A 71,933-nucleotide genomic window follows, 5' to 3' on the forward strand; every position below is an offset into this window, starting at 1 on the left:
GGCAGCTAGGCTGCTCTGGCAGGAAGTAGGATAGGAGAAGCTGGGACTTCCAAACAGTGCAATCTGTGTAGAGGAGGGCATGATCAAATGGGCTGCACTGCCCACAAAGCTCTAGTCACACACACACATACACACACACACACACACACACACACACACACACGTGTGTGCGCGCACACACACACATCTTCCTCTCTCCTGCCAGCTGTGGAGCCAAGATAAATCCTTTCTACCATCAATTAGCTTGGTTTTTCAAGGCAATGCAAACCCAACGCTGCAGAACATAAAAATCTTCACCCATAGACACATAAAGGGCTCCCTTGTCTGTTGAGTTCTGTGTAGATGACGTGGGAAGAGATGGGAAGCCACACGTGTGCAAGCCCTAAAGCAACCGAGAGATTTCAAAACCGGTGGGCTGTGTCTGGGAAGCTGCCTCAGTTGGTAAAATGCTCGCCATGCAATTGCAAGGGCCCTAGTTTGCCACCTAGAACTCACTCAGAAAGCTACACACAGCGCTGCATACTTGTAATCCCAGCACAGGGACAGAAGAGAGGAGAATCCCTCCAAGCTCCTGGCCATTGAAAAACCCCCATGCCATAAAACAAGCTAGAAAATTCCTGAAGAATGAAACCCGAGACCCCTCTGGTCTTCACAAACACACGGACACATTTGCACCTGCGCGCACCCGAACACATGCACAAAAAAATAAAACACAAAACAAAGCAAAAAAAAAAAAAAAAAAAAAAAAAAAAAAAAAAGAGGAGGAAGAGGAGCATGTGATCCCCACCGCTGATTGGACAGAGGAAGAGGATGGTGCTATCAGAACCAGAAGCAATAGCTGGACAAGAGCTTGAACCGTAGCTTTCCAGGAGAATCTGAACTGAAAGAGAAAACACTATTACAGTTGACAGTGTTGCTCAAAGCAGGGGAAGAAAACAGACATCTTGCTCTTCCCCTGTGCCCACCCTTACCCTCCATCAGCCTCTCTAAACAGGAAGCCAGTTGGCGAGTGCTCCTAGGAAACACAGTTTGCAAAGGAGAGAAGCTGTGTAAGACTCTTACTCTGAAGGATGAGTCAGGGGTAAGTAGATAAAAAGGAAGGTAGGGTTGGGAGTTCATGGTGGAGTGTGCTGGAAAACAAGGAACTGGGAATGATATTGACCAGTCACATTATTCTCCACGGAGCATCCTTTGGTGTCTCCTCATTGCATAATGAAGAAAACCTCTGTAATCCTCAGCCTCAGCTCTGCCTCCAGCACCCGTGACACTCCAGACACCTAGCTCACCTCCCTGTGCACTGAGAGCTCACGGTCTTCCCTCAGTGCTTTAACACAAGCCAAGTCCTTCTCCTTCATAACTGGCAGGATTTAGCTTTGGCTCTAACTGCAGCTGATCTGTAAATTTTCTGGCTTTCCGAGACAGATGACAAAGCCTGCCTTCCTCTGAAGTCTAGTCCTCCCACCGTACACTTAGACTCATGCATTTGTTCCTACAGCCGGCTGCATCAAGGAACCATAACAGCGCCCATCACTGGCACACCGTCTCCACATGCCGGAACTGTACCCTGAGTGCCCCTAAGGTTCCTGGCACAAAGCAGGCGCTCAGAATATCTGGGAGGGAGGCAGAGGTGTGGTTCAGTTCGTAGCACACTTGTCTAGCATGCACTGACCCCTAAATTCAACTCCCAGAACCCCGTAAACTAGAAGCAGCGACACGTGCCTGTGATTCTGGCATCGGGGATATAGAAGCAGGAGAATCAGAAGTTCAAGGTTTGGGTCAGTGAGATGGCTCAGTGAGTAAAGGTGCTTGCTGCCTGGCAAGATGGGCTCAATCTGCCACACCTATGTGTGTGTGTGGGGGGGGGGGGACACCAACTCCCCCCTGTGTGTCCACATAAAAAATGTGATGCCTGTGTGGACAGAGAGAGAGAGAGAGAGAGAGAGAGAGAGAGAGAGAGAGAGAGGAGAGGAAGAGAGAGAGAGAGAAAGTTTTAAAGGTCAGGCATGGTAGTACATGTCTTTAATCCCGCCATTCTGAAGCAGAGGCAGGTGGTTCTCTGTCAGTTCAAAGCCAGTCTGGTCTACATATCAAGTTCTAAGCAAGTCAGGGTTACGAAAGTAACCAGTAGGACCCTGACTCAAAAGACATAAAGGAAGAAAGGAAGGAAGGAAGGGAGGGAGGAAGGGATGGAGGGAGGGAGGGAGGGGGAGGGAGGGAGGGGGAGGACTTCAAGGTCACTCTCAACCACACAGTGAGTGAGCCCAGGATCAGCCTGAGATAAATGAGACCCAAACCAGGAGACAGACGAGAAAGAGGGCCACCGCAGGGACGAGAAAGAGGGCCACCGCAGGGACGAGAAAGAGGGCCACCGCAGGGACGAGAAAGAGGGCCACCGCAGGGACGAGAAAGAGGGCCACCGCAGGGACGAGAAAGAGGGCCACCGCAGGGACGAGAAAGAGGGCCACCGCAGGGACGAGAAAGAGGGCCACCGCAGGGACTCTCTCCCATACTTGGCGCTGGGAGGACTCTGTAAGGCCATCCTACAAATGGGAATAAAGAGCCTTCTTACAGCAACACTTGTACTTTATCGGCTTGTTTCAGAATCCCCCCGTGAAGACCCTGTCGTCAGGAGGGTGACTCTTTCCATGTCCAGGGGGCTCCCAGCAGCCACCAGCCCAGCTGGGGCACTGCACAGCACAGGAGCCCTTTTTTATGCCTAGCTTCTGCTTGTTTGTTATTATCATAAAATACTCAGGTTAGCTTTCAAGGTTACATCCAAATCTACGACAAAGAGCAGGGGCAGGGCCTTCCTGACTAATAATCTCTACACATCCAGTCCCAGCTGCCATGGACCACATTCTCCTCACAGTTGTTCGTCAGTGGCCTAAATGTCACCCCCTCCTACCCCTTTCCATCTCCGCCACCCCCCACACAAGGGCCTCAGCCAAATGAAGCATGAGCAGCCGCACCAGCTAACCCCTGGCAAGCATCAACGCAGATGCTGAAGGTACATGCCCGCTGACACCGGAGAGTGCCTCTGACATGTTGTTTTACATTGATAAACACGTGTCGTGTTAATGCGGACAGGAGTCTGGAAATCTAGAAACCAAAACGATATTGTTTGAGCCCTGGACCCCACAAGATGGAGAGAACCAACTTCTACAAATTGTCCTCTGACCTCCTCATGGGTACCACGGTATGCGTGTGTCCCTCACTCCCAAATCCATACGGTTATAGTAAGCAAATACTTTCAAATTCAAACCTGATTGTAAAGAATTGCCAATAAAAGCCATCATGCACTGAACTTAACCAGACCCACAGTCTAGACATCTCAGCGAACTTCTCCACAGAGGAGCCATCCCCAGACCCACAGTCTAGACATCTCAGCGAACTTCTCCACAGAGGAGCCATCCCCAGACCCACAGTCTAGACATCTCAGTGAACTTCTCCACAGAGGGGCCATCCCCAGACCCACAGTCTAGACATCTCAGTGAACTTCTCCACAGAGGAGCCATACCCAGACCCACAGTCTAGACATCTCAGTGAACTTCTCCACAGAGGAGCCATCCCCAGACCCACAGTCTAGACATCTCAGTGAACTTCTCCACAGAGGGGCCATCCCCAGACCCACAGTCTAGACATCTCAGCGAACTTCTCCACAGAGGAGCCATCCCCAGACCCACAGTCTAGACATCTCAGCGAACTTCTCCACAGAGGGGCCATCCCCAGACCCACAGTCTAGACATCTCAGTGAACTTCTCCACAGAGGGGCCATCCCCAGACCCACAGTCTAGACATCTCAGTGAACTTCTCCACAGAGGAGCCATACCCAGACCCACAGTCTAGACATCTCAGTGAACTTCTCCACAGAGGGGCCATCCCCAGACCCACAGTCTAGACATCTCAGCGAACTTCTCCACAGAGGAGCCATCCCCAGACCCACAGTCTAGACATCTCAGCGAACTTCTCCACAGAGGAGCCATCCCCAGACCCACAGTCTAGACATCTCAGTGAACTTCTCCACAGAGGGGCCATTCTGAAGCCGCAGAGCCTCAGGCTGGATCTTATGCTTTAACTATTGAGTCCATTCTTTTGTACTTTTACCACCCCAAACTGAGAAATCCATGAAAGAGTTAGAACTAGCCAAACAGTTTCGTATTCTCTTTCATGACTTGAGTGTCCTGCGTGTAACCCTTCCTCATTCCCTGGCAGTCAGTCTTTCTTGATCCTCACTTCTGCTCAGTATGCTGTGCCCACGTGTGTGTGTGTGCATTTGTGTGTACACATTGTAGACTATGCTTTGCATACAATCCCCCTGTGATTGTGTGAACTCAACATTATACATTCTGAGTCTAAATAAGTACTTTAAAAGGTGATGAGCTAGACATGGTAGAACAGACATATAATCCCCAGAGACAAGAGGGTCCTTAGTTCCTCTGCTATGTAGTAAATTCAAGGCTAACCTGTGCTACATGAGGTGCTATCTCAAAGCAAGAAAAAAACGGACAGAAAAAGAGGTGTGGACAATGGTCTGAAGGAAGAGCTCAGGTTGCTGTGAAAACATTTGTGGGGAGCCAGGTTTGATGAGAAACGTCACGATCTGGAGGGCCCATGTGGCAGGTGGGGGTGGGGGGAGCACTGTTCTCATGCACGGAAGAAATGGCTAATAAAAAAAGGCTAACAAACCCAGCTACCGAAAATAGGGATACTTGCTAAGAGACCAGGAGAGCACCCAAGGGGGGGGGGAGGTGCAGGGCGCTAGACAGGGCTTGAGATTCCATCCAACTGCAAGGGATTTGTGCAAGAGAAAGAAGACACCATGCTCACCCTCGGGGGACTTGCTATGGTGTAATCCGATTAGAAGCTCCAAAAACTTTAATTAGGCTTAGGAAAAGTGATGAGGACACAGGAATCACAGCAGTCCTTGTCTAGAGGGCTTGGGAAGATATAATCGCATTGACATCAACTCCTGTGGGAATTTCACGCTCTACTCCGGCTGTTACTTTCCCCAGAGAAGATAAAGCGAGGACAGGTTAAGAGATATTTATGTTCTGGTGGCTATGGAAGCAGAATAAATAAAACATGAAACAAGGAGCCAGAGAGACGACGACTCAGCAGTCAAAAGCATGCAGGGCGCCAGAGTTCAATCCCCAGCACCCAGGTCAGATGGCCCAAAGCTACCGGTAACTCCAGCTCCAAGTGACCAGGTGCTCTCTTCTGGTCTCTGCAGGGACCTGCACTCATGTGTACACACCCAACACACAGACACACATAAACATACCCATAATTAAAACTAAAAGTAAAGCCATAAACACACACACACACAGGTCAAAGGCAGGAAGAATCTCTCAACTTTAAATGGACACGGTTGTTTCTTTGTGTGTGTACCGCCCACTTTTGTATGTGTGGGGTCCTTAGAGTTCCAAAGTGTTCAGATCTCTAGACGCAGCATTCTTCCTTAAGTCTATCCCCAAGTTGCCGAACTGTGTCACGATCCAGAAGCCTACCTCAGCCCTCAGATGTGTGGAAACGGAATTCAGGCTCAATTACATTCAACTTGGTCTCTGTCTGGAGCTTGTCATGGTCTCATTGCTATTGCCACGATGAAATATCATGACAAAAACAGCTTTAAGGGAGAAAGGGCTGATTCGCCTTATAATTCCAATTTACAGTCTTCCATTGCAGGGCATGAAGGCAGGAATTCAAGCAACTATTCACACCACATGCACAGCAGAGAGGGTAAATATACCCTTACTGTCTTGCTTGCTGTCCTGTGCCCCAGCTTACACTGTTCGGGGGCCACTATCTAGAGAATGGTGCCATCCCCAACAGGCTGGATCTTCCCACATCAACTAGAAATCAAGGCATGCCCACGGATCACCCGGGATTCAGGCTGTTTCCAGTAAGACCCTCCTTTCAGATAACTCCAGGGAGTGTCAAATTGTCAACCCACCCCTAGAGCCACCGGAGGGAGTCTGCTGGTAGCTCTCAGCCTCTTATGGGAAGCGGCTGAGAACTTATTGTCCCCTGTAGGCTTTGGTACCTGCTTCTTTGTCACAGGGTCCCTGATGTCTATACAGAGACCCATTGAGCTCTGCTCACCCTCTATCTTCCCAGAAGGCTGCTCAGAAAGTGTCATGCTTGGCCCTACCCTCCAGGTCCCACCAGTACTCTGGGGCTTGGGAGCCTCTCCGGAGTGTGGCTGTACCTTTCTGGAACCTTCCAAACACTCTACTCTCTCCCACTCCTCTCCACCTGTGGGAATCCCTAGTTGTGATGGCAGTGCTTAAAGGCACCGTAATGTTTACATCTAACATCTCCCGGGTGAGTGTGGGCTTCCGCCAGATGCCAGCAGAAGTGACCGAGGCTATTCATGTAGGCTCCTTTACCTTCTCCGATGGGTGGGTATGGTGTGTGTGTGGTGTGTGTGGTGTGTGTGTGTGTGTGTGTGTGTGTGTGTGTGTGTGTGTCTGCCTACACATCAGGATGCAGAACTCCCAGCTCCTTCTCCAGCACTGTCTGCCTGCATGCCGCCAGTGTTCCCTGCCGCCGCCGTGATAACTAGCCTCTGAAACTGTAAGCAAGATCCCAGTTAAGTTCTTTCCCTTAAGAACTGCCCTGGCCTTGGCGTCCCCTCGCAGCAGCAACACAACAGTGGCTGACAAATCGCCCAGGGAAGTCCAGCAGGTACTCAAGTGGGGCAGAGGCAGGAACCACAGAGCAAAGGTTCTCAGCAGCCTGCCCCAGACTCACACTCATCATCTCATCATCGCGTGGAACCCAGGACCACCTGCCCAGGCGTGGCACCACCACGGCAGGCTGCGCCCTCCCCCACCAATCAGGCCAGTCTGGTGGAGGCTTTTCTCCCTCCTCCCACGTAAGTTCGGCTTGTGCGAAGTTGACAACTGGCAAGGGAGTAAATGGGAAATGTGTGGCATAAAACCAGAAGAAGGTGTCAAGGGGAAGGAGGGAGGGGTCGGCGGGATGGTGCAGGGAGGACACTGCAGAGGGAGGAGGAGTAAGAAGCTATAAAGACATACTACTACCAAACGCCGTAATGACACTCACGATTTTACATGCTACGCTTAAGAATGATCAACACCCCGAGCCTGCCTTGAAGGAAACCACACCCTGAAGCTTCCCCTCCTCCACCCATGGGGACCCTGGAGGGAGTGCGCTCTGCAGAGAAAGGGTCTCCCTCGGGCCCTGCTCTGGGTCAGGCGTGCTCAGAGGACTGCTGAAGTGCTTTCTTAGGAGACGGCGTTTTGTTACAACTGTGGGATGCAATTATACAGAATTATTTTCAACGGTAGTGGGAATGGAACAGGAGATAATTCTCCCCTCGTGAAAATAGAAGTGGAATTCTTAGTTCCAGCGTTAGCGAGGTGCTTAATTTAAGACCTTGCTCATCCAGTAAACGAGGACGATCCGAGGGCTTTAGGAATTCCTGTGGGTAGGTGGCGCCACCTGCTGGTCGTTTCTGCTTACTGTGGGTGATTGCTCTTTGAGATAAGGCCTTTGTAATTAATTCTTACATTAATTTCTTCAACCACAACTTTTGTTTTGTTTTGTTTTTCTCCTTTGTTTTTCAAGACAGGATCTATGCTACTATGTAGCCCAAGCTATATTTGATCCCATAGTTTTCCCGCTTCAGCCTCTCTAATTCAGAATATTCAGTAAAAATCCCAACCTGCTAGTGTGTGTGAATGTGTGAGTGTGTGTGAATGTGTGAGTGTGTGTGAATGTGTGAGTGTGTGTGAATGTGTGAATGTGTGAGTGTGTGTGAATGTGTGAGTGTGTGAATGTGTGAGTGTGAATGAATACTCGTAGGCACACACACACACACACACCTGCAGTAAAGGTATCTTCACCACTTGACGGCAGCTGTGTCTGGGGTCTTCCCAGCTGCCTCCTGCTTCGTATGAGATTAGCCCCGCCCTTTAATTCCTTAACTGGCAGTGAAGGCAAGCCCAGTCCAGGCCCCTGAATAGTAAATCAGGGACACACACTAGCAGGTCCCTGTAGCTGAGATTACTCGAATAACTCAGTTGAGAACACCATGAGCTGAAGGTCCCTGGGGGTGGATTCTGTAGGGATGGCCAGCCAGCCAGAAATCTTTAGTCCCGTGAGGAACAGGTGTGCAGGCTGTGGGGTGAGAACAGCTGGGTAGAAACCACTATGTGTCCATGAAGGTAACTAGCATACAACAGAGACGTCCTGGAAGCCCATATAAGTCACTTAGACCAATTACATACAGCTCTGAGAAGCCAGCCCAGGACCTTTCGGGTGCCACTGGGCTGACCTTGAGTCCATACGGGCATCTCTCAGGCTCCCTGTAGGCCTACCCAGGTGTGGAGCTGACACAAACTATTTGCAAATTTAACCTTGGAGCCTGGGCATCCCTGACTCTCCTGGGAGAAGCTGCAGAGCTTAGAAGAAGTATAAACATCATGTCCTACAGGAGGGTACACGGTACTCGGGGAGCTGCCTCCTTGTTGCGGTTGAGGGACTAGAACGGATGTGGGCTACGTTCTGCGGTAATGGTGTGCAAAGCCCACTGCTGCCCCTGAGTCCTCCCACTTCAAACAGCAGGAGCCCATTGTCCCCACCCCCAAGCCCTGGAGCCTCTGTCACTTTTCAGGGGCACGCTGTCAGTGAGTGCAACAGTTGTCTGAGCATTGCTCTCCAATGGAAGGCACAGATAAGGCCCCCTGGACAGTAAAACAGAACCCTGTGGGTGGTTGGCTGCCAGGCTGTCTTATAAACAAGGAAGTCACTGCACACCCCCTTATGAGTTACCTTTTTTCATTGCAGTGACCAAACTACTTGACCAGAAGTAATGCAAGTAGGAGAGGCCTTGTTTTATCTCAAAATCCAAGGACACAATCATCCTGGTGGGAGACTATGGCAGCAGGGGCCTGAGGTTTGATTTCTCCCTTAATTAAAACAGTCTAGAAACTTCCTCACAGACATGTTTAGAGGTTGTCTCCTTCGTGATTATGGACCCTGCCGAGTTGGCAATATTTACCACTGTAACAGGACTCCTGAGAGCCCTTACTGTCTCTCTGGGGTGGGGGTCGGGGTGCTTCCCTGCCTGTTTCTCCCCATTCTGCTTCTGAGTCCAGGTTTCCTGTTGGTAAGATTTTTTTTTTCTCTTTCCTTCCCTTGAGTTCCCTGGGCAAAAGTTACCTACCTGTGTGAAGTGTGGCACTGAGTCCCAGGTCTCACCTTCCCTTCCATGGCAGGAATGACTCTCTCCAATCTCAGAACGATGAAGAAAGACCCACAATTTAAGACAAGCAACTTGGCTGGATGCTCCAGGAAGGGTTTCCGAAGGTGGGGATTGTGTTTACGGCGAATGAGTGGTCCTAGGCCACTGCCTGCTACCTGCAATTTTCAAAGTGCCCGTGCTCAGTCAAAGTGTTAAGTTTCCTCCACGGTTGCCCAGTTTTCTGGGCGCCGGTCAATGTCGCAAGTTTGTGTTCTTCACCCCGGAGTCATTCGATAAAAACCCTTTAGGTTAAGCCAACACTGGGGCTGACCCTGAAGAACTAGAGATCTGAGAGCCACATTCAAGGCTGCGAATGATGCTGACAAACATCAACGCCTGGCCTCACTTAAGGCAGCCTCCAAATATCTGAGTAGCAGGATGCTCCTTTATTCCTTCCCTGTCTTCCCTCTCTCTCTCCAGCAAAACTGTTCCTTCAGGGCCAGTGAGAGTTCAGTGGGACCCACATAGTTTAAGGAGAGAACTGAGTCCCAAAAGTTGTATGTGTACACACATGCACACAGGCACACATGCGTACACACACGTACACACACACTCATGCACACAGGCACCCACACCCACATGCACACACACACTCACACACACAGGCACACACACACACACAGTCACGTGCTCACTCTGGAACCAGCCAGGGACAGAGCTGTCTGTTGGGTTGGAAAGGGCTAATAGCTGGTGCATTACCTGCTGGTTTTGCCTTTAGCAATCTTTCTTCTTTCCTCTAAGAAGCGGGGACTTGACAATTCCACACTGAAGGTTTGAGTTACTAATGTACTTGAGTGGAGGTGTTTGTGCTGTTAGGGTTTCTATTGACATGAAGAGACATCACAGCCATGGCAACTCTTATAAAGGTGAACATTTAATTGTGGTGACTTGTTACAAGAAGTTTTTCCTGCCAGCCTGGTCTTACAGCCGCGCCAGCCCCAAATAACACACATAGACACTGTATTTGATATAATGCTGTTAGCCAGTTACTAGTTTCTTATCGGCTAGCTCTGTCTTAATCATTAACCCATTTCTATTAATCTAAGTATTTCCACGTGGTCTCATCTTACCGGAGGGCCTGACCCTCTGTTCTCTCAAGTCTCTCCATGCTGACTCCTCCCTACTACTTCCTGCATCCTCCTTCTCTCCTAGTCCCGCCTATCTTGCATCCCTATTGGCCAACAGTGCTTTACTCATTAACCAATAAGAGAAACACATTTACAGAATGACAGCTCCCATCAGTGACTCATTAACAATTTACAGGTCGAGTCCATTGTCCTCACATCAGGAGGCAAGGCAGCACACAGGCAGGCTGGTGCTGGAGCTGAGTCTTACATCTTGGTCCAAAGGCAACAGGAAGTGAACTGTCTCACCTGGCATGGCTTGAGCATATGTGGGACCTCAAAGCCCGCCTCCACAGTGACACACTTCCTCCAACAAAGCCACACCTCCTCAGAGTGCCCCTCCCTTTGGGGGCCATTTTCTTTCAAACTACTACAGTGTCCTTGAATGTGTTATTAAACTCTTTGTCCTTTCTATATACTGGGAAGGCTGGTGCTCACGGATGCCTCTGGAGCAAACCCTCTACTAGCTGGTCCCTGGCTAGCTGTGTGCTGAGACCCATCAGATGGGGCTCCCTGCCTCTCTACGGAAGAGGAAGGCTGGGGAGTAGTGTTCATGGACTGCGGTTTAGCTTGCTTGCTCTTTAGTTTCCTGATATTTCAAATATTATTCTTCCACATACGTCTTTCCCACTGAGCTCACCAGCTGGGCTGTCCCCCCAAATGCCTGTTCTCCAGGCTTTGGACCAGTGACAGATGTAGAGCACAAGTCATTGTCTTCTTGGATCTCCATCCAAGTGTAGCTTGGCCAGCCAGTGAGCTGAACTGGGGTTTCTCACATGAACATGGATAACAAGCCCCTCAGAGAAACAGACGATTTACCAGTGCCTATGCTACTGAAAAAAAAAAATCTGTTTCCCTGTCTCTGTCTCTCCCAGCAAATGGTTAACTAACTAAATCCTTAGGAAAGGCAGGGACCCACACCCACAAATGGACCTAATTTTGTGCTGGTTTCCTGTGGCCAATCACAGCTACTGAGAGTTCAAATGTGTGACTCTCCTGCCACACCGAGGACAATGTTCCACAACACCGTCCCTCCCCCCACTCTTTGTCCTGGGGAAATATAAATGGAGAAGGCAGCTTTGGATTTCAGGAACCAGGACACTGTGAAGTGGGTGAGGATAATCCAAAGGGTCCCCGGTGCCTGGAGTGCCCATCACTCTCTCCAGGTGCTTTTGCAAAGGACTGGGGACTCCAGGAGGGAGGCGGGCATGGAGACTTTGCTAGTTCAGAGATGGAGAACCAGGAGAGGAAGAAGAACCATCTAGGAAGAGTAGGGGGAACCTCTTGGGGACCAAGTCTACTGCTCAAAGCAGTAACCGGGAAAGTTGTTGCCTAGTATAACAAGGACTCCGGAGCTGTCAAACTTGGGTATCAGAGTCCACATCTGGTTGCTAAGCATGATCTCCTGGGCTACGTTTGGTGTGTGTGTGTGTGTGTGTGTGTGTGTGTGTGTGTGTGAATTAATTACTTTTCTTATAACTCCAACAAAATCCTTGACAAAGACAACTTAAAGGAGGTCGGCTTTATTTTAGCTCACAGTTCCAGGGTGTAGTCCATCACGGCAGCAGAGGGTGAAGCAGGAAGTCAGTCCCATTACCTCCCCAGCCAAGAAGCAAAGAGGTGAAGGGGATACTCAGCTCAGCCTCTCTCCTTTCGCACAGTGCAGGACCCCAGCCGTGGAATATTCCGCTTCCACTCGGGATAGCTTTTTCCACCAGTTGTCAACTTGGCTACATGGAATCAACTAAAATCCAAGCTGCTGGACACTCCTGCGAGGAATTTTCTTAATCGAATTATTTGAAGCAGGAAGACCCACCCTAAACCTGGGCCGTCCCTTCTGGTGGCAGCCAAGATGGAAGGTCGTGAGGGGAGGAAGCTTCTCCTTCTTTCCTGCTTGCCCTCACTTTCACTGACACGCTGTTGCTGAAGCTGGTATTAAACGCAACTTCTTCAGCATCCCACAGCTGCTCTCCCAGAATCCCCCAGGGACTCGGGACTGCTGGGACATCAGGTCTCATGCACTGAACAACTACCATATTATCAGCCTGAGACAGCCACGTTAGGCTACTGGACCACGGCCTGCAAACCAGCCTAATGAGTCCCCTTTCATTACTGTACACACACACACACACACACACACACACACACACACACACACACACGTTCATTCTATCGGTTTAGCTCTTTTATAGAATCCTGGCTAATACACCACCTCAATTACTCTAATCTAGGTAATCCCTCACAGCAATGCCCACAGGCTTGTCTCTTTGGCGATTCCAGCTCCTATCAAGTTGACAATCAAGATTAAGCGTGACAGGGGATTAGCATTCTCTGATCTCTTCTGATTAATCCTAATCTCTTCTGACTGGCCTCATTAAGCATGTCTTTGGGGTTCACTTCAGGTCTCCTTTCTTCTGGAAGCTTCCTGGGTTGTGCTGGGTGGGGGGAAATGCATTCCCTCGTGCTCTGACCACCCCCACGGCCCTTCAGAGTAAATCAGTTCCCCAGATCTTCCTTGGAGCCATAGTAGGTGCATGGTCCTTACCTGCCCATACGCTCACGGGATCAACAAATGGGCCTCGTGACTTCTCTGTGAATGCTTTTTTAAAATGTATTTTTGTTTTTTGTCTTTGAACACACGTTTGGGTGTAGGCACACTTGTACACGTGTGCGGAGGGTGATATCATGCTGGACGTTTACGTGGGTGCTGGAGGTTAACTTTGGATCCTCATGTTTAAATATTTTATGGTGTGAGCCATCTCCACAGACCCCTGCATGGTTTTTGACTCTCTCTCTCCCTGTGAATCTCGTATAGTTGAGCTTTTTCTTCCTGTGACTAAACAAATCAAAAGAGCACTTTTGTTTTGCTCATGTGTCCTGGCTCTCGGTTTTGGAGGAGCTTTCGGTTTACATTGATTTTGACCAGAGGTGAGGTAGCTGTGGTGCGTGACCCAAGCTCGATGCTTCATGGAAACTAGGAAGCAAAGGGGGGGGAGGGGGTAAGAGAAAGCAACGAGAGGGTGGTACAACAGAACCCATCAGAGTCACTCAAGTCACCGTTTCCTTCAACTAGGGCCTGCGCCCTTCCTCGCCTTCAGGATGGTGTTGACTCTCGATAGCACGTCCAGGTAGGGACCGAGATGCCAGCACATCAACCTTTCTGGGGATGTTTATTCCCCGAGCCATCAGGCCGTTTCCCCTTCTTCCTCATCGTTTCAGGGCAATCTACCTGGATTATTAAGAACAGGACCAAATACTCAGGACCAGGACCAGAGAGATGGCTCAGTAGGTAAAGACTCCTATCGCGGTAAATAAGGATCAGGATAAACAAATAGGCCGAATAGATGTTTATTCAGGGAGAAATAACTTACAACCTAGACAGATGAACACCAGGAAATTCAACCCGATCCTCTCCGAGTCACGCCAGAAAGAGAGCGCCTTTCCTGGCCCCCTCCGACTTCCTTCCACAGGTCACTTCCGCCCATGGCTCCACCCCCCAAGGGCGTGGTCAGTGTCACAGAAGGACTATCTCACTACAGACTCCTGCCACCAAGCCTGATGATCTGAACTGATGATCAGGATGCTCTTGGTGGAAGGAGAGAAATGACTCCAAAAGTTGTTCTTTGACCTCCACAACAGTGTTACCACACACACACACACACACACACACACACACACACACACACACACACACACCCCTAAGTAAATAAACGTTTAAAACATTTCTTAAAGAGTTCAAGGCCAGCTTGGGATATATAGTGAGTTTGAGGTAAGACTGAAATACGGGAGACCCTGTATCAAAAACAGACAACAACAGAAGCCCCCACAAACAAACAAACAAATACAAGGGTCCCAAGAAGGTGGATCAGAGAGCTTGGGAGCCGGCTCAGCTGGTTCAGTACTTGCCGTGTGAAGATCTGAGTTCAGATCCCCAGACCCGGGTTTACAAAAAGAAAAAGGCAGGCAAGACCGTGCACATCTGTAATCCCGGAAGTGGGGAAGCAGAAACAATCTGAATCCGGTAACTCTGACCACCCAGCCTAACCAACTCGTGAATTCCAGGCCCAGTGAACAGCCCACCTCCAACAAATAGGGTGAAAAGGAACTGACCTCTGATGTTCACACACGTACACACATATACACATGCCACTCACACCCCACAATACAATTACCATGGTAAAATACCAGGTTAAAAATTTTGCATGATAGTATTAATTTTTAAGATCTGAACTTTCTGTCCAGAAACCAAGGCTATCAGACATGTAAAAAGACAGTTGCATGGCTGGGTGCTGTGGTGAACAGGTGAATCCCTGTGAAGTTGAGGCCAACCTTGGTCTACACAGTGAGAGCCGGGACAATCGGAGCTTCTTAGGGAGATCCTGTTTAACAATCACACAAATAATACACACACACACACACTCATGCACATACATACACACACACACGTGCACATACACACATACATACCACACACACACACACACACACACACACACACTGCTGTTGATCGCAGGCTTTTAGAGGCTGCAACCCTTCACAGTGAAACAGTGTTTCCTTTCCAGACATTTAGATTAAAATCTTTATAAAACAGATTATCTCATCTCCTAACCATTACAGGCATATTGTTGTTTTCTTTTTTGTGGGGGAGGAGTTGAGTCCACCTCACCATTTTCTGTTATTGTAGGTATTAGTCTAATAGAGACCAATGTTACTTTTGGTTTTGTGGAGAAAATTGTAAAACAGGGGGAAAAAAATCTGTGCACTCACATTTTTAAAACTCGGAGGAATGCTTTTCCACTGTAAAACCAAAATACAGTTGTTACATAAAATGTAGATGCAAGCATGGACACAGTTCTTTCTACCCTTATCATCTGACTGTGTTGGACTGACAACTCAGGGACATTACATGGACACCTTGCAGGCTGAATGCCGGGTACCAGAGGGACTGGAGAGATGGAGAGAGCCCTGATCACGGAGGTTCTTTTATATGAGCTCACAGTGAAGAGACTTTGGGCATTTAAAGCATTGGGATTTTATTTTATTTTTTAATGGTGTGTGTGTGTGTGTGTGTGTGTGTGTGTGTGTGTGTGTACACGGGCATGCACCCACATGCATGAGAGAGTGTATGATGCCCAGGAACGGCACCGCCTTCAATGGGCTGGGTCCTCCTGCTCAATATCACTAATTAAAAAAATGCCTTACAGGCTTGCCTACAGACTTACCTTATGCAGGCGTTTTCTCAGCTGGGATTTCCTCCCCTCAGATGACTCTAGCTTGTGTCGAGTTGACAAAACCAGCCAGCACCTATTATTCTGTTTGGAGTCAGTGGGAGCCAGGTGGTGCTGGGTAGTGAGACAGAATGCAAGCAAAAGAAGATAACTCCGTCTTCTCCACCGGATGTATAGTAGAGGAACTAAATAATAATTAAACAAGGGGTGAACAAACATCGTTCTACAAGGCTGATTAACTGATTCGGGCTGGAGACCCCAGGCTGTTGCAGATCCAGAGCCAAACTATCTTGGGCTGTTATTCCCTCAAACGGTCATTTCTTACCAACCTATTTGCGAACCAACAGCCTTGTGACTATTAGGTAAATTCATCCGGAGACCCCCTCCGTCCTACCAACGTGAAGGATAAGAATGCCAACAGTTAGCATCTGTCCACAACGGAGACCTTCCACTTCGTTAAAGCACACCTACATTGAGGTACACAGCGATGTATTTAAGGAGTGTTCTACGGCTTTCTTTGTTCTGACATTATGAAAACCTCACGAGATTGTTACCCAGTTAGAACCTGGATTTATGATGATTTAACTGTGCTCCCGAGCCACGGTCACCCATTCTCCAGAATAAGTTATCTCTTATCCCCTCTGAGGTGACAGGTGTGTGTTTTCGTGTAGGCACAGCAAATAAAAAGCACTTGGGAACACTTACTGATCTTTTAGATGACCCAGGTTTGATTCCTAGCACCTCGTTCCTGCCTGTAACTCCAGGGAATCATCTGGCCTCCATGGGCGCTGGCAATCACATTCACACTCAGGGACACACACATTCACGCTCATCCACACACACACACACACTCACACTCAGGGACACACGCATTCACACTCACACATACACATTCACACACACACACACTCACAATGCAAATGAGGCCACAGCACTCGCTGTAAGTATAAGTTTGCCTGCCCTTTGGAGGAGCGTAACTTTGCGGATTACGGAGAAGAGGAAATGACACACTTCTGCCAGTGCAGTCCCCCTCAAACTAGCGGCGGTCCGCAGGGAAGCAGGTTTGGTCCCGTAGGAGCCACCGTCCGGCCTCTCCTCGTCGCACTGACTTCTGGGAGCTGTAGTCCTGCATTGCGTGTGTAGCCATCATGGCGGCCTCCTTGGCGGGAGGCTGTAAGATGTCCCTGAACCTGGCCCGGAGCTACCGAGCAGCCAGGCCGCGACTCGCTGCACTCGTGTCTGAGGCCTGCTGTGTCCGCACGGGACCGAGCCGGCTTCAGAGCACCGGGCCTTCCGAACCCGGTGGGTTCAAGCCACCTCCGAAACCCGTCCTGGTGGACCGGCGCCGAGGCCGGGACGAAAGTAGGAGGTGAGGCGGCCGCGGGGGTCTGCGCATGCGCGGGCGTCTGCAGCTCGGCGCTGCGGGGTGCGTGCAGCCCCGGGTGCCTGCTCGCCCTGTGTGTGGGCTGCACGCACTGGAGACCTGGAAGGACGCTGGCCTGGACGCCCATCCCTCAGTTTTATTTGCTCTAGCTTTTCACCATGGTTGCACCTGCGAATGTGCTGGAAGCTCCCTGGGTGGAGTCTGTTGGCCAACGCTCGTGGCGGGGTATTTCTGAGCCACTTAGGTTTACATAGCTAGAGCCTGTTTCGGAACACCCACAACCGGAAAACAAACCTGTTTTCGTGGGGGAAACGTGGTGCGATTATAGGCTCTTTAAAAAGGGTGTGCTTTGCTGCCCAGTGTTGTCCCTGGGCTTAGATATTTTAAATACCCTCAAGTTCTAAATTGAAATCGGCCCGGACTTAGGAAAGCTAGTGATTTTGGAAAGAATTCTTTTCTGATGACCACATTACCTCGTTGGGCTGGGGGAAATAATCTTTTAAAAGCTGGAGAGACGGCTAACCGTTAAGGACACTTAATGCTCTTTCAGAAGACCCTCAGAGCGGCACCACCATCTGTAATTCCAGCTCTGGGGGTCCCAGCACCCTGTTTTTGGTCTCTGAGGGAACCAGGCTGTGCATGTGATGCACATACATAAATGACATAAATACAGGCGCGCGCGCGCGCGCACACACACACACACACACACACACACACGCACGCACGCACGCACGCACGCAAATCTTCAAAAGCTAACAGTATGGACCAGCAGAGGTAAAGGCATGTCTGTCCACTTCAAGATTTGTCTTCAGACCCCTACATGGATGCTATGGTATGCACTCCACCCCCAGCGCACTATGTGTGTGTGTGTGTGTGTGTGTGTGTGTGTGTCACTCTTTAGATCAGGCTAACCTTGAGCTTACAGAGATCTGCCTGCCACTGCCTATTGAGTGTTAGGATCAAGGTAGGCACTGCCATGCTTGGCGAAAGGTTTGCAACTGGTGATTTTTACATATTTTCTCCACGCCTGTAGCTCAGTGTTTGATCTGTGGTCACAGCTTTGCCGACTGAGAAGCATGCAGCTTTTAAACTGTGAAAAAATTGTAACAGGAACAGTAATGTGTCAGTGGTTTATTGTCCTTAAGCTCCAGGAGTTTTTGTTTGTTTGTCTGATACATATGAATGACAGCAAAACCACCGAATTCTCCGAAGATTAGTTTATGCTGCTGAGTTAATCAGCTTAAGGGAGCTATTTACTTTGGCTCAGGGTTTCAACGGTTTTAGTTAACTTTGCTTGGTCCTGGCTCTGTCACTTTCGCCCTGAATGACACAGTACAGCATGGCAGAAAGTATTAGCCGGGTAAAGCAAAAGAAGAAACAGAAAGGGCCTGGGTTTCACCCTGTTCATTGTAAATATGTATACTCTCATTGGTTAACAAAGAGCTGATTGGCTGATGGCTAGGCAGGATTTTTGGAGCAGAGAGAATGGCTAGGAAGAAGAAAGGCGAAGTCTCGAGATGCCATGTGACACAGGGCAAGCAGGATGGGAAGTATGTACATGAGCAGCACATAGATTAATGGAAATGGGTTAACTTAAGTTATAAGAGCCAGCTAATAACAAGCCTAAGCTATCAGCCAAGCATTTATAATTGGGAATATGTCTCTGTGGTTATTTGGGAGCAGGCAGGTGGGACAGAAAAATCCGCCTACATAACATGTTTCCTTTACCGGGCTGCAGTTCTTAAAGCTTCCTAATCCCTGGTAGCATGTGTGCCTTCTTGGACAATGAAGTCCCAGGCCATAAAGGATACTTAGATGCTTTATAAGCTTTTAAATAAATGAACATTAACAGTGGTTTTGGAAACAAGTTTTAGAAATAAGATGATTCCTTATTTAAATTAAATACATCAACGTGTTACCCTTTCTTTTGCAAACCAGCTTTCCTCTCATTTTTAAAATGCCTCCTTTATAGGTTCCTGAGTCCCGAATTCATTCCTCCTAGAGGAAGAACAAACCCTCTGAAATTTCAGCTGGAGAGAAAGGATATGCTAGCCAGGAGAAAGGTGCTTCACATCCCAGAGTTCTATGTTGGTGAGTAAAAACTGGTGTCTCTCAGCAAGTGTTGGGGGATACTTTTCTTTGCAGAGATTATTCAGAGATTATCCAGCTATCTGGATTTTGCTGTTGTTTCTTTCTAACATACTAAGTTATAAACCTTATCTGTGCATTCCTGCATCTCATGTCAGAGCTTGCTTCCCTCCTGACTCTGTAGGAAGCATACTGCGTGTCACCACAGCTGACCCCTATGCCAGTGGAAAAACCAGCCAGTTCCTGGGGATTTGCATCCAGCGGTCAGGAAAAGGGCTTGGAGCTACTTTCACCCTTAGGAACACAATTGAAGGACAAGGTATTTTGTGTTTCCGGGATATTCCCCAAGAGATAGATAACATATGCTTTGCAGTGGGCAGAGGTTTGTTCACTGTTAATGTACTGTTGGAGGGTCTATTTTCTTTTGAAAGCTTCTTTTATTATATGGGCAACACTCAGTTGGATTAGACTTCCTAGGCTGGGCATACTCATACATGGCTGTTATCCTAGCACAAGGGTATGCTGAGGTAGGAAGTTTTGTTTGCTTTGTTTTTAAGTTTAAAACCAGGTTGGACTACATAGTAAGACCCTGCCTGAGTAAACATGGCATCTTCAAGAATATAGGTAGTGTATAAAGCAGTGAGGGAGACTCCTTTTGTTTTATTGTGTTTCTGAGACAGGGTCTTCCCATGTAGGCCATGAATGGCCAGGATTTTGCTATGTAGAGCTGGTGAACCTCAAACTTGAAGGGATCCTCCAGTCTGTCTTCCGAGGAACGTGATTAGAGGGTTAGAGATGTGAGCCTTCCCGTTTAGCAGGATCATCCTTTTTCCGAAGTCCACCGGGACAGACTGGACGGTATCCTCAGCGGTCTGGCTTCTGTGACAAAGGCTCCTGCTTTATATTCTATCTCAGTCACTGAAGTTATTGCTGCACTGTGGATTCCGAGTCAATGCTGAAGAGATGGGATGACTTCTTATACAGCAACATTCAGCTTTTACTTTTTAACTCAAATGGGGTTTAGTTTGCTTTGCTCTAGTAGTCTTCACTTTAGGAATTCCATAGCCTATTTTATTGTACTATGAAGTATTGTAGGAGGCTGGACTTCTGTGGTAAGCATGTTCTCTTTTTAGGTGTGGAGATCTGCTTTGAACTGTATAATCCTCGAATACACGAGATCCAAGTGGTAAAGTTGGAGAAGCGGCTGGACGACAGCCTGCTGTATTTGCGGGACGCCCTCCCCGAGTTCAGCACCTTCGACGTTGACATGAAGCCGATCCCCCACGAGTCCTTCCAGGAAGTGCCTGTTAACGAGGTAGATTGCGTACATTTGCTTAGGGGCAAGTATGAAGGAGCACCCTGCAGAAATCCCGGGGAGACTGTGCATCTCACCCCACCAGCCCAAATTGTATTTCTATTTTCCTTAGCTGAAAGTTAAAATGAAGCCAAAGCCGTGGTCCAAACGCTGGGAACGTCCGTACTTCAACATTAAAGGGATCAGGTTTGATCTGGCTTTAACTGAAGAGCAAATGAAAGAAGCCCAGAAGTGGAGCCAGCCGTGGCTGGAGTTTGACATGATGAGAGAGTATGACACTTCCAAGATCGAGGCTTCGTTGTGGGAAGAAATAGAAGCATCAAAGAAGTCGTGATCTTGGGACCGGTGAGACGGCTCGGCAGCCCTGATGGCCTGAGGTCAGCTCTGGAACCCGGGGTGGAAGGAGAAAACTGACTCCTGGAAGTTATCCTCTGCCTTCTACATGTACACCCTAGCACGTGTGAGCCCGAGCTTGTACACGCATTAAAGTACGTTTTTTTCTGTTAAGTCCTTGTTCTGAGGATGCCTTTAGTTAATTGCAGGCGTATTGGCTCAGGATTTGGTTTGAAAGGCATTAAGTTTGCTTTGTAAGAGCATAGCCGTTAAACGAAAGAGCGCCCCTCACCTTGTTAGTACCCAGCATAAAGTTTGCACCCCAGAGTATGGCTCTAAAATAAGTCACCCAACATCCATTCCATTTTGCAGTCAGTGGAGTCAGCATCAGCAAAATGAGATGTCCTGGGATGTGAGCAAGGGGAGTGGGTAACTGGGAAGTAATCAGATACCCAGCAGTGTGTGCGTTCAGGTGTAATGGTAAGGGCTGTAGAGGTGGACCAGTAGTTAAGAGCTCTTGCAGAAGACCTGAGTTCAGTTCCCTGCACCCAGGGGGTGGGTGGGTGGGTGGGTGTGTGTGTGTGTGTGTGTGTGTGTGTGTGTGTGTGTACACCAGAAAAGGGTGTCAGATTCTCTGGAACTGGAGCTACAGCTGCTTGCGATCCACCTAACACGAGTGCTAACAATTTAACTTAGGTCCTCTGGAAGGACAAACAGTAAGTACCCTTAATCTTAATCACTAGCTGCCTTGTTTGACAGGCTCATTAGTAGGTAGGAAAGGGTGCTGCTGCCTTGCTCTGTGAAGTTTAAAGGAGAACGTGGCAGTCTGATTTCCCCCTCAGAGCTTACAAAGCCACTTGTGAGGAATTCCATGGGTAAAGTGATGAGTGAATCCTGCTGTGCAGAAGACAGCCCAGGAACCCTGGCAGGGCCAGTGTGGATGGCGTGGTGAGTGTCCAGCAAGAGAGTGGTCAGGGTGCTTTTCTTACTCTCCCTGTGGGTTTGGTTCCCAGTATCAGTATCAGGTGGCCCACAGCTTCCTGAGCTCTGGCTTCAGGGGGCTCTGACCCCTCTGGCCTTTGCTGGTCTCTGCATGTAAGTGGTGGTACTCAAAATTACCCAGGTGTATAAATAACCACACATACAGAAACCTGTTTTAAAGAAGTTTTTTCCTTAATAAATTAACAATTACAAATCTGGACTTACTGGCACACTCTCTCACTGAGCTCATACAATCAACCAGTACAGATTTTGGAAGGACAATCTGTTATAAGAAGGTGTTAATCATTTCATAACTAGGCAGTTCACTCCAAGATTTCCTCATTAACTGATCTAACAGCACTGGGAGTTTTAAGACAGCCAGAGCTGAAGATGGGTTTGAGTGGACAAGCTTTTGAGTATCTGTTTCTTCAGTTCCTTCTCGGATTGAGAAAGAGTAACCGCTGTTGTGCACATAACCCTCAGTCACACAGCGGCAGGACAGCCTTTCAGGACACCCAGGTGAGCAGAGGAGGTACCAGGTGCTCATCAACGACTCAACATCTCCCACAGTGCACTCAAATGCCGGAAACTGGGGGCGTGGGGGGCTCCAGGTGATGCTCCTCTCTGAGGGATTCCGCTTGATTCAAAGCTTTTACCTTCATCAGGATAAGAATTATTTCATCGATTTCATTCCTGAAAACAAAAACACAAAACGTTTACTCCCCTCTAATGTAGTAGAGGCTAGAGGTGTATGAGGGGTAGGAAGCCTTTAGCATGGAGTGGGCCCTAAATTTGATCCTTAGGACAAAACATAAGATGAAATAAAATGAAGAGAAACCGTGCTATAACGTGTGAATGAAAGGAATCCCAGTGTGACTCAGGATCCGAAACAGAAGCTCTACCTGTCAGAGTCTAAAACCACATAGAATACATCACTGGGTAAAGTGCTGGTCCATCCCTGTGCTGCAGTGATAGTAGCTATCACGCCACACTGAACATGTCACATGCTCTGCTGCTGCTGTCATGACTAAACACACTGATAGTTCCACAAAAGCACAGCACATACAGCTGTGCACATCACACAACACTGGACACGGACATGTACATTACAGCCTGTCTGTAGCAGCCTGTATTATCTGTATCTATTTGCACACGCATACTGTAGCAGACATAAAACAGCCCAATGACGTGTTTCTTAGACTGACCCCTGTTTCACATGCCTCATGACTAATTGCAAAGTTCAAATACAGAGTTTTCTGGAAAGTTCGAATGTGAATGGAAATAAAAAGCAGAACACAGAGCAAGCCTGTTTCCGGAACCCCCAGGCACTCCGCTGCCAGCTGGGTGAAATGACCACACCAAGACCTCATCAACACTACAGAAGGGTTCCAGGCATGCACCATGATGCCTGCTTTATGAGCTCTTAGATTGAATGCAGAGCCTTGGGCTGCTAGGCAGACGCTCTGCCAGACTAGCTACATCCCTAGTACCAGACTTCAAAAATTATAGTAACAGTGCAAATCTTCCTTAAAATGGCTGAAAGCATTCAAGATCCTTAAAGTATGCTTTGGAGATGACAATTTAAATGAACCTTACCTGAATTCACTCGAGGACAATTTATGTGCAAACTGCAACAAAACCTGAACGAAGTTTTCCAGTTGGGGAATGGATGCCCTCATAGCAGAGCTCTCAAACCACTTTTCTGGCAGACACTCTGCTATCTGTCAGGACACATGGCAGGTTACAACACAAGAGCAAAGAAAGTTTGAGGGTTTTTTTTTTTTTTTTGTTTGTTTGTTTGTTTGTTTTTTTCCTGTGTCAAAGGTAACGACATAAAAGAGATCACTCTTCAAGGGCTGGAGAGAAGGCTCAGTTGGTACCAACACTGGCTGCTCTTCCAGAGGACCCAGGTTTGATTCCCATAATCCACATGACAGTTCTTCACAAGCTACATGAATAAACAGGTGACTCCAAATAAGTTGAATGGAAGAAAATCAACGACAGTTTGTCCTTTACCAGTGTGCTTTCTGTGTCCACAGAGGTAAAAGAGTCCAATGTAGTGAACACAAAACAAAACAAAATCCTCCAAAAATAACACAAATTGGGAGAAAGAAAAAAAAAAAGTTGAAAAAAAAAAAAAACCTACTTCCTCATAGCAACAAGGAGAAGAGGAAAATACAGAGTCCTGGACAGTCATGCAGGGCACTGGTAAACTTTAAGACTAGGATTTGTAGAAAGGAGACAGCAACAGCATCCAGCACGCACTGTAAGGGAATACAAGCCCTGGAAAGCATCTTACTGACGGGGCTGGGTGTTGCTGGATGTGTAGGTGGCTGCAGAAAAGGTGCTTATAGCGTGTGGGGTTCGAGTCTGACTCAGCAGCACCATCAACAAAAGCAATACAAGGCTAGGAAAACGGACTTACTGTATTGATCTTTAATTATTGAGGAAAAATGTAAATGAAACTGCAGAAGGCAGAGGCATGGAAGATTCGCTTGTCAAACTGTTCCCCAAAGTGTTGGAGCCCGTCTTCACTGACCTGGAACTTAGTGCCATTTGTCCCTAATACCCAGTGCTTAGCTATCTTACGAGTGTCTGGAAGTTCTCATGGAGCCAGCAAGCCTGTCCATATGAAGTGGGACCATATTCTGCAAGCCCGTGGTCTGCTCAAGCCCTACTGTGGAGAAGCTGTGTACACACACTTTGCAGTCAACCTGAAAACATTCTAACCAGAATACTGATTCTTGTTTCAGAGTAGCTTCTGGGTTCTGCTCTGCTAAACTGATTTGTTTATTCATGTGCGAGCTCCACAATTTTAATTATTTGGTTGTAATATAGATTTCAATAACTAAATCTTTAAGATTCATTCATGTCTCTGCGTGTTTATGCAAGTTCCTCAAGAGGCCAGAAGAGGGCACTGGGTTCCCTGTCAGTGCTGAGGTTACAGGGGCTGTGAGCTGCCCACAGAGGGAACTATGCGCTAAACTCAAGAGCAGTCTTAACTCAGACCCTTCCTTGGCCCTAGTACCTAACTCTGTGCCGTTGCTGCTTTGAGAGGGTCTCACCTTGTAGCCCAGGTTGGCCTGGAACTTGTAACACTTCTACCTGAGCTTCTTTAGTGAACGTGTTACCATACTGAGGTTTACATACATTAAAGACAGGATTAGAACTGGCTTCTATACAGCTTACCTGGCTGCACTTTTTAACAGCATCTGGTCCAGGGATGGCATCAGTAAGAGCAATAGTAAGATAGCGATTCAGCAGCTTCCCCAGTCCTAGATCGTGCAAGATATCATCCGGGAGAAGCCCATTCCAAAGAAGAATATTGCGGAAGAGCTGAAAGAAGATACCAAGTAAATATGCGTGTTCTCCCTGCAAACTGCAAATAAATACATAAATAAAAAATGGTCAAACTCCCCGACCCTCACCAGTTGGCCCTGCTGTAAATTTCAGCTCTGGAAAACATCCCAAGTAAATACCTGATTCTCCCCTCCATATTTGCTCATCCTATTTCCATTTTGAGGGTAGCCAACCCCAATATGTCCCGTGTAACTCCAGTGGAGCCTCTCTAGATCAGTGCCCCACTGTGACCCGTCATCTCACCGTCTGGGGCCACGAAGTTAAAGAGTGTGGGCTGCCAGGGTCAGAGAGCATTGTCAGGGCCAGGGCCAGGGCCAGGGCTAACGTGTGCCGCTGCAGGCTGGCAATGCCAAGAACCCCGCTGCTGATGTGCAACACAGACAACCCAAGAGTCTGCTGACAGCAGGGGTGACTATCCCATGTAAGATCTACAACCACTGCTTGTGTTCAGGGGGCTGATTCCAGAGATTTCTGCCACTGTGGTGAGGGCGCTGGGTCTTGTGTTCTGAGTGCTGAACGACAGACATTTGGGTCAGGGACGCGCCACACCCTACACTGTCATTGGCATCACTGCCTGTCCTGGAAAGCATCTTCCCTGACCCTAGCCACGACACACCTTCACTTACTGCACTGAAACTGCTCCTGCTAAGGACATTTATGCCCTAATTCTCAAACACAATGGGCATCTTCGCCACCCCCAAGCCTTCACCGTGGCATTTACTACTCATTTTCATTCCTGGGTCCCTTGAGGCACAAAGGTTCACGGTTCATTATAAGGTGCATCTGAACACCCCCACCCCACCCCCACCCCTCAGACTCCATCCCTGGTCTCCTCAGAACTTCTCACTCCTGGCCGAAGATTGCCCATGCATACCTGATGCCAAACTCTCAGCTCGGCCTAAGCCCTGGAATTGGGACTTGCACGTCACCTGGGCCGTGCTCCATCTCCACAGTGCTGTGTGGTTCACTACACCCAAAACAGATTCCACGCTCTCTCCCTGCATCTCCTACAATGGCTAAGAGTGACATAAGACCGGGTGCCAACATCAGGCACCTGGCTACAAGAAGCCTGCGTCCTCACATGACATAAGTCAGCAGTGGAACCCCCCTGATGCTTCACCTGAAACGTCATCTGAACTCATCTCCTGTCGTATCTACCTGCACTGAGTTACTCTGGTTTTAACTTTAGCTTTCCAGGCAGGGGGAAGCCAGGTGTGACCCGAGATTAAATTCAGCCCAGGGCCCATGAGACAAAAACTGCTTTCACATTGTTAAAGGACATTTAAAAATACTAAAAAAAAAAACAAAACAGAACAAGGCTGGGCATGGTGGCACATGCCTACAATCCCAGGACACAGGAGGCAGAGGCAGGAAGGCCTATTATGGGGTGGAAGACCAGCCTGGACTCCATAGCAAGGGCCAGGCCATCCAGGACTATACAGTGAGGCTATGTCTCTAATAAATAAATAACTAATTAAAGCTAAATACAGCATACTTTAATATGTGAAAGTTGTGTGATGTTCAAAGTCCAGTGTTGATATGCACAGCTTATCCGAACAGCAAGTTCATTTGTTTACATACTGACAGACCGTTAGTGTTTTTATACTATAGCGGCAGAGTGGAGTTCAACACGTACTGTAAGGCTGCAAAGATTAATATAGATGCATTTAAAAAAATAGTTCTCTGCTTACCTTTAGAGCTCCCCAGAACTGTCTTTCTTGGAACTTTGAATGTGGTGACCTTTTTCCTTCTTCAGAACTAATTTAAAACAAACGAGGAGGAGGGAGGGTAGGAGAGGAAGAAGAGGGAGAGGAGGAGGAGACATCAAGGACTCTTTCAGAATGAAACTGCAAGAAATAGGACTTTTTGTTGTTTGTCTTTGTTTTGGATTCTGTGTATATTGTCTGTGCGTGGTTTGTGCACATGGAGTGCCAAGTGTATTGCCTGCAGAGGGTGGAAGAGGCCATTAGAGCCCCTGGAATTGGAGTTACAGGCATCTGTGAGCTGCCCAACCTGGGTGCTGGGAATTAAACCCTATTCCTCTGGAAGAGCATCACACTCTTAACCACCAAGTGTTCTCTCCACCCCCTATTGCTTATTTTTAATTAAGTAAATGAACGACCTAAATGGAAAATGGATCAAGGTACTCTGACGCTATCTACCAAGGATTACAAATGCATCCACACCAGCCAACAGTGAGTTCCAGAAAGTGCATCTTGTAGATACGATTGCCTTTGCACACAAGTTTGCTTATAACCTCGTTGTTGGTAAGAGATTGCCACTCACATGCTGGTCAGTTACAGAGCATCTACATGCCTACTGTGCAGTTGAAAAACAAATGAGAAAGTTACTCACATGATGACATGAAACGACTTAACTATGCACTAGTGAAGGAAGCTTTTCCCTGCTTATAATATACTGCATCTTGTGTAGGCGGGGGGAATGAGATTATATATGCGATAAATGGCAACATCTGCAGTCAGAAGTCACAGTGAGATAAATAATACTCCTATTAGGGAACTGGAGAAATAGTCCAGCAGTTAAGAGCACTTGCTGTCCCTGCAGAGGACATGGTTCGGTTCCTGGCCCCCACAGTTGTGTGGCTCACAACCGCCTGTAATTCCAGCTCCAGGGGATTCAATGATTTCTTCTGATCTCATGTGGTATTCATACATAGACACAGGCAAATGCTCACAGTATATAAATCTTAAAAACAAACACCTTCTTCATTTTGAAGATCCACTCGATTTTGATCAAAAGGCTCAGAATTGATTGCTTTAAATATAAATAAGCCACGCACATACTTTGAACTATTTACCTGAAACAGTATAAAAACAAATCTTACTGGGGCATCATTTTTATTTGCAGATACCTGACTCAGATCAGGGATCTCCAAGCACACCCCCACCCTCCCCAACTTCCACCTTGGGAGTATCATTGACTAGCTAGAGTTCACAAATCATCACTACCCAGAAGGCTTTCTTGGCAAGTATGTGGCCATAAATCAAGGCCGTATTTCCTAGGACGAAGAGAGTTCACAGCTGCGTCCACGATGCTTTGGGCCGTGCTAAGCTGCCTCTGTACACGGCACTGCTCTGCCCTGAGCCCTGCAGTCACCACCCTGCCATCCCGTGGGGTAGCTGCTGATTTCTCCCTCCTTGTTCTGACAATGACACAGCAAGGGTCCAAGGTCAAACAACCAACAAATAGCGGAGCTAAGAAGCTGTGCTCTTTACCTCTGGGCTACAACCTCCTGACACTAGGGTAAATTTAAAAACAAGAAACGCTCAAATACATGATGTTCAAGGGCTGAGCATCTTATGTGGTGCAGAGGAGATTTAGAAAAATGTATGTGGAAATCTCAGTTTGTATCTTAAAACCGTGTGTGCATTAGGTCTAGGAAAGTCTATAGTGTCTTTTGCATTACATCTTTAAACAAATCTGTATTCTTTCAAGGCTAGACAGGATGGCACATGACTCTAAGTCCAGCATTTGGGAAGGGGAAGCAGGAAGACACACAGTACGATGAGGAGATCAAGGTCATTCTCAACTTTATAGAAAGTTCAAGGATAGCCTGAGCTACATCAGGGTGTGTCTTACACCACCCTATCCCCCCCCCCCAAAAAAAAGCTATTTCCAACAATATAAAAATGAAGAGCTCTTACCTCTTTGGATATAGAGGAATAAAAACATCATCTTCTATTGACTTCTTAATTCTTCCAACAACAGATTTAAGTAAATCCTGTTTTAAAAATTGAAAAGCGTCAACATGCCGTAACTGGAAACACAGTAACCAAATCAGGTAACTTTAAGGGTGTACACTGGTCTGCAGTCAGAGCCAGCTGTTACAATGTTGCAATGCCATAAGAAACTTAGGAGTCGCGTGTGGTTGTCACTGAGTCACTTTCAGGGCTATACATTTTGCTGCATGAGTACTACTCATCAGACACTCAATGGCTTCCTATTAAGGGGTCCATTATGCTATAGAATACCTAGCAGGGAGTCTCTTGGTATACACAAGGATAGTTTAAATAGGTATATACACTGAAATGGAATTGCTGGAATATAGCTCATGACCGTATATTCAACTTTGTACAGAATGATACTAAGATGGTAGTATCTGGTACTAGAAACCCAGTGGCTAGGGGGATCACAGACCCTAGGTGTGACTTCCCCAATATGGTTTAGTGAATTGATGTGGCATAAATCTGCAGCCTGGTGTTTTTTTTTTTTCCTCCCTGAGACAGGGTTTCTCTGTGTAGCCCTAGCTGTCCTGGAGCTAGGTCCTGTAAACCAGGCTGGCCTTGAAGTCACAGAGCTCCACCCGCCTCTGCCTCCTGCGTGGTGGGAGTAAAGGCGTGTGCCACCACAGCCTGGTGCGCTCCTCATTCTTGACCGGAGAAGCTTGTCTTTCAGTAAATGGGGGTGAACGCAGAGACCCGTGCTCAGCTCCGAATCGGACACTTACAGCACTCTAATTTCAGGCAAAAGGAGCGCCGTGGAAGAGAGTGGGAAGGATGTGAGGACAGAAGACAGGAGAAGAGATGGCACGGCCATGGCAAACAGGGCTCCTCAGCAGCAGGGGCCGGGAGGTCAAGAGCCAGTCATGGGTTGGGGAGGTCATGGGGTCTCACCCCTCTTGATGAACAACTGGCAACTGATGGATCCTGGGGGAGGGGCAATTATTGGAGTCTATCAGGCTGCAATAGACAGTTCCAAACCCATGGCTACACGACACACAGTCCTGGTTAGAATCACATGGTCACAAAAGATGTGGACACAGGACTGACCTTTTCAGAGGAGGGGGGGTGACAGGGAGATGAAGGGAGTGGGGGGTGAGAGGAGACAATGCATCATATACACATGAAACTGCCAAAGGACAAATTTAACCAATGGAGGGAAAAAGGAAAACAAAACTCAGTAGTGGTACCGTTTGTTTGTAGTCCTCCTGGCTGTGCCAAAGAAATCCTGTTTTCTTCCAAGCATGGTGGCACATGCCTCTAACCCAACACAAGACATGCAGCTCTCTGTGACTCCAGGCCACTCAGGGTCACACACCTCCTATCCTTACTGCTCCTGCTTCTCTCTCTCTCTTTCCTGAAGAGCAGTGCGACACTGGGAAGCTTCTCATAAAGCACCACATTAAGCTATTTGTCTAAGTTCTGTTTTTTACAGCAGGACCTGTCCTCTCCATCTGAACCCTACAAGCCTTTCCTATAGGGTAAGTGTGGGGCTTTGCTGGCTTGTCTGTGTCCTTTGACACGGTAAGTTCACACTGGATAATTCATTTGGTTTGTTTATCAACAATTATAAATGATGCAAAAATTCAATTCAGTAATTCAACTTAAGGACATTATATTATACCCATTGATGGGATGAAACAGTAGCTAAAGCCCCTGACGACTGTATATACGAACATTCAGATTCATTAGGATAACGGAGACTAAAGGCTGGGTGAAAGTATCCAGCCCTAATTACCACTATCTCAGGATGAAGAGGGATGGAATTTTAAAATATCCCAGGTTTCAGTAACACTTCTACAGTGATACATTGATCTCATGCTTGGAAAGACTCCATATTTGAAAACTGAAATCGAATTACACTACCAATGAAAAGATGCCATGTGTAGCACAAATTAAACTGTTACATAACCTATACCAAGAATATTGTCCACAAATGTACAGTTCAGGCAAGTGCATTTTTCTATAAAAGCACACTGAACGAAAGGAAATTTTCTACTTAATTATATGTAACATACTTTAAAAGCCCAATGCCAATACTTAGAACATCAAAAACAAGACTCAAATTTTATCTTACCCCATCTTTTAAATACTTTGAATTCTGTCTTAAAGAGAAGGATCACCTTCTAGGTAATACCTCCAAACAATAGAACCTGAGGTCGTATAAATTATTTTATTTACTTTTTGTGGTACCGGGGATTGCACTCAGGGTCCCACGAATGCTAGGCAAGCGCCCTACCGTTGACCTAAACCCCGAACCTGCAGAAAGAAGTCATTACCTGTTTGCTCTTCCTGACTTCATTTCCAGAAGCCACCTGTTCAAACAGCAGTCTGCAGTGCACTGTTAAACTTCTCGTCTGTGAAGCTGACAGGGGATCCCAAATGAACTCTACGAAATCTGAAACATCCCGTGGTTACACAAGTTACACAAGTTACTCCGTCGTTTGCTTCTCGTGTGCAAATAACCTAGGTCTTTAGCACACCCCGTCCCACACTTTACTGAGGTTACAACCCATGGCCAATCACGACATTTCCTATTTACATGTAATTTCTATTCATTATCATTTCCTTTTTGCATACACCCCCAATTTCTTTGTCCTCCTTTGGTTTTGCTAAGCCTGTCGGGTTAACCTACAAGCCTAGCTAAATTCACTCCCTCACTAACAGTGTCTGCAATCCGCAGCTAAAATGCAGGTTCAAAGAAAGGTGTACCACACCAAACTTAGCCAAAATCTAAGTAAGTGAGCCTGCATGTCAGGATTGCTTGCCCTGGCCTGCTAACTTTCCTCCTGGTCCTCACCTCAGCTGATGGATCGCTCCATTTCCTAGCTCTCCCTACCCTCATGAGTATGGATACATGTTCATACGTGTGAGTACTTGATTGCGTGTGTGCATGCATGCGCTTACCAGGTTTTTATGTAGGTTCTGGGGATCTGAACTCTGATCCTCACTATTGAGTATAAGAATTTTAAACCCTGCACTGTCTCCCCAGCTCCAACAATCCCCAGACCTTCTCCAGTACTGTTGACCATTCCCTTTCCTTTTACAACAAATGCCTCAAAGTACAGTCTAGATGTCTCTCTGGTATTTCCCTCTTTCTAGAATCATCACAATCAGGCTCCAGGACTCTTTACAGAGTGGCGAGCGCATCTCTCAAGCTAAACAGGACATGTGCATAGCCAACTCCAAAGACCGATTTTAATTTCTGTGTGGCTGCTGTCTTTCTCCCTGGAAATACTTTCTTCGCTTGGATTTTGGGACACTGTCCTCCTGGTATCTTTCTCCGGACTGTGCTGGGTCCTTGTCACTTGTGTGACTTTTAAAGGACCTTAGGACTTTCCTTCTCATCCTTCTTATTCCACGTCACTTTGTAGCATCAAATGCCATCAAAACACAGCTACTTCCTGCCTGAATGATGTACTCGGCACCCCCCGACGCTCCACTTAGTGACAGGGACCCAACGCGGCAAGCCCAGCAGAGCTCCACTCATCACATCTACTCGGAATTGCCCCTTCAGGGTCCCAATTCAGGAAGAGGCGACTGAGTCAAAACCATGGGATCATTCTCGATGTTCTCGGGCTCCCCCGCCCCAGGATGGGTCCGTCAGCACACACTCGAGTGCTGTCTCCAAACAGACAGAACCAGCCGCTACAGGGCCTGGGCCGGCTGCGCTCATCTCTTTCCTGAGCCCCCTACTCGTGGGATGGTCGGCTCAGGCAGAAGAGTTTGGACATTTTAAAAGTAAAATTCATTGTTCAGAGGGAATAGCTATCTTCAAAGTTCAACCGAGTTAAACTCATTCCCCGGAAGATGGTGAAAAGGTTCTGGTCAAATACGTCTTGGTGAAAGCAGCCTTTATGGACAGAAGACATCATCAATAGCTGCTGATAGATAGCAAGCGCATGTGAAATGCTGGGCTCTCAAAAACTGAGACATGGAGGAGAAATGTAAGGAAAGTGAGAGAAATATACGTAACACATATGATAGATAGCCTCACAAGTGACTCAGGGTCCCACCACTACTGGTGTGGACAGCCAATGTTTGCACAAATACGCGGCTCCCAGTCAGGTTATTTACACTGCTCTTCAATGCAAAAAGCATCCCCCGCGTCTCCAAACCTCCACCAGGGTATTTGGGATTAAAAGAGAATCAAGATTACCTGTGAGGCGAGGCACAACTGTCTTGTTGATGACAGCAGACAAAATGTTTTTGTCAGAACCATCCTCCTTCCTAGTGTCTTCCGCGCTACCATCCATAAACTCTTTTACGGATGTGAACCAGGGCATCCGGTTTAGAGCCATGGAGTCCAACTATAAAAAGAGATTATAGAAGTTACACATTCTTAAACATGTGTGTTTTCGAAGTTGACTTTTCCCCAAAATCCCTACAGTTCTTGTGAAAGTCAAAGAGAAACACACTCTGGTTTTAAAACTGTGTAAGCAGCACTAGACTACAGAAAGAGGCAGGGTGGCGTGGTCACACAGCATCAGGGAAGAGACTAAATACTGTGCTCTGTGCATTTGTCCACACTACACAAATGCAGCCCAGATGAGAGCCAGGACACTCAGAGACCAGCACTGCAGCGGCCTACAGCGGGAAACGTGCTAGATTTACTGATAATTCACTCATCTGCCTCAAGCAAAACTACTTCAGTCCTTTCATTTCTCCTAGGGATAAAAGTGTGACCTGCATGTGGTTTAGCTTATGCACCAGTCAGCAAACAGCAGGCGGCTGTTACCGCTCGTGTGGATGAATGAAATACCCTGAATGGTTAACCCGAGGTGCTGGCCACACAACTCCCTACGGTTCCTGAGACGTGACCCTGCTCTACTCTGGGAAGTGGTGTGGTCCCACCGAAGCCTGCAGACAGACTACTAAGGCCAAGGAAGGGACACACTGTGTCATTTACTCTGTCAGCCCTCGCTGAGAGCTTCCCTTATGGAGTTTGTTCTCTAGCTCGCAGGATCCAGGCCTTGGGGTGTCTTTCACGTGCGGAGGGTTAGAGCTACTCTGTATTTTACTAATTCCCACTTTATAACAGTGCTTACAGCCCAGGACAGCCTTTGCTGGGCTTACCCTGAACTTGGGTTATATCGACAGTCTTCTATATTTTATTTCTTCTTCCAAGTTAGCTGCTTATTTAGTAGCTCACTAAAACATTACTTTCAAGTCCCTGAGATGACTCAGTAGGTGAAGGCACCTGCCGCCAAGACTGATAACCTAAGTTAGATCCTCGGGGCTCACGTAGCGGAGAGGACCAATACCCACACGGTGTCCTCTGAGCCCTAGGAGCAGGGCACAGCATGTGTACACCTTGGCACGCACGCACGCACGCACGCGCACACACGCACACACACACACACACAGACAAATGTAATAAAACATTTTTTCAAAAAAACCCCACACTACCTCCCTGCATGACTTTGTATATTATTTTGAAAAACTGGCTCTCAGCTCTGAACCCGGGTCTGAAGGCCAGCGTGCTCCCCCTGGACTGGGAGAGGTCCCCCCTTTCAGGGAAGTGTCCTCCTCGTGAGCCCCTGCACACCCCTCAGGCCCCGCCTCCTCCACCTCGTGCTCTGCTAACCAACCCTTCCCTCGCTACCATCCCCGACTTCATAAACCCTTGCGATAGGTTTTCCAGTCAAATTTACCAAACCTAATGCTACATAAATCCAGGGAAACTTACAGTTTTAGGTAATATTTAGAGCCTTGGAACAACTGTCCAGAAATGAATACTGCAAACTACATTCCCAGGGACTCTTAACATTATTTTCCTTTTTTATGATGTTGGGGTGAGACCCAGGGCTCAATCAGTGAACCATTAAGCTACACCCCCAGCCATCTTGCTTGAGTCTAAAGTATAGTATAGTAAGACCGACCATCAGCAATTCAAATGTGTTTTTAATACTGTTATAACAGATTTTAATGATGTTCATTTACTTATTTGTGTGTGTATGAGTATGTGTTGTGTGTGTATGTATGTGTGTGTGTGTGTGTATGAGTATGTGTGCATGAGTGTGTGTGTGTATGTGTGTCAGAGAACAACTTGTGAAATTTAGATCTCTCCTTCCATCCCATGAGTTCCAGAGTTTGAACTCAGGTCAGAAGCCTTGGCAGCAAGCACCTTTACCTGCTAAGCTACCTTGCCAGGCTGAAGTTTCTATATTTCATAGTTAGCCTGACGGCCAGGGCACACAAATGGCTAATGGGACCAGGACAGTCACATGTTAAGCACTGATACCTTCAGAGGATTCCAATCAAGCAACTGAACTCGAATCAGGGGACTTAAAAGCTTTGGTAAGCAGAAACCAACGAAGGCTTCGTAGTAGGAATCGGGATACTTTTCTCGCCACTGCTGAAATTTCAATAAAATATTCTGGACGTTACAAAAATCATCATGCACATCTTCAAACACTTTCTTACAATCCTGTAAAATGTCACCTGCAAACAAAGTAAGTCCCTATATGTTATTCGTTTTAAGCCTGCTTCCTTACCAACAGCTAGTTATGACTTACTGTTTAACCCGCTGGGCTGGAAACTTCATTTTTTTTATACATTTATTTTATTTAAAAAGTCACTCTAGTAACAAAAGTGATAGTATTGACACTAATAGAGCCTACCATGTATTGAGTCCCTGTCTATATGCCAAAATATATAACATTTACTGTTTCATTTCATTACCATAGCCATCTTCCCTTTAAGGTAGAAAAACCCAGATTTAAATAAAACAAGCAAGCAAAGGACACTGAACAGAGGTGGGCAAGAAAAAAAGCTCTTTTCCACTGGGTCTAGTGAACAGCAAAGCCCAGAATCTTTGAGCTGCACTATGAGCCTTCTTGGGTCACCTCTCAGCAGTGCTCAGACATGGGAGAAAGCTTAACCAACTGTATTCAGGCACAGTGTTAGAACCCAGAATTCACAAAGACACACAGAGATCAAAAAAACAAGGAAGTAAAACTGCCAATCAACACATGAGGTAATAACTCAACACTTTCAAAGGAAACACACGGCTAAAACAATTTTAAATCTCCTCAGCATCCCCAGTCATCAGGGAAGCACAAATTAAAACTACTTTGAGATCCTCCCTCACTCTAGTCAGAGAGGCCACCAAGGAACCCAAGAGTAAATGTTGGAGACGATGTGAGGGAAGAGGAACCTTATTCATGGTCAGTGGGAGTGAAAATTAACAAAGCCAAAAGGCAATCAGTTTGGATGTTCCTTAAAAAGATTAAGACTCAGTGACCCAGCTACTTCACTCATGAGCTCATACCTACAGAACCCTGCACCCTGTCACAGAGAAACCTGCACACTCTTGCCTTTTGATGCTCTATAAGAGAGGAAATGGAAGCAACCAAGACGTCCATCAACACACAAACGGACACGGAGAACCTGGTGCATATATTAACATGCAATACTAATGGATGGATGGATAATATCCCAGAAAGAAAGACACTTCATAGCCTTCCTCCTATGCAGACCGTGGCCTGTACTGCACATGTCTACATGGAAACAAGCGAAGGGTAAGTACAGGGTAGCATGTAGAAAGGAGAACAAGGAAGGGTTATGCTAGGGGGTAAAAATGCAGGTAAAGGGTACACAGTCACGAAAGGGCCGAAGGCTGCTTGCTTTCCTAGTTTCAGTTCTGCCAGTTTCTTCGTGTGTGTGTGTGAGTGTGTGTGAGTGAGAGAGTGTGTGTGAGTGTGTGAGAGAGTGTGTGAGAGTGTGTGTGAGTGAGTGTGTGAGAGTGTGTGTGAGTGAGTGTGTGAGAGTGTGTGTGAGTGTGTGAGTGAATGTGTGTGAGTGTGAGAGAGTGTGTGTGAGTGAGAGTGTGTGTGAGTGTGTGAGTGTGTGAGTGTGAGTGAATGTGTGTGAGTGAGAGTGTGTGTGAGTGTGTGAGAGAGTGTGTGAGTGTGTGAGTGTTTGAGTGTGTGTGTGTGAGAGAGTGTGTGAGAGTGTGTGTGTGAGAGAGTGTGTGTGAATGTGTGTGTGTTTGAGTATTGTGAGTGAGTGAATGTGTGTGTGTGTGTGAGAGTGTGTGTATGAGAGAGTGTGTGAGTGTGTGTATGAGAGAGTGTGTGAGTGTGTGTGAGTGAGTGAATGTGTGTGAGTGTGTGTGTGTGAGAGAGTGTGTGAGAGTGTGTGTGTGAGAGAGTGTGTGTGAATGTGTGTGAGTGTTTGAGTATTGTGAGTGAGTGAATGTGTGTGAGTGTGTGTGTGAGAGTGTGTGTATGAGAGAGTGTGTAAGTGTGTGTATGAGAGAGTGTGAGAGAGTGTGTGAGAGTGTGTGAGTGAGTGAATGTGTGTGAGTGTGTGTGAGTGTGTGAGAGTGTGTGTGAATGTGTGTGTGTGCACGCGTGCGTGTGTACACAGGCATGGTGGATAGGTAAGTAAAAGTGTAGTGGAAAGAATGAAAAGCCTAAGTATTAGTACCCTGCTCTTAATTCAAGATCCACCATCTTTCAACACTACTGCGAGACCCCTCCCCCCCCCCCCCCCCCCCCCCCCCGTCCCCCAAGGCTGCATGGAACAACGGTGCTCTAGGACAGGCACACTGGGCCCTTCTTAGTCTGCCCAAAGGAGCATCTATACCTATTAGTAAACGTTTGCTACCAAACTGGAAAAAGGAAATGTAACTGATAACGGAAGTGCACAACCCCAAGGAGGCTCCAGGCTAAGTGCGGAGTCCACTGAGATGCATAGTTGGGAACTTGGCAAATGTATCTGTTTTGAGGATTTGATTTAATGCAGCTTCATGATGCTTTTAACCTGAGTTCATTACATTAAAGTGATGTTTTAAAAGTGTTTTTGTTAAATTACCGGTTTTAAATTACAAATGGTAACAGGTGACGCCAACATGCTCTCGTGTCACCCGGGAGGCCGCAGAGAGCCTGCAGGTGCCAGAGCACGCACATCACCCCTCTCTGGAGGCAGAAGTCTGATGCAAAGTGCTTTCTTGAATTTTCCCGTTTCAGTAATACGGATGTAAAGGCACCTGCAACAATGCCAGGAGATGGTGGTGCGCACCTTTAATCCCAGCACTCGGGAGGCAGACAGAGCTCTGTGAGTTCCAGGCCAGCCTGGTCTACACAGCGAGTCCCAGGACAGGCTCCAAAGCTCCAGAGAAATCCTGTCTCAAAAAACAACAAACAAAACCAGGCACCTACAACAGCTCTTTCTTCAGTATTTCGTCACTTCTAAGCACGTAAGACAACTGACCTTGGCGTTTCTGGAAGTTGGTCACCTCGGCAGGAGACAGTTCATCGTCACTAGACGTCCCCTCCTGATGGTCACAGTTGCCAGAGAGAGCCCTTGCTTGTCTTCTCTGCATCCTGCATTGTGCAGTAAAGTAAAACAAAAGCAAACAGTTCCTATGAAAAACACGAGCAGTGCTATTATCTTTCACAGACCCATCGCCATACTGCCGCCATTCATTTCAGGAAACTATCTCAGACCCTTTGTTCCCTTAGCTTCTTTGGTTATTATATTCTCTCAACAGAAAGGCTTCTTAAAGGGAGTGCGTGCAACTAGTTAGAGGTGGCTTCTAGTTCAAAGCCATTCGCCTAGCAGAGCCGCCTCACCAGCACGGCCCCGAACCTCGCTCTGAGGCCAGCTGAACTGGGCTCTGGTTTTACAGCAGTTTGAAAGTCAGCAATGTTGGGCGGGGTGACTGGCCAATTCTACCGAAACAGCGAAAAGTGCTTGCTCGGCGTGTTGAGTCTTCATTTTATACAGATACCTTCGAGCCTCCATCTCTTCTAAAATCTGTTGATCCTTTTCATCTAGAGCCAAGTTTCCATTTGCTGACGCGTCAGCGTTTCCTGTTAAATGACAAAGTTATCTTTGTACTACAGTATCAAAATAGTGAATCACAGAAGCTGTGGGTAGAGTGTGTGTGTAAGAACACGCGATGCACTAATTGCACATCTGTTATGCAATGAGTGTAAATGTCCATTGCCTGTCAGCGTTAGCGGTCATCACGCCTGCTGGCCTACACGCATGTCCTTGCGGCTGTGTGCCTTTCAGCACAGAGCAGGTTTCTCCTCTCGTTCTTTCGTTTCTTCTTTTCTAGTAATCTACACCCATTTCCTCCAGAGTCACACCAGAGATACTCACACCGCCAACATCTCACTCATACTGCGTGTGCTTCCTTCCTTTTAGCACGTCCATCTACTGTTCACCACTGACTAAATACGGAACTTAACAGTCACTTCACTCTTCCTTCTCACCCACACGGGATCTCCTTCCCCCTCAAGCTAGGATGCTACTGCGGCTGCAGTGTGGAGTGAGGATGTGGAACTGTCACTCACTCCCTACTCTGCTGGGACCCACCCGTCTGTCTGCACTGGCCTCCAACTACAGAGCTGGACTGTGGGAAAATGGTTTCCAACCACTCTGCTCTGTGTCGGGGGCTGTGAGGATGGTCTAGCACTCGAGAGCACCGATTGCTTTTCCAGACCGCAAGGGTTCCGTTCCAAGCACCCCCTCGGCAGCTTATAAGTGCCTGTAATGCCGGTCCCAGGGGATCTGACACCCTTTTGAACTCGGAACACTCCTATACACGTGTGATGCCCTTACACATACACAGATACCTAGAAAAATAAATACTTAAGAACAAATTCTGTCCCAAGTGCTTAAGTGACTGGAAATCACGTCGTTTAGTTTTTGACCTTATACAAGGTATGTTGAACAGGTTTAGGTGAAGGGTCAATGTGCAAATATAGAAAAGGCTTTTGTTTGTACTGGCTGGTTATATGACAACTTGACACAAATTAAGAGTCATCAGAGGGGAGGGAGCCTCAACTGAGAAAATGTCTCCATAAAATCTGGCTATAGAAAATCCTTTATGGTATTTTCTTAATTAGTGATTGACGTGGGAGGGCTACTCTGGGTCCATGGTCCCGGGTTCTATAAGAAAGCAGGCTGAGCCAGCCATGCAGAGCAGGCCAGTAAGCAGCATCCTCCACGGCCTCTGCATCCGCCGCTCCTGCATGCAGGTTCCTGACCTGAGTTCGTGCCTCATCTGCTGCTGGTGATGACTATGGAACTGTGAGGGAAATAAACCCTTAGCTCCCTAACTTGCTTCTGCTCACGGTGTTTCATCGCAGCAATGCGATCCTAACGAGGATAGCTGTTGCTTTTCTTTAAATTGTTTCTACCTTTTATGCTCCAGCTATCCTATGCAGTAACTGCAGCTCTGCCGCCACCAGCAGCCCCGAAGGACCAGAAGCCCCAGGGAATTCTGCTCCTTCAGGCACCAACTCTTCCAAAGCTACTACGGAAACTTACTTAGATCTCCATCCCACTGAAGAACTCAAAGGCTGCTTCCCAGAGAGGCTGAACAGGAATCAGCTCACCTAGCTCACCTCAAGTCTCCCAAGGACACACACACCCTCCGTATAAACCACAACCACGCCCTCCTTATAAACAAACCTTCTCCACCTGGCTCCTCCCTAGTTGCTGACCCAGCCTCCTGACCTCAGGTGAATTTTATTTAATCAAACACATCTTTGCGTAATTAAACAAATATTCCAGAGTATAAACAAAAGTAACACACCTTAAATTAATATTTTACAACAGATAGTATTTTTTTTAAATACAGAACTAAAAGTATTTTTATTCCCCAGATGGCAATCTAGCTTAGCAAATAATGAAACATAAAAGCACTAACGTGATAGCTTTTGCAAATAGGATGATTCACATTTTAACTCCTCTTGTCTCCGTTTCAAAAGTGCTTCGGATCGCTTAGAAAGCAAAGTGCATGTGGATGACTCTAGCTCCTCAATGCTGGCAATCTGAAACACATAAACCGGATTCTGCAGTTGTCAACGACTGATTATGCAAAGAGCAAACGGTATTATTTGTAATCACACATATACATTCAGTTCTTGAAAAAATTAATTCCAGTGTCAGTGCAAGTTACCACAGGTTGTGAAACCCAATGACACGGGGTCAGGACCACGTGCATGAGAGGCAAGTAAGAAGAGAGGAGAAACTGGGGGACTCGAAGAAGCTGGTAAAATCTGGGAGACAGGAATGGGGGCTGGGTTGTAACTCAGTGCTGGAGTGCTTGCCGGGCGTGTGTAAGGGCCCTGGTTTGAGCCCCGGCACCAGAATAAACTTCACAAAATGGGAGAGATACGCTAGGGAGAGAAAAGAGGACTTGGGTACAGAACTGTGACTACAAGACACTGACTCCCACTTCAGAGCAGCTGATTCATTCCAGTGTCTACAGCTGCTTCCAGGGGTGCAGGCTTTTAACAGTGTAATTAGAAAATTTAGACTAAAAAATACAACGGAAAGCAAGCATCAACTGTCAATTAACACAATACTTCATGGGCAGAACAGATATGGAAAGCTGAGTTTTTTTTTAACTATCTTTTTTCTTTTGAAGTTCTGTGGTTTCAATAACAGACCTTGTAAAAAGGTAATAGAGGATCCCAGCATCAGGACTGAGTGTGCACAAAACACAATATGTAAAGCGAAAGACTTAAAAACCTATAGCGTAAAAATTTAAAACAATATACAAGTATGAAAAAACCCCACAAGGAAAAAAAAAAACTGGTAAGTTTTATATCAAATTGGATAAGCATTACAAAGTTTAAATCAGGAGCTGGAGAGAGAGCTCAGTGGTTAAGAGCACTGGCTGCTCCTCCAAGGGCACCCACACGGCAGCTCACAGCCATCTGTAACTCCAGTTCCAGGGGATTCACACACCTGGGATCCCACAGCGCGGGAGGCTAAGGCAGAAGAAGGCTCACCGCAAGGGTGAGGCTATGGTCAGCCACACAGGGCTCCAAGTCAGCCCGACTTCAGGCTTGTTCACAACTGAAACTAATCCAGATAATAAAATGAAGGCCATTTTTCCCCGACAAAACAGACATTTTACACACTCCATTTTCACTAATCTAGTGAAGTAATAAATCACCATTCGTTGTGGAGAATCCTTTGGCAAAAGCTGTATAAGCCTGAGGACTACTTATACTCAGCAATGAATTTTATTTTCCAGTAAAGTGCCTTAGATGAAATGTTAACACAAAATGTATGTGATCCAGCCTTAATACGAGGGGATTGCACCATGACATGCCATCTTTGGTTGATATCTCTTCAAGGCCCGCCCTTTCCTGAAAGGAAATGGAGGAGTGGATCTGGGGGAGGGAGGGGGGAGGGAAGGGGGAGAGGGAGGGAAGCTGCAGTTGGGATGTGGTATATGATTTTAAAAATTAGACCCATAAAACTTTACATAACTTAAAACAGCAACTAAAAAACCAAAAACCAAATGAAAACAAAAAGCTCAAAACCCCAGAGCCAACTAACAGCCCATGTCTACCATTAACGAGAAATCGGCAATGCCATGTTAGAAATCTGTATGGGGGCATATTAACTGTAATGTCAGGACTCGGGAGGCTGAGGCAGGGTTGTAAGCCAAGGCCACCCTGGGCATTACAGTAGGAACCTGCTGAAATCCCACACCACCACGGGTCCTCAGACGCAGAGCTCAGGTCCTCATGCTTGACTAACACGTGGCCCAACCAAGCCCATCTCCCTAGCCCTGTTTCACTTTGTTAACTAAGGGAGAGTTGGCGATTCAGCCATACTTATATATACCTTTTCATTTAGACAGTCGACTATGTTTTCCACGTAAATTTTCATGCCTTTGTAGAATTTGTAGTTTAGAGCGTGATCCGATGTGTTCTCCAGGTTCTGGATTGCAGTCTTTGAACTCTTGATGTCTTGTACGTATTTTTCATATTCTCTCTGGTGCGAGCGATGAGATTCCTGTAGTAATGTTAATCTAAATAAAACAAAAGTTTCATTTTTCATACCTTTCCTTTTAGGAGGTATTCTAATGAAGACGTTTTCAAATACAACTAGGGAGCGTGATTACCAAACAAATGTGGGTTTACTAGGTGTGTGATGTGAGCCCAGGGAGATCACAATTCCCAACTCAAAGGGAAAGGCAAAAGAGAGAGAGAGAGAGAGAGAGAGAGAGAGAGGGGCACCTACCGGGCATTAGAAACAGGCTGACCATAGGATTTATTTGTAGATTTAGTTATTCCTTGAAATTAGGTCTCTTTAACTCAAATTGGCCTATATACCAAAAGGATGTCCTTGAACTCCTGATCCTCCTGCCCCCACATTACAGGCATGTGCCACCACGCCATTTATAGGCTAGTTTTAAGGTACAATGACTCCGTTTGAGGCTAAGATTGATCAGAACTTACAAACTGAAAGAGATACCACCAAGGCCAAGCAAAGGTTTTTAATGAAACAAGGAAGTCCACGTGTTCACTGTTATAGCAGCCTGTGGTCTTGCTGGAAGACGGAGTGAGCTGGCATTAACACCGTTTAAACATGTTATGGCTTGGTATATGATCTAACTGCTTGTGATTTCTGATGGAATTAGAATTTGCTGCTCCACAGTGTCCACTCCATTTGAGATGTGCCGCTCTGCTAAAGTAAGAACAGCTTACTCGTCCAGCCCTCGGGAGTACAACACACACCAATTCAAGGACCGCTTACTTCTAAGTTACCTATCACAGACAAAAGCCAACAGTAACACACGAAGTACATTTCTTTCCTGCTAACCTACTCCTTAGAACTTCTTCAGTCTTTGAGCTGTATGTACTGAAAAGACACACACTCTCTCTCTCTCTCATAAACACACACACACACACACACACACACACACACACACGAGCTAAAAATAACATACAGAAAATATCATTAATGAATGATTTGAAATAGAACATTATTAGTGATAGACTCAGTGTCTCTCATTCTATCCCTCTTCGATATAATCCCCCAAGAAACACCAGCTGGGTTCTGGCTTGTACACAATTCTTGATGCAGTAGCTTTGATTCTGCTGGGTTCTAACTAGGAAAGCTAATTAAGACACCAGTAAATGATAATGAGTGTACTTGAGAAATAATCCTGAATCTGTTGAAGTAATTTCATTCCTCATCACCACTGCAGAACACTCACTTAGAAGCTGGCCAGCTTTACTCTGTAGCGGGTCAGACAGTAAATATCTCAGCTTTTAGAGCTACGTAACTGTTCTTGCTGCTACTCAGCTCTGTGCTGTATCTCACCGAAGTACCCACAGGCAGTACTGAACATTCCAGCAGAGCTGTGTTCCAATACAATGTCATTTACCAACACAAGCAAGCTGGAGCCTGCTAACCCCCAGTATTCAGACACTAAGTGCTGTATGCCTTAAGATTTCACATGCTTATTTCATACTCCTACAGATTTTCTGTAAAAGTATCTTTAAACAAACAGCTGCAGCGGACAGATTCTGCAATGTGGCTAAGGAACCCAGTCACTTTAAAACTGATTTGAGAAAAATTTGAAGCTATTCAACAAGTACCCTGAGCCGGTGGCTCAGGAGTAATGCACAAGTCTGATGCCCTGAGTTCAATCTCCAGACCCCATGTAAAGATGGAAGAGAACAGACCCCTCAGAGCTACGCTCTGCCTCTGCCCATGTGCCATGCATGTGTGAGCACATATACTTTGAAAAGAAAAATGAAGATATTCTTTAAACAGTACCAAAACTGAATGTACATTCTGTACCATACTGTCACATAGGCTAATCAAACCTTGACCATCACATCTACTCTCTCTCTAGCAGACACTAGCTTCCAAGTATATTCTATAATAAAACATTCAGAACAAATAGTCTCTGACAGGACATGAGCAAAGCACAGCCATAAGGTTAGCACTATCTGCTCAGTGTAATAATTAATGCCCACAGTGCAATGAGAATTATGCTTTTGGAAGGTACTGTACCAGTAGTCATAAAAATAAGCTCTTGGCCGTGGTAAATTTCCCGTTAATGATTTTAAGAAAAAAAACCATATGCACACACACAGACAAAGCCAGATACAGGTGCACACACCTGTAATCCCAGCACTAGGGAGGTCAAGGCAGGAGGATCATGGTTGGAAGCCAGCCATGGCTACATAGTAACATCTAACATCTGAGGCTGGCCTGGGCTGCAGAGTAAGACCCTGTCTCAACAAACAAAATGCAACAAAGCAAAGAGACACATTCACCGATATAGCAACATATGGACATATGGACGAGACTTAGAACAGAGAAATAAATCAACGATGGGAACAAACATGAAATGTGTGCTGTAGGTGAGCATGCTGGTACACCGTGGATGAACATGGAGGATTATGTAACACAGGAACTCAGAGGACAGAAGTTCAAGGCCAGCTGGGCTACAGTCAAGGTCACGTCTCTAAAGACAACACAAAACAAAATGCGAAGAACCCAGCAGTGTAGAAAAAACGCCTATAGTCATATGAAATTAAAAACATTGTAATTACTGTTGTTAACCATGTAAGGATTACCTGTCATTAAGACTGACAAGACAAAGAAAATCTACTGCTTATATGGTAAAATAATTTTTTTCCTTATAAACCTGTTTAATATTAACGTTTAATAACTAAAAGAACATAGTGATTTTTTTTTTTTAACTATTAATCACTGAGGACAAATGCAAATTACAAAATAAGCATTACTCACCTATTATTTAACTGTTTCTTTATAATTTCCAGATTTACTGGTGGGAATGAAATGGAAGTGTCAAACTTCTTTGGTGTTTGAGAGTCACTGTTGTGGGAAAGGTCTATGTTTTGTCCCTAAAACAATGGGAAAAATTACTTATAACACGAAGGAGACTAAATAACATTTCCAAGCCTTTGGGATACCACGGTCACAACACAACATTAAAAAAAAAAATCTTTACCAATTTTAGAATATACTAATGCCTCTTTCTCCAGCTAAGAACTGTGGTAAATGGCTTATATCCCAGCACCCAGAAAATAAGAGGCCAGCCTTGTCTGTAGCGAGTCCCAGGGCAGCAAGGCTACATAGCGAGAGAGCATGTCTAAAGAAACAAACTCCCGGGCTGGAGAGATGGCTCAGAGGTTAAGAGCACTGACTGTTCTTCCAGAGGTCCTGAGTTCAATTCCCAGCAACCACATGGTGGCCCACAGTCATCTGTAATGAGATCTGGTGCCCTCTGCTGGAATGCAGACACACATGCGTACAGAATACTGTATACATAATAAATAAATAAATCTTTAAAAAAAAAAAAAGAAAAAAGAAACAAACTCCCAAACCAAAACCAAACAAATGAAACCAACCAATCCCGGCCTCCCAATCCACCCCTGCCTTTGCAGTACTGAGAATTCAACTGAGCGCCTGATGTATGCTAGGCAAGTACACTACCACTGAGCTACAGTTCCAGCCCCAAGTCTACTAAATTCACATGTACAAAACGAATTGTAAAATTTGGACTTCCACAAAAGTTAGTTTATGAGGTATCGAGCTAGTTTTGCTGATTTTCTGATGCATTCTCAGGAACTCGGGCAGTTCTTGAAGAAACATGAGTAAGTAAAGCCATGCCTGTTTGGGATAGGCAACCTGCAGAGAACACATTCCTAAAAGAGTATCTTATGGCGCTTATCCTTAGTCTTTCTGGCGACCCTAGCTCATCGCTACCACACCAAGCAAAGGTGCAGAGCAGGCTTGGGGAGGCAGAGCAGGCTTGGGGAGGCATGGGAAGGCAGAGCAGGCTTGGGGAGGCAGAGGCAAGGACTGCTGTTCTGTGGTCGCGGCTCCAAGAACACCCAGAGCGCCCAGAACTGGGAAAAGCAGCTCCTCTTACCTAGGGCCTCCAGAGAGGAAGCAAAGTCCTGACAACTGACAGGATCCACGCTGTGAGAGATCAAGTGGATTTCTGGCCAGCAAGATGGCTGGGCAGAAAAGCTGTGCATGGAGACCTGAGTCTGACCTCCAGAACTCACGTCTTTGGAAAGACAACCAACTCTACAAAGTTATCCCCGACTATCACGCATACACTGTGGCGTGAGGGCCCACCCGTACTTTTTAGAAGTTATTGTCACTGTGTTGTGGTGATGTGTTATATATAGCGCCCTCAAGATGCTACCACACAGACAGAGACAGTTACTTACCTCTATGATCTTGACTGCTTTTCTCATTTGCTGCTGTTCCCACATGTCCTGACTTTCATCTTCCTGACTTTCTTCTTCGCTCGCTTCTGCATTTCTGACTGCTGCACAACAAAAAGTCAACACGTTAACACTCAGTGTTTTCCCATTAGGACAACAGTACTCAGATTTGGGGGGTTACTTTCTCCAGGCCTAGTAGCAATTATTCACATGCAGTTTCTTCTTCCTAATAATCCAGCACTGGGGAGCCAGTATTACCGTCATCTTAAAAAACGAGGCCACTACTCAGGGCTCAGTAACTGGTTGAAGCGCTGTCTCGAAATGAGAACTCAAATGCAGCCATTGGGCCCAGGGCCGGCATGCGCATCGCCAGCCGCAAAGGGCTGGGGAGAACAAAAGGTTTTAAAAATATCTCCTCTGGGCCACTGACAACCCTGAAGAACCCACACGTAGGAGAGAATCGACTCCCACAAGTTGTCCTCTGAACTCCATACTTATTCCGTGACACCCATGTGCCCATACTCTCACCCACAACACAAAATGAGACATCAGGCTCAGTGACCTGAGTTCAGTCCTGAGACCCCGTACCAAAGCTTCATGCACGCTAGGCAAGCTGAGCTGCATCCCCATCTCCGACAGCAAGCGTGGTCACGAGCAAACAGAAATTTCACTACAGTAAAGGAAATGCCTTGATCTCATATGGCCGTAAATAAATTACACACATACATGTTTCTTCGGCCATTCTTTGTCTGAGTGTTTGAGGCTTCGGGGCAAACAGTATTCTCTTCTCACAGTCATCGGGGTCACTCTCTGTGTCCTCCTCATGTGTCTTCTTCCTGTCACTAGTGCCGGAGGGGTGGTGTACGTCCAGTGAAATGTAGTCGCCCGGGGTCCTGGCCGACGCGCGTTTTCTGCGGGCGTCCTGGATAAAAGCCGAGTCAGGGACCTTAACTGAAACAGATGGAGAGGGCAGTGAATACCAAACAGCTACCGCGCGGGCGCTCCTTGCACTCAAGGCGAGAAAAAGAAGGCACCCCGTTCCGGAATTTTCCACCGCTTAGATGGATTCACAGGCCTGCAATAGAAGTCTAGTCAGTAAGGGAAGAAAATTAATATAATAGGCATAAAATGCACACCAGAGAAATGAACCTAATCTATCAGGAAATACACGCGCGAACTTCCCAGGGGTCTGTGTCAGGACAGGAAGTGGAGGAGCTGAGCACAGTCAGACCGTACTGAGACAGGCGGTTAGCGCCAGAGGCACAGCGGCCTGACTTAGAGAAGACACCGGGGCCCCAGCTACACACACACACACACACACACACACACACACACACACACACACAGAAGGGAGAAACAGTACCAACACACAGCCACGCCACGCCACATCAAGGTTTTCGTAGTGAGACCCACATGAAAGAAACTAAATGTAAAGAAAACACACTTTCCACTAGATAAACGAAACTACTCAGATAACAGCTTTTGTTGTTTTTAAACATTTTCGTTTTGCTTTAGAGATTTTTTTTTTTATTTTATATATATGAATCTTTACCTGCATGTGTGTCTGTGCACACGTGTGTACCTGGTGCCCATGGAGGCCACAGGGGGGTCATCATATGCCCTGGAACTGGAGTTACAGACAGCTGTGAGCTACTTCCCTGGGTGGGAACTGAACCCAGATCCTTTGGAAGAGCAGCCAGTGCTCTTAACGGCTGAGCCCTCTCTTATGCCCCGTAAATGACAACTTTAATGCAACTTTATTTTTTCTTTTATTTCTATGTCTAAGTATATATTCACTGACATGAATTCCTGTAATTTAGGAACAGAGGTTTCTTTGTGCATGAAGTTTACCTTTATACTTTATAAAAAATGTTTCCTTAGGAAAACCCACCATAAATAAGATGGCACGAGAAATTTCTAAAGCATCTGAAAACAATAGACACTGTAAGTTCCATGTCCTCCAGGCAGCCGCTATGTAGGCAAGAACGACTCTGAGCTCCTATCCTCCTGCTTTCCTTCTTCCCACTTCCAAATGCTGGGGTTACAGGCATGGACCACCATGACCAGCTTTTGTGATGCCGAGGATCCAAATACGGAGCTTCATACACGCTAGGCACGCACTCTACCAACTCAGCCACCCTGACCTCATCTGCCTGAGAAACAGATACAACACGTGTATCAGGCAAAGAGAAGACATAACTGTGAAGGCTCTAGTGGATAGAACACAAGAGAGAAAGTGAGAGACAGCAGAAGTCTCAGCCATTACACAACAGGCTCAGCGGTGGCAGCCATAAGGGGGAAAGAGAGAAGACTCAGGTAAGCTGTGCTCTGACCTGTACATCCTCAGAATAAATGAATAGTAAATAAATGTCAGAAAGAGGAAGAGGAGGAGAGGCATAGAAGAGATGGCTTAGCAGTTAAAAGTACTTGATGCAGGAGGACCCTAAGAGAGACAAACATGGTCCCCTGGAGAAGGGGAAGGGACAAGGTCTCCCAAGCAAATTGGGAGCATGGGGGGAGGGAAGAGGGAGTTAGGAGGAAGAGGAGGGGAAAGGAGGGCATAAGGGAGAAGGAAAATTGAGCCAGGGAAAGAATAGAGGAGAGCAAGAAAAGAGATACCTAAATAGAGGGAGTCATTATAGGCTTAAAGAGAAATCTGGCACTAGGGAAATGTCCAGAGATCTACAAGGATGGCCCCAACTAACAATCTAAGCGATATATATCTTATATACCACCCTAGAGCCTTCATCCAGTAGCCCACAGCTAAACACTGAGCCAAACTCCTGGAATCCAGTTGCAGAGAGGGAGGAGTAATGGGCAACAATAAGAATCACTTGGGTACAAAGTACTGACACTAGAGCTGGGCATGGTGGTACATCATATTCTCAGGAGGGAGACCGTGAGTTTGAGGCCAGCCTAAGCTCCAGAATGAATTGCAGACCAGCCTGGGTACAAAGTGAGACCCTGTCTCAAAAAAGGGAGGAAGTTAAGTTAGTTATGTAAAATACAAAGATTACCAACCTATGGGTGAAACTTCTTTGTCTTCCAGAGAACTAGAGCTTTCGGAGCCTGGACTCTGATCACCCTTACTTTCCGAGGAGGGATGTGTTTCTTCCTCTTCATCCGTTGAGAGATCAGCTGTTCCAGATTCTAAGATGACACCTTTATAATCGAGAAAAGTCAAAATATTTGAACCAATAGCCAAAATAAACATATACAATTCATAAGACTCCCTCTTATTTCAATACTGTATGGAGCTCAGAAAGGACTGGAACAAATAAAGGTTTTAAAGGGCAGGCAGGAGGCAGAGCAGAGCTCAAGGACACACACATACTGTCCTCTCAGAAGCCAAGTTTGGTTCCCAGCACCTGGGTCAGGCAGCTAACAACTCCCATATTCCAGGAGGGGGAAAAAGCCAGTTTCATTCACACTGGTTGACGAAACAATGAAAATGATTAATTTTATTACGTCTTGAACTGAATACACATCTTCTTTAGGATAGAGGTAACAAAACCCACAAAATCTCTTCGGAACCTCTATTTTTATGAGTTACAAAGAAAGTCCAAAGGCAAAATAAGTTTGAAAATCACTGTTCTAGATGGGAAGTAACGGTGAGTCTGAGCTTCAGTACTCAAGGTGAAGCAGATGACTGACATACTTTAAGTCGCCAATACAAACGATCATTCAAACTCTAGATGAACAGAGGAGAGAGCCCCTACAGTGGCCAAAAAAAAAAAAAAATCCACCAAGATCCTGAACCTTGAAGACATTATTTTACGTGAGATAAGCGAGTATTCATTCAGATGTAGAATCGGAACAAACTGGAGGGACTCAGAGAGACAGAGCAGAATGGTGGTTAATATCGGCTGGTCGTGGAGATATGTTGGCAAAGGTTACAAAATTCTACAAGAGTAAGTTTACGGTATCTAAGTTTAGGGTATCTATTGTACAACAGAGATGTTAGTAGGTATCAGTGTGTTTTGCTGTATGCTCTACTTGGAAATGGCTGAAGGATTTTATGTGTTCCCACCATGAAATAAAATTAGATCTGTGTAAACAACCCAAGGTATTTCAAATCATCTTGTGCACCATTAAGTATACCCAACTTTCATTTACAAGTAAGCATTTGGTTGGGAGAAAAGCCAGGACTTGAGGACTGATGAAGTATGAGTGTTCTGCTTGCATGCATGCATGTATGTATGTACTTATGCTCGTATACATGGTATGTGCATCTGGCCCGACAAGGTCAAAGAGGGTTCCCAACCTAGAGCTACAGACCACTCTGAGCCTCTATGTGGGGATGCTGGACACTGAACTTAGTTCCTCTAGAAGAACAGTGCTCCTAACCGCTGAGCGACCTCTGTAGTCCAAGAGACTTTGCATTTGATGACATGAACGGAACAGTCCATAGTGTCACCAATCTCAGCCACAACACATCGTTTTACATTATTTGTGTCCACTTTTTGTCGTTACTGACGATAACTGATCTTTAAAAGGACTGTTAGGGTATAAGCTTCACCCCAGCCCCAGGCATCCACACACCCAGAGTCTGGAATGGGAATGTTATGGCGGAGGAGGTTCCACCCAAGGTCCTCTCCCCCACCTCCCTGCAAACCCTACTGCATCTCAGAAAGCCCGCCAAACGATGGCCCTTCCCCCAGAGATAGTCAAGACCACTCCCACAGGGTATTAACTGTCCCCCAGAGAACACACTCCTGGTCCTTACTGTCTCCCAACTCCTCTCTGGGAGCTCTGTACCCATTCAACGTTTTTTTTTCTTTTTCCCCTAATTCGGTTTGGTCTGATTTGGATTGCCGCGTGGGCAGAGAGGCTTATCCGGGTGTAGAAACTTTTTCCAATGACAGAGTTCCGAACTCTTACTCTTTAAGTAAATCGTCGGGTGTCCTTGGAAAACCGCTAAGAAATTTCCAAAAGGCACGTCTAACTTTCGGCTACTTTTACCAGCACCGGGAGTAGCTGGGCCCCTCTCTGAGGACCCAGGTGTGGGTCGCCTGCGCATGCAAACTGCGACGTGCCAGCAAAACCTACGGGGCCTGCCAGCGCCCGGGCAGCACCGGGAGCCCTCCCCGGCCCTGGGTCACCTGCGCCGCGGCCGCTGCGGGGAGCAGATCCCGGGCTGCGGCGGGAACTCGCCCACACCCGACCTCGGCCCCGGGAGCCACGGGCCCTGCGCGGCGGCTCCGCTCGCTCTGCTCTGCCGCCTGCCCCCGCCGGCACCGCGCCGGGCTGCTCCTCCAAGCCCGCGCCCTCGCCGTCGCCCTCGCTGTCGCTGGGCTCAACCTGGCGCCGCCTGAAAGTCCTCGGCGGCCGGAGCGCCATGGCACAAGCGGGACCGCGCGCGCACGGGTCCGCCCCGCGCGCCTGCGCCTGCGTCAGGCCCCGCCCTGGGGGGGGGGTAGCGCTGCGCACGCGCGGTAGCCAGAGTTCCGGCCCGTGCTGCGCAGCCGGTGACAGCCTTCTGATGAGCATGGAGAAGATTAATAATAATAATGATTATAATTATATATGTATTGCCATATATATAATATATACTGTCCCAGACAAGCTTGCAGCTTCCATGGCTGAGGTCTGGGAGAGGAGGACGTGCACATCCTGCCCAGAACCTATACTTCACAAAATTCTAAAATACAATAGAAATAGACAATTTTCTGAATAGATATCAGTTACCAAAATTAAATCAAGAACATATAACCAATTTAAATAGACCTATAACCCGTAATGAAACTGAAGCAGTCATCAAAAGTCTCCCAACCAAAAAAAAAAAAAAAGTTCAGTGTCAGATGGTTTCAGTGCAGAATTCTACCAGTAATTCAAAGAAGAGCTAATACCAATACTCCTCAAATTGTTCCACACAATAGAAGCAGAATGATCATTTCCAAAATCTTCTTACAAGGCTACACAGTTCCCTTAGTACCTAAGCCACACAAAGACACAACAGAAATAACTACAGACCAATATCCCTCATGAACATCGATGCGAAAATACTCAGTGAAACACTGGCAAATCAAATCCAAGAACACATCAGAGAACTCATCATCATGACCAAGTGGGCTTCATCCCAAGGATGCAGGGATGGTTCAACATACAAAAATCTATCAATGTGATCCACCATGTAAACAAACTGAAAAAGAAAACCTCATGATCATCTCACTAAATGCTGAAAAAGCCTTCGACAAATTCCAACACCCCTTCGTGATAAAGGGCTTGGAGACATCGGGGATAACGGGAACATATGTAAACATAATAAAAGCAATACACAGCAAACCAGGAGCCAACACTAAACTAAATGGAGAGAAACTCAATGTGATTCCTCTAAAATCAGGAATAAGACAAGGCTGCCCACTTTCTTCATATCTCTTCGATGTTGTACTTGAAGTTCTAGCTAGAACAGTGAGACACAAAAGGAGATCAAGGGGATACAAATTGGAAAGGAAGGAGTCAAACTTTCACTATTTGCAGATGATATGATAGTTTACATAAGTGACCCAGAAAAACTCTACCCGGGAACTCCTACAGCTGATAAACACCTTCAGCAAAGTGTCAGGATACAAGATTAACTAAAAAAAAAAAAAAAAGTCAGTAGCCCTACTATATACAGATGATAAATGGGCTGAGAAAGAAATCAGAGAAACATCACCTTTTACAATAGCCACAACAACATAAAATATCTTTGGGTAACACTCACCAAACAAGTGAAAGACCTATATAATAAAAACTTCGAGCGTTTAAAGAAAGAAATTATAGAAGATACCAGAAAATGATAATCTCCTATAAAGTCAAAATTTAAAAAAAAATGGTTGCATACTTCCAACACATATGCGCATGACATACATTGCCATTCCAAAATGGAGAAAGGGAAGAGAGTGGGGAAATCCAGATGAAATTATGACCAAACCCCAGCTGAACAAACCCCCTACTCTGCTCCCATAAGTCTGGTATCAAAGCACTGTAGATCTGTAGATCTCCAACCCCTTTCCCCTTTGTTGATCGCAACATAGTTCTCTCTGTTGGGCTGGTTCCCCTCCGTGTTAGCAGCTCTCCTCCCCAGATGTCTCACAGCTCTGGCATCTCCAACATTTTAGGGGTCTCCGAGGCAATCTAGACTTCAGCAATACAGTTTCACACAACTGCCTCCCTAGGCCTCCATGCAGGCACACTCCTGACTTAACTTTTAAAGCCAGAACCATGTGGCTGAAGCTTCCAAGTGCAGCTGCTTACAGGGGCAGGAATGTGTCCTCCTCATTCAACTACATCTTCACCACCCTCCTGTTTTAGACAGGTTCTTTCCTTCACTGTCTGAGCTTGGCTGCCCTGTCCTCCAGCTCAGAGATCAGCCAGCCTCTTTCCGCAGAGTGCTGGGATTAAAGGCATGTACAGCCACCGCCACCGCCGCCGCCACCAGCACCACACCTGGACCTAAATTTTTCTTTAATTCCTTTTCACACGTTGGAAGCTTAGCTGGGTGGGGTCTTGCCCCGAGGCCACCACTCCCCTTATTCCATTTCTTTATCTGTTTATCTCCTTGAACACAAGATTTACTCCGCTATACTTGCTCGTGCCCCCTTTCTATTCCATCTGAAAATTTTGTATTTTCTTGTCAGGCTCCCTCCTTTTCATTATAAATCTCCATGAGAATTGAGCAATAGTCACCACATGACAGAGTCTATACCAGTCTGTTTTGAGATTTCCTTTCCCAGTTCCATTAATCCTGAACTCTTAACTTTAGCCTCAGGCAGACTTTTTGGACAAGGACAAAAGGCAACCACATTCTTCACAAAAGCATCACAAGAATGATCTTTAGGCGACACACTGAAATTCCTCTCCTTGGAAACCTCTTGAGCCAGATTCCCATAGTTCAAATCTCCCTTGGTCCCAGTGCCTTTCGTGTTCCTACAGTCTGTCTCTTAAAGCATTCTACTGCTTGCCTAACCCAAAGTCCCTGCTACATGGTGAGACTATCCTAGCAACGTCCCCAGTACCAGCTTCTGTCTTAGGGTTTCTATTGCTGTGAAGAGACACATATTATTTGGGGTTGGCTTGCAGTTTCAGAGGCCTAGTTAATTACCATCATGGTGGAAAACATAGTGACTGGCAGGCAGACATGGTGCTGGAGAAGGAGCCGAGAGCTGTACATCTTGGTCCTTAAGAAGCAGAAGGAGAGACTGTATCACTTTGGGCATAAATGGAGCAATATGAGATCTCAAAGCCCTCCCCCACACTGACACACGCCCTCCAACAAGGCCATACCTCCTAGTGCCACTCCTTATGGGCCAAACATTCAAAAGCTCAAGTTTATGAGGGCCATGCCTCTTGAAACCACCACTATGACCTTGACCCAAGTAAGTCCTGTAATTGGGAGTGTAGAATTTGTTTAGAGTGTTTGATGTCTGAGGACACCTGGACAGTTAATGAATTTAGGGGAGCCAGCTGCCAGTGGACTTTTGGCAATCGCCTGGGCAGAGGAAAGGTAGGAATGTGAGAAGGATGAGGTTCGTGGGGAATGGGTGATGGTTTAGGAACTAGAGGGTGAGGATGAATACTGACAATGGAGAGGTCAGTCTGATGTGCCATCCATATAAAGCTGTCATCTTATAAAAAGTGTAGGCAGAGATAGCTAGAAGACCCTCTCTTGTACGAGAAGGATGGGAGAAGTGGTCCTTGAGAGTTTCTGGACGGGAGTGTAGGTCTGGGGAATATCGCGGCAAAGGGGAAGTATGGTGGGGTTGAGGTTGAGGACAAGTAAGGCATGTGAATGTTGTTGTTGTTGTTGTTTGATAGATATTTAGAGAGGTAAAAGCCGAGATGGTAGAAGAGACCATGGAATCTTTTATACCTTAGGACTTGGGGGAGAGAGTAGTGGGGGTAGATTGGGAGAGGGGACCCCAGAGTTGGTTTATTTAGCGATGAGCAGAGAAGCTACAGCAAGAGTGTGTAGACAGGAAGGTCAGTATGGATGGTATTATACAGAGGTTTGGGGATGTAAGCCACAGGAGAAAAGGCCAGTCTTAGGATGTGTTTATGTGTTGTTGAAATTTAAGGATGGAAAGGTTTGTATAGATCTGGGAGGCAGAGAGCTGCAGCCGAAAGGAGAATGTTTTAAGTTTCAGGAATCATTTGGGGACTGGAGGAAGGAGGAGGTCTATCTAAGACCAGTTTGGTATAGAGGATGTATTAGGATTGAGTAACCAGGGACCCATGAGTGGAGAAATTGGTCATGAGGGCAGAGGTAGGGACAGAGGTGGACACGGTGGTTTAAGGTGTTTGTGGGTTGGCATGAGAGAGAGAATTTAATTTAGGTGACCTGTAGAGAGAGGAGTTGAGCTTTGGAAGGTGAGATCTGGTACCCTTAGGAGCTGAGGAAATTGAGGAGTGAGGCAATGTCAGATTGGCTACCAGAGAGGGAGGGGCTGTAAAGGAGGAGGTCATCTGTGTGCTGAAGTAGGTGGAAGAGAAAAGGGGAGTAGGGAGGCCATGTTCATAGGAGTGACTGACCTATACGGTTGGGACTGTCTCTGAATCCCTGGGAAAGGATATTCCAGGTGAGCTGTTAGGATTGTTGAGTGTCAGTATCAGGATCTGTCTACGTGAAGGCAAAAAGATCTTGGGAGTGGACATCCAGGAGTATTGAGAAGAATGTGTCTTTAAGATTTAGGACTGTTTTGTCTGCCATTTAGAATAAGATTTTCTGCCTTCTTGGCACCTGGGGGCTGCGACAGGATGGAGCATCATTCCTGGGTGTGACCATGAGGTTTTCTAAGGAGAGTTGTGTGTAGATGCTCTGACCCAGTGGGCAAGATCCACTTTGAACATAGGTGGGCACCATGCAGCAGGTGGGGGCTGCCCAGAGCAAACGGGAGAGGAAGGGAGACCCCCCCCCACAGTCATACTTTTCCTCTGTCTAAGGACTGAGCCAAGCTACCAGTATCCCAAAGCTTGCATCTTGTAGAAAGCCTGTCGTGGGAAGGTTTTGCCAGGCAGGCCAGTCCCTTAAGAGCTGTGAGGTCATGAAAAGCTTCACTTGGATTTCAGAGTGTTGCAGAGACTTGTCTCGAGAGCAGACTAGCTCAGAGTGTCCCTACAGCAATGAGGGCAGTCAGTGGACTGAGCTCCGCAGAGCCATAGTGACAGTTCTGGACTGAGCTGGGGCCACTAGCCCCTTTCCTGCTGACCTCTGCCTTCTGAAAAGGAACTGAGTACCTAACTCCCAAACCTCCATTGCATTTTGCAAGTGTGTGGATTGCTGAGTGCACAGGATCAAGGCTGGACAAGGCTGGCTGTCCCAGCTGAGTACTGCAGTTTGATTTGAAGCTTTCTCTCCTTATGGAAGAGATATTGACTCATACAAGACAAGGCAAGGCTCGTCCAGTACTCTGGAAAGTTAAAGCTGATGCTGATATGCTGAGGGATAAGCCCAGGCATGGTAATGCACACATGGCATGTTAACCATTTGGAAGCTAAGGAAGCAGAATCTCAAGTCAGGACGCAAAAACGGATGCAGCAGATGAGAAAAAAACTTGCTGGGATAGTTAAGAACTTACTTCCTTTTTCTTTTCATTTGGTATTTATTTGTTTTTCAAGACAGGATTTCTCCATGTGACAGGACTAGCCGTCCTGGAATTCACTTTGTAGAGCAGGCTGAAGAACTTACTTTCCCTGAAATACTTCTGTCTTTTCTCTCTGATGGGTATCAGCAGACAGCCTGGAGTGTTTGCCCTTCCCTTATGCTCTGGTCAGAGTCTCTGTGCCTGAGCAGCAGCTGAACTATGAGATGTCTCCACATCCGTCTCACAGTATGAGCACTGGGCATACAGACCTGAGTGACCATACACTACGCTTTCATGCACTTCCTAGACATTCCGTCTCGGTCCCTGCTGGGGTTGTGTCCACGGAGTCATCTCTCTGGCCTTACCTGAGAATTTCCGGAGAGCATCCTCATGCGGCTGACTTTACACCTCTCCTTTATGTGACACGATTATCTCAGAGTTTGGTTTTCAGAGAATAATATTGTAACACAACACATTCCTTATGGAGATGATTTCAGTAGACACTTACATGTGGTTCTTCAAATCTCTACAGAATCCTCAAAACGTGAGAATCTGACTTCCAACAAGTTCTCAGGAAACTGACCTGGATTAAGATAAACAGAGTGGCAGGATACATAGCACTCACCACACGAGGCTCTATTAGCACAGCGGAGTGAGGGGACCATGGAAGCAAAAGCCTGAGGGCATGGACGAAGGGGACACAGCATTCTCTGTGGAGCTCAGTGCTCCGGACTCAGACACCTGACCACCAGCCCTGCCTCACCTTACTGGTCAGCTCCATCTCACACCTGTGTGGCTGGCTGACCCAGAAGCAACGGGAAGCATGTCTACACAAGTCTTTTCCAAGTAAGGAACCTGTGATAACTCACCTGACCTTGTCAGCATCACACCTTCCCCAGGCTGGGTGGCTGATGCTGATGTGCTAGGGACTAACTCATCAGAGACATCTTTTAGCCACACGCTGGCAGTGGCTTGGCAAATCTGGCTCCCATAAAAAAGGCTTCACCCTCCATGAATTACCATGATACAGCTGCATCTCACAGGAAATGTCTCCATCAGCAACAACTGGCCCACTTGGACCGGAGCCCCTTGGTAAATTCTCCAGATGGTGTTGTGGAAGTTTTCTCATGTCTTGCCAGAAGGCAGCATTCTGCATCGCTTCTGCTCTGTTTTTCTTCTACAGAAAGAGAGAAAGGCTCTAGGCTAACAATTCACAATCCAGAGGGAAAAGCCTTGTCGGTATGGATTTGCCTAAAGCATAGGATTTGACTTCCCAGCTCAGAATCCTTGTTCCCTGGATACCCTGGAGTCATGGATCACAGTTACTATATAACTATCTTTAGAATCAGTTAAGCCTTAATCTTAGGACAGTGTGTGTGTGTGTGTGTGTGTGTGTGTGTGTGTGTGTGTGTGTGTGAGAGAGAGAGAGAGAGAGAGAGAGAGAGGACATGGCATGTATGGTGCACAAGAAAGTCTGTGCAAGCAAGTATGGAACCTAGTCATTGATGTGTGTGTGTGTGTGTGTGTGTGTGTGTGTGTGTGTGTGTGTTGATCTTCAAGTGTGATCTTATTTACTTATTTATTTTGAGAAAGGGTCTTTCATCAGTCTGGACACTTGCCCATTCCATCAGGCTGGCTGTATGGTGAATTCCAGGGATTGCTGTATCTGCCTCCCCAGTGTTGAGGTTACAAGAATCTACTACCCTGTGTGGATTTTTATTCATCATTAGCATTATTAGTGCTGGGTTCTTGGGCCAGGCTCAGGTTGTCATGCTTGCCTGGCAAGCAATTTATGGATAAGAATGTCCAGCCTTCATTTTAGCCTTTGCTCTAGCCTTGGAGCACCTTCCTGCCTGTCCCTCGTAACTGGTCAACCACAATTCCACTCTGTAGCTGTGCCGACACATATGTTCTGTGTCCCAAGCAAGGCTGAGCAGTTGAATCAGCTCCGCACCATCTGTCCTGGCTGCCTCAAGTGAATTCCAATCAGAAACAAAGCCTCCAATTTTGCTGAAGATCACGTGAATTCAGTGACAGGTAAAGACCGCAACATGTCAAGTGGTAAATTCTTTTTCTTAGTTTCTCAGTAGAAACGTTTGGATGAGAGCAGCTCAGCCCTCGGCATGCCACCAATACCAGCACACGGAACAGCCCGGCAGGCAGACGCCCAGCAGACAGACGCACAGCAGTGTATGTGTGACTCCAGTGCACATCCCTGCCCCACACCGGAGCACGGCAGAGCCCTTGGCTTTTCTCTGAAAGGTGAAACAACCATTTTCAACAATATCTAAACCGTAGCACTGGGAAGATCAATGACTAACACAACTTTTGTGATAATCACACACACTCTAAAAGTTCTCATTTCTGCCTGTGAAACACCGTATGTTCCGGTGGGAATGTCCATCATGGTCAGGTCTCTTTCTGTAAACACGGTAAAAAGGTCACAGATGTCTGTCCTCAAATCACCTCGTGGGCCCATAAGCTGAATGTGAGAATCCTCCACATGTCACCATTGGAGGTTGACTGTTTTGAGATATTGGCCCGAGTGTCCCCAAATGAACGAGTCTGTTAAAATCACAGACTCCGTTGGTGCCGCACAGCACAGGCAGAGAGCTGACACACGATCCTGTCGCTGTGATCTCCACACTGACCTTGTCTGTTCACACTCCCTGTGTACCTCTTTAGGAGGCGACATTTCAGGCTCTTGGCTTTGGGAAAAATGATTCTTCAGTCTGAGATACAGAACTGACAAATGCGAACAGTTCTAATGTCAGAAAAGGGAGAAAGAAGAGAGGGCGGGAGAGGCTGCCGCGTCTCACGTGCATTGAAGCCCCGGTCCCACCATGCAGCCGCCTGTACTGCTCTGCCGAGGCAGCATTGTCTCCTTTCTCCTGCTCAGTGCTCGGGACCTGAGGCTTCTGATTCTAGGTCAGCCATAGAGAGGAAAACCCACACTGAGGAAGCTCTTTCTTACCTCAGTGTACATAGTTCTGCATTTGCAGAACTGTAGCATGTATGTATGTATGCATGTATGTATGTATGCATGTATGTATGTATGCATGTATGTATGTATGCATGTATGTATGTATGCATGTATGTATGTATGCATGTATGTATGCATGCATGTATGTATGTATGAATGTATGTGGGTAATCAATAGGATTGACATTAGTTTGTAATGTCAGAGAGGGACCTACTGGCCTACAACTCAAAAATAGGTAACCCATTCCTGGTACTGGGGATTTTATTTGGTAACATGTTAAGATGGCATCTCTCCAGCCATCCCAAACCAAAACAGACTACAAAACTCCAACTCCTTCCCATGTTTCTCTCTATCCATCTTCTCTGTAATCTCTATGGCTAATCTTGTCAACTTGTTGCTGGCTCTACCCTTGATCCAAGGTTGATTTTTAGTAACACAGCCTCTGATTTCACAGTGCAATCAAAAGGCCTGCAACATTTCTGATTTTTTTCCCTCTAAATAAAAAAGAAAAGTTTTAACTTTAACACAGTAAAAGTTTATACAACAAGAACAATTATCAGGTAAGAATTACATTCACAGTGTCCAGGCCATTTGTTTTTGGCAAATTAGGAGAAAATACTCTATTATTTAGCCTGACTTGGTGAGTCCAAAATTTTATAATTTCTATAGTAAATTGTATTACCAGTCAAAAATATCCTTTTAGATCTTAAAACATTTTCTTAGATAAACAACTTAAGCTTTTATGTCTCTTGATCTTTATAAACTTTGTCTTTTGTGATTTTCTTTTTTGAGTTTGGTAACAAAGAAAACAGTAAAACTAAACTATCTAGTTGTTAACTTCATTAGAGACCCATGGAGGATAAAGTATTATCTGAGTAAACAGGAAATGCAGAGAAAACCATTTCCAAAATTATAGTAATGACAAAGGTATCTGACTAGACAATTACCCAAGTTTCCTCTGCAATGTTGAAGTATCCGTCTTCAGCCTGGGCCTAGAATATCCGACAGACTTTTCTGTGAAGTAGGAATTTGCAAGGACTGGCCAATCTTGTCTTCACAAAGTTTGGAAGTCAAATTCTTTGTGTCCTACTTGCCAAATTTGGACAGTATACTGTATAAGGATGGAAAAATTTAGCCTAACTCTCCCTAGACTCTGCCCCTTAGCAGTGAGTAGGCAAAAGGTCACATTCTTGACTGTTTATGACAGGGCTGTTTACGACCACACCTGTGAGTGAGTGAACATAGGAAATGAGCCTTGTCACACCACCCAGAAGCCCTAGCGAAAGCAGACTTCCTGGGCTAAGCACCGGCTTGGATAGTTCAAATTGATTGGTCCGCACTGGATGCTATGAGATGATTGGTTTGTGATGCGCGGGCTTTGTTGTAACCCTATAAAAGCTGTCTGAACCCTGTACCCAGGGTTCCCAGTCCTCTACCCCACATGGAGTATGGCTGTGGACCCCAGTGCACTGGAATATAAAAGACCTCATGCTTTTGCATCAAGACCACTTTTCATGAGTGATTTGGGGGGCTGCCTTTCTTGAGTCAGGGTGTGAAGGGCCACACCCTCTGCAGGTCTTTCAACTGTCAGTAGTTGAGTCCAGGGCAGTTTCTTGTCCAGTGGCCGGTGGCTTGCTTTGCCACATCAGAAGCAAGCTCCATGTGGATTTTCTTCAATACCCATCATCTTCTCTGAAGTAGATTAGTGCTGCCAGGAAAGATGTAGCTTACTGTTACAAAAATCTGTATGTTATTAAATCATTTTAGATGCCTCATTCTGTAGATCTCTGGAGTGTTTGAAGACATATGTAACAGGATTACAAGTTTGATTGTTGTAGATGGCTAACTACTAACGTTGGGTGCTCATAAAGATGGCTGCACTCCATCTTGGCACAGTGGCAGAGAGAATGAGGCTTCTCTCTACCCTGCGTGCTGAGGGGGCCCGTTTGCGCAAATGTTTCCTGTCCATTAAAGCTTCTTGCATGTTGCATCAACTGGACTGGCCATTGTGTCCTTGGGGGGAACCGACCGAAACTGGGAGACTCCTCATTCTGAGGGTCTTACAGGAGCACATGTGACATGAACCCTGACTTTAAATTAGACATGCGCACCACCGCAGATAGGCTATGTGTCATGACTTTATTTACAAACAGAACTTACAACTTTTTGGTATGTTTTCTTTTCAGGATTTTTCCCCCCCTTCGGAGCCTCTTAAAAGTTTCTCAGGTAGACCAGGCCATCCCAGCACTTGGGAGAGATAGGCAAGAGGATGCTGAGGCGCAGGCAGTTTAGGGTACATAGTGAAGCTCTGCCTCAAAATCCCCTAATAATAAACAGCTTTACGTAATAGCTGGCCAAACTGCTGAGGAGGGGTATGGGATTCCCCCAAGGCTCAGGGGACATCTCGGAAGAGATGGCAGAAAAACTGAAAGATTCAGAGAATGTGGTGACGTGATGCGAAACGCGTTCTGGGCGCAATCTGGCTGCTGTACTGAAGGCCACACTGCCACCGTTGTTAGGCGTGCACATGATCAAGTCAACGAGTTCAATCAACGGTCCAGCAGGCAGCACTAATTGGACGAGGCGGATTAAAACAGAGCAAAGCAGAGGAAACAGAGGGAGGCCATGAAAGAGGTGGGGAGGTATGCTGGGAATAGGGTGGGTAGGAGAGGAGAGCTTGGCGGTGTATACACATAAGATGCAGTGCATACACGTATGAATGAGACCAAGTAATAAACGAAAGCTGTTTATAAAGTCCCCCAGCCCACCACTTCGATTGCTTTGCATTCAGGTGCTTTTGCTAATTTTCTGATGTCAGCACGAAGCATCACTTTATTGTTTCGTCAGGAAAAGCCTGTGGGGGTGGGTAGTACTGTGGATGGAACCTCTGGCTCTGCAGGTACCCTGCCCCTGAGCCGCGTCCTCAGCCAACACCACAATTTTTAATGGCTGCTTTAGCTGCAGCCAGACCCTGTTACTGGATAGATGATGGTATCTGAGCTTTTTGGAACGGTAAGAGACATTTTATTGTGCAGTCCTTAGATTTCCAATTAATTGTTTGAGAAAGACAACCGGCCTGAGTCTAGCAGATGGCCCTATGAAATGCCCAGAGGCTGTGGTTGGCACTGGAGGTGTAGCTCACTGCTGAGCGTGTGTACTAGCCTTTGTAAAGTCCTGGTGGCCAGTACTAAAAGGAAAGAAAAGTTTGAACTTGTGATGCGAACTAGATGTTCCACTTAGTTTTTCTGATCAAGGACATTGTATGTCTCCTACATAGAGCCTCGCACATTGTAGGCAAGTCCTTGACCATCACCTCAAAAAAAAAAAAAATGCTATTTTTATTTTAACTATCTACCTCAGCATCTTGTAATTTTAAAATTTGTGCGTACTTTGGATCACAATGGAGCTTGAGGTAAGTTTTGTTTTGTTTTGTTTTTTTTAAATTCAGTCCATGAAAATCATGATAAAACAAACAGCTTGACTAGTTACCTGGGCAGGGCAGGTGGTTTGGGACATTCCTGGTTCTCTCTGGTAGATTGTCCATCCATGTCAGGTACTTGTGGCAGCAAACAGAGCCATTCGTGTTCACAAACTGGGAAAAATGAAGACACCTGAAATTATCTCCAACCTCTCCCAGGTAACAGTGTTGTTTGACTGACTTGGTTTCTGTTGATCTTGTCGTGGCAGCTTGTGCTCCTCCAGTGTGGCACTAAGGACAATATTCCTGCAAGCCAGATGTTGGTTATAAGCAAAAACAGGCATGTAGAGATGCTTAGCACCCACCACCCTTGACCAGACAAATGAGCTGTGGACTCAGCTTCCTATCAGTCAGATTTTAAACTCTAAGCAAGGTTAGCGTAGATGCATTTCATGCCACTCCCCCTGTAAACTCCTTGAGGCTGGATGTGTGCTTCTTCTTTAGTCAGTAACAGAACCTTGCTGGGACCAAGCCAAACCCTTGACAATTGCTCACTCACACATCAGTGCTTAAGAAGATCCCTCATGGGAATGCTTTCTTTAAAAAAGTTACTCAGCTGAAGACATGCTGTTTGTAACACACAATGACCAAGATGGAAGTTTTGATGACTTTTTTTTTTTTTTAATACTGTTTACTCTTTTAACCACTTTTCTCTCTGTCAACATAGCCAGGAGTTCATATCATCAAAATAAGCAGTAGGAAGCCTGTGGAATCACTTAGTCACAAATAGAGTTGTAGGGCTCTCTAAATATCTGTAACACAACTGTTATTTCCTAGGTCATTGGACGTCACTGAAGCTGGGTTCCTGCTCACATCACAGCTCTAGGCACAAAGAAGCAAGCATGCTCTTGAAGAGAAGCAGATGAACAAGACAACTCTTAAACTACTCTGAGAAAAACACGAGGAGCGTGAAATGCCTTCCATGGGGAGGATGAGGAATGCATTGGTTAGAGAGGAGCCGGCGGCAGGAATCATCATTTCCGGACTTGCAGAGGTTAACAACATGGGGTGGGGTGGGGTTTGCTATGAGAACCGACCAGCAGTCTCCTCTTCCCAGGAGAAAGGACTTTCTGTTTGGCTTGTCTAGCTTTGGGATCGCGGGTACTGAGCTCCCTCTAGTGATAAACATGTTCCTTACAGGAACACTGTGTCAGAGCATCTTGGACATAATTTCCTTTTTCTCTCAGGGGTGGGTGGGTGTGCGTGTGTGTGTGTGTGTGTGTGTGTGTGTGTGTGTGTGTGTGTGTGTGTGTGTGTAGCTGGTAGATCTATCATTCAGTACACTTGTGACTTTAGGTTGGGCCACATTAGTAGCTGTTCTCTGCCGCATACGGTCTTTCGGGCCCCACCGGCTGCAGGTTGGTGAGAGCTATGCTGGAGAGTTCTGAACTCTAGAGACATGACGGCCTTTGATCCACACTTCTCCCTGCTTACTTGCTGCACGAACCTCCTTTCCGAACAAAGCGCTTAGGGAACGCATGCCTTTGTTCTGCCCAGCACGGACTGCGCACGCACCCTCAAACAGCCTCGTGCGGAAGCTGGTTACGCGGGGACACGAGAGTGTATTTGATCCCAGGTTATTTAGCACAGGGGCAGATAATTATCTTGATTTCACTTCTCAACAGGTGTTAGATTTTAAAAATCACTGATTCTTGGTAGCAGTGACATAAATAATTGCAGCAGCATTTATTGAGAAAATAGTTATATACTGTGACACTTAACATGTGCCATCTCAGCATATGCTCAGCCTCACAGAAACCTGGGGATATGGCCTGCTATCCTTGGGTAACTCGCGGGTAAAGAGCAGTGGAGGGAGGAAGGGGGTGTGGAGAAGGACCAGACCAAAGAGTTAGAGCCCTAAAGTCACCCTAAGTGTGTGCTCGGAGGGTGTTCTGCAATGCCCATGAAGGGCTGAAGAGGGCACTGGGTTTACTGGGATTGGGGTCAATTGTGGCCTGCCCAATGTTTGCAGAAACTGAACTTGGTGTCCTCTGCAAGAGCAGCAAGTGCTCTTAACCATAAGACCATCCATCTTCTAACGCCTCACCAGCACAGTTTAAAGCAAAGACTTTCATGAGATAAAATGTAAAATACCAGTGAGCCACAACCTGTTAGCATGGTTATGGTCAACATGCATGGTGATTTGGAAAGAGGGACACTGCCATGCTAACACTAAGGCCAGGGTGACTGTGGATGGCTCTCATTTCGAATGCTTTATCTGTGTTCTAGTGTCTCGGTCTTGCCAGTGAACTAGTAACAGTGGCCACACCCCTTTGGGCGTGGCTTCAGGTGGAGGGGGTCCCGAAAGACAGAAGTTTGAGGCGTGGCTTAGGTTTTTCTGCTCTTTCTGGTGGAGAAGCACTCTCGTGGTTCTTGGTTATTATCTGTGTAAGACTCTCCCCCAAAACACCATTAATCATTTATCTTGGGTCTAGTGAAATCTTCACACCCACGCCTTCATTCTAGAGCTCTGCTTGTGTCATGATGAAACAGTGTTCTAAGGAACCCAGTACTTTTGCAGCAGGGCCCACTGGGAGCATCGTCTGAGGGTTCCTACTTCCCTCACTATGGGAAATGCTGTGCACACCGGAAGCACACAGCAAAGCCAAGCAAAAGCAAATCCACCTGTGACAACTGTTCAGGCCAAGAAACAGAAGCGTTAGCACCCAGCGTGGGCCCATTTCCACACCAAGCATACTGGATCCTACAGACATCCCTCCCCTATTCTTTCAAGTATGTTTTTTTTTTCTACCTAAGTGTGCACCTTCAACACTATAGTATACTTTTGTCTGTCTTTGAATTTTATGTAAATGGATCCGTGCTATGAAGATCAGTCTGGCCTCAAATTCAAAATCTGCCTGCCTCTGCCCCCTGGGTGCTGGGATTAAAGGCGAGCACCATTATGCCTGGATTACATGCCATGTTCATCACATTTGTAAGTGTTTGTCCTAGTCCAACTTTTATGGAAGGATTGTCTTATAGAAAATTGCATTATTTTCCACCTTATGAATAAACTAATAGACAAAAACCCCACATATTCATCTCATTAGATGTAAAAAGGCCTTTGACAAATATCCAATATATCTTCATGATGAAAGTTCTAGAGAGACTAGAAACTAGACTAGAGACTAGAAACATACCTCAGCATAATAAAGGCAGTTGACAGCAAGTCCAAGGCCAACATCAAATTAAATGACGAGAAACCCAAAGCAATTTTACTAAGTTCAGGAACAAGACAAGTTTATTCACTCCCTCCATACATATTCAGTGTACCCTTGCCATCTTAATTAGAGAAATAAGACAATTGGAGGAGATCAAGGGGGTTCAAGTCATCAAAGGAAGAAGTCAAAGTATCTGTTTGTAGATTATATGATGCTATGCATAAATGAACCTAAAAATTCCACTGGGAAATTTCTGCTGTTGATAAAACACTTTGAGTGAAGTAGCTGAATACAAAATTAACTCACAAGAATTGGTAGCCTTCTGATATACAAATGGCAAATGGACTGAGACAGAAAGCAGAGAAACAATACTTTTCACCATAACCCCAAATAATATATGTTGGAGTAACTTTAACCAATCAAGTGAAAGGCTTGTATGATTAAAAACTTTTAATACACTGAAAAGAAAAGTTGAAGAAGATATCAGAAGTTGGAAATATCTCCCACGCTCATGGATCAGTATGATTAATATAATAAAAATGATCATCCTACCAAAAGCAATCTACAGATTCAATCCAATCCCCATCAAAATTCCAGCACAATTCTTCGCAGATCTTGTAAGGATAGTTTTTAAGTTCATATGGAAATACACACACACACACACACACACACACACACACACACACACACACACTGAAGATATCTTAAACAATCTTGGATAGTAAAAGAACTGCTGGAGGAGATAGATGGGACTAGGAGACAAGGAGGATTCTGGGAGATGTAGTAGACAGGAGTCAAGATGTAGGACATTAGAGAAGGAGGAGGTCCGGACCCCCTCTCCAGTAAGATGAGACCACGTGCAAACACTTAGATGGATAGAAATGAGTTAGTATTTAAGACAGAGCTAGCCAATAAGAAGCTCTAGCCATGGCCAACAGCTTTGTAACTAAAAAGGAACTTCTGGAAGTATTACCATACTGGATTTCAAGCTCTATTACAAAGCTATAGTAATAAAAACTGTATGGTATTGGTATAAAAACAGACATGCTCATCAGTAGAGTCAAGTTGAAGACTCAGACATAAATCCACATGATTATGAACACCTGACTTTTTAAAATAAAGAACCCAGAAATACACACTGTAAAAAGATAGCATTTTCAACCAGTGGTGCTGATGAAATTGGACAGCTACATGCAGAATAGTCCAAATAGATCCATGCTTATCATCCTGCTCAAAACTCAACTCCAAAGTTTATCAGAGACCTTGGTATAAAGACAGATACCTTGAACCCGACAGAAGAGCAAATGGGGATACCCTTGAACTCGGTGGCACAAGGAAAATCTTTGTGAACAGAGTACTGCTAGCACAGGCACTAAGGTCAGCAATTAATAAAAGTGATCTCACAAAACTGAAAGGTTTCTGTGTTGCCAAGAACACTGGCTTTCAGACAAAGTGGCTACTTGCAGAATGGGAAATAATTTTTACCAACTACACATCTGAAGGAAGGCTAATATCCAAAATGTACAAACAAACAAACAAACAAAAGCTCAATATCAAGAAACCAAATAACCCAATTAAAAGTGAGCACAGATTGATATAGAATTCTCAGAAGGGGAAACTCAAATTACTGAAAACACTGAGAGCAGGGGTTCTCAACTTTTTTAATTCTGTGGCCCCTTAATACAGTTCCTCAAGTGTGGTGACCCCAACCATAAAATTATTTCTGTTGCTAGTTCATAACTGCAAATTTGCTGTTAATATCTGATACACAGATGGTCTTAGGTGACTCTTATGAAAGGGTCATTTGACTCCAAAGGAGTCGAAACTCACAGGGTGAGAGCTGCTGACTTAAAGGAATGTTTGATATCTTTAAGTCATCAGGGAAATTAAAACATCAAAACTACTTGGGTGTTTCATCTTACACCTGTCAGAATTGCTAAAGTCAAAAAAAAAAAAAAAAAAAAAAAAAAAAAAAGAATTAACAGCTGGTGAGGATGTAGGCTAAAGGGAACTCTTATCCATTGCTAGTGGGAGTGCAAACTTATACAACCATTACGAAAATCAATGTGGCCCTTCCTCAGGAAGGTAAGAACTGATCTACCTCAAGATCCAGCTATACCTCTTGGGCTTATGTCCAAAGGGCTCTTCGTCTTCCTACAGAGACACTTGCTCAACCACGTTCATTACTACTGCATTCATAATAGCCAGAAATTAGAAACAACCAAGATGTCCCTCAACGGAAGGATGCGTAAAGAGAATGTGGTACATTTACACAATGGAGTATTACTCAACTGTTTTTTTAAAAAAAGTGAAATCATGAAATTTATAGTTAAATGGATGGAACTAGCCAATATCACTCTGTGTGATGTATCCCAGGCCCAGAAAGACAAACGTATATTTGCTTATATATGATCATCAGCTGTTAAGTCAGTGATAACCAAGCTACAGTCTGAAGAACCACAGAGATGAGGTATAGACTAAAGACTAAGGGGACAGACAGATATCTCTGAGAGGAGAGTAGGATGAATTGTTACGGAAAGGTGGCGGTGCTGGAACAAGATCAAGAGGGAGGTGGAGGTGAGAGGGAGTTAAAGGAGGGAATACAGGAAGAAACAAATTAAATTAATTACCAGTTGAGGGGTCATATGGAAACCTAACACTGTAGAAGCTTTCTAAAATATACACACATATGAAGGTGATCTAAATGAAATCACCAAGTAACAGGAGAGACAGAGCCTGGACTGGCCATCCCTTGTTACTGAATGAAGATTCCAGTACCAGGATCAGCTTACGTCCAACTGAGTTGTTAGCCAAAAGGGTTCCATGGGAATCTCCAAACAGCTCAGGCCATTGCCAAAACTGTAGGTTGTTCTCTACAAGGCCCCACTGTGGAAGAGAGCATCTGTCAACTCACTGAACATGGAAAATCCAAGCTGCTGTTTTCACTCCTTCATTCTAGTGTCTTTGGTACAGAAATGTATTCTGCATGCTACCAAAAGAGAAACATAATCACCAACCCAGCCGTAAAACCTCTCATCTACAATGGTGTCCTGCCTGGAAGATGTGCTCTGGCAATCACTGGTGGGACAAAGCTTTGAGTAACCAACTAACATCTGATTTGACTTAAGGCCCACTCCATAAGATGGGACCTATACCCAACCACTGCTTGGATGACCGAGAACGTGTGATGGGAGATGTCATTCTGTACATATGTTTCCCTTGTTGGTTGATGAATAAAGCCCTGTTGGCCAATAGGAAAGCAAGATAGGTGGGTCTAGGAGACAAGGAGGATTCAGGGAGAGGTAGGAGAAGAGAGTCAACATGTAGTACCAATAGAACAGAGTTCCGGGCCCTCTCTCCGGTAAGATGAGACCACGTGGAAATACTTAGTTTAATAGAAATGGGTTAAAATTTAAGACAGAGCTAGCTGAGAATAAACTAGTAAGTGGCCAATAGCATTATCTCTAACACAGCATCTGTGTGTGTTATTGTGTGTGTTATTTGGGGGCACTACTAACATTTAAATGGTGTGTACAAGAGCTGGCAGGCTTGGGAGAGAAAAAGAAACAGGATAAACTGGTTAAAAAGTACAGACAAAGAGAGTAGCTGGATATGGTGGCACACACCTTTAATTCCAGCTCTCAGGAGACAGAGGCAAGCAGATCTCTGTGATTTCAAAGCTAACCTGGTATACAGAGATAATTCCAGGGCAGATATAAGTTACATGGAGAAACCCTGTCTAAATAAATAAAAAATAGAAATACAATAAATAGAGTAATAAAAAAAGCCACACAAAGATGGAAATCACAGAGAGACTTTGGATGCTGCATGCTATTCTGTTATCTTTGTATTGTTTGACTGCTGAGGAAATAACAACAACTGTTAAAACAAATGCTGCTGGATCAATCCAATTTATATATTTCAAAAATGCTTTGACTTCAAAGTTTAAGTCCAAGGACAGTATTTCTATTTTTGTTTCCACAGAAAACGAGAAGCTGTGGATTCCTTCCAGACTAACATGGTTTGATCAAGCCAGACCCCCTGAAGCGTGTCCTAGGTGAGCCAACATTCAAAACAGCTGGGACAAGGCAGCCTTGCAGACTACAGCCAGGATTTCTGCATCTTCTTAGGATCCTCATGAGAGTGCCCCCTACTAGTAGGAAGCAGTTTGGAAAGAACGATGCCCAAATTCCCAAATACTGTCTATAAATGTTTGTTTTCATTTAAATGGGATTGGTTATAAATGATTAATGAGCACAACCAATCTATTTAAAGGTAAAAAGGGGATTATGGTATAGATATGAATACTTTGTTTTGGAATGGATTTTCATTTATTGATACAAATTTAAGGTCAATTTTGTGATATGTATATTTCTTCTCTTGTTTACATATTGTGTTTATATAGCTCATTTAAAAATGTAATGTATAATTTAGTACAGATTATATATAATTACATGTGATAGCCAAAACTTAAGAGTTAAGTTAATTAGGTTATCAAGATACACAGAGATGTATTTGAGATGGATCGGCATTCTTCAAGCCTTTCAAAGACCTACAGAATATGACATTTAAATGGTTTAGGTTTTTACTTAACAGTTAGACATAACTGCTCCTGGCAATACCACCTGCGTCAGAAAGGAAGATAGATGTCGAAGAAACTTGTGGAGTTTACTTTCAATATGGCAGAACTAGCCAAGATATTGCTCTTGTCTGGACTGTTTGACTTTATGCTGTATAAACTGGACATGCAGGACCCACAGGAAAGTGACTGCTGATACAAGATGGACATTGCTGCAGGATTCCTGCTTCATGGAAGAGTCTGCCAGACAGTCTACAGGACACAGAAAAGTGACTGACAAACTGCCAATACAGGTGGACAGTTTAAAGTTTCCTGCTTTGCTGAGGAGTCTGCCTGACACACTATGGCCTATGGGC

General features: G+C 46.0%; 2 protein-coding genes across 2 annotated transcripts; one reads left to right on the forward strand and one right to left on the reverse strand.

Moving 5' to 3' along the window:
- The first annotated feature begins 16,770 nt into the window (after positions 1 to 16,770).
- Mrpl19 (mitochondrial ribosomal protein L19) lies at positions 16,771 to 20,917 on the forward strand. The gene is made up of 5 exons (XM_051202795.1): positions 16,771 to 16,992; positions 18,980 to 19,098; positions 19,280 to 19,414; positions 20,229 to 20,410; positions 20,523 to 20,917. Exons 1-5 carry the CDS (start codon positions 16,772 to 16,774, stop codon positions 20,742 to 20,744), a joined length of 879 nt encoding a protein of 292 aa, XP_051058752.1. The 5' UTR covers position 16,771; the 3' UTR covers positions 20,745 to 20,917.
- A 985-nt stretch (positions 20,918 to 21,902) lies between these two features.
- Gcfc2 (GC-rich sequence DNA-binding factor 2) lies at positions 21,903 to 52,151 on the reverse strand. Its single transcript, XM_051202996.1, has 17 exons — positions 51,914 to 52,151; positions 49,833 to 49,973; positions 47,538 to 47,762; positions 46,815 to 46,915; positions 45,361 to 45,476; positions 42,433 to 42,619; positions 40,496 to 40,619; positions 38,564 to 38,645; positions 38,044 to 38,156; positions 35,069 to 35,268; positions 32,984 to 33,134; positions 31,104 to 31,222; positions 28,750 to 28,826; positions 26,776 to 26,842; positions 24,914 to 25,060; positions 23,321 to 23,445; positions 21,903 to 22,417 (listed from the first exon to the last, which is right to left on the reverse strand). Exons 1-17 carry the CDS (start codon positions 52,149 to 52,151, stop codon positions 22,300 to 22,302), a joined length of 2,331 nt encoding a protein of 776 aa, XP_051058953.1. The 3' UTR covers positions 21,903 to 22,299.
- Positions 52,152 to 71,933: the final 19,782 nt, after the last annotated feature.

Source organism: Phodopus roborovskii, unplaced genomic scaffold, assembly GCF_943737965.1.
Source record: "Phodopus roborovskii unplaced genomic scaffold, PHOROB, whole genome shotgun sequence".
NCBI classification, from domain to species: domain Eukaryota; kingdom Metazoa; phylum Chordata; class Mammalia; order Rodentia; family Cricetidae; genus Phodopus; species Phodopus roborovskii.

Bases quoted from the DNA above. Each gene is read 5' to 3' on its own strand.
- Gcfc2 (XM_051202996.1), bottom strand. From the start codon at position 52,151: ATGGCGCTCCGGCCGCCGAGGACTTTCAGGCGGCGCCAGGTTGAGCCC. The intron at 35,269-38,043 runs GTCAGTTGTCTT...CTTTGTTTGCAG, and splicing joins CAACTTCCAGAAACGCCAAG to GTGACATTTTACAGGATTGT. The intron at 26,843-28,749 runs GTAAGAGCTCTT...GTTTTAAATTAG, and splicing joins ATTCCTCTATATCCAAAGAG to TTCTGAAGAAGGAAAAAGGT.
- Mrpl19 (XM_051202795.1), top strand. From the start codon at position 16,772: ATGGCGGCCTCCTTGGCGGGAGGCTGTAAGATGTCCCTGAACCTGGCC. The intron at 19,099-19,279 runs GTGAGTAAAAAC...CTGACTCTGTAG, and splicing joins CATCCCAGAGTTCTATGTTG to GAAGCATACTGCGTGTCACC. The intron at 19,415-20,228 runs GTATTTTGTGTT...TTCTCTTTTTAG, and splicing joins GAACACAATTGAAGGACAAG to GTGTGGAGATCTGCTTTGAA.